We start from the raw sequence: 72,089 nt of genomic DNA, 5'->3' as shown, positions 1-72,089 counted from the left end.
AGTAAATTTTTCCACATTAAGTTATCACAAAATACCACAAAATAATTAAAAGAAATGAGAATATGTAATTAAAAAATAAATGAATAATTATAATGGAATAATTGGAAGACTAGAATATCCGATGACTACTTGTATTAGTAGTGACAATAGAGGTTACTTTGGTCAATTCGGCCTTAGATATCGGAAAGGAAAAGGTTCTTGTTTTACCAAGTCCTGTATTGATTTGGCAGCAAGTTTACTAATAAACCAATGATTAAACAAGTTTGCTAGTAATTGTTCCTATAATCCTATATCACATTTTGAAAGCGTTACTATTACTCAACGCATATTAATAAAGGCTGTCATATCAGGTCATGTATGTGGAAGTGTAGAACTATAAAATGCATGCAGCGAAATTAAGTGTTGTGGTTGTGGACAAAGAAGAATGGTCTTTTTAGTTTCTACTATTGTATTTTTGGCAGTGTACAAAGCACCGAAAAGAGGATTTCGGTCTGGTAACCAAAAATAGTCACAACTCGCGAGATATTTAACATTTATTAATGGTTGTAAATAATCAATAAGATAAATTCGGATTGTTTTTTAATTTTTATAGTATTACTGTTATGGCTGAAACTGCTGATGCCATTCTAACACACTCTTTGTTCCTTCCACAAGAAAATTAAACCATCTGGACAGCTGGTAGAATACCTCATCAATATTTAGACACATTAAAAAAAATAAGTTCTGTTATCTAATGTTGTAGTAGTTAAAAAAATTAAGAATTATATATGGTTAATTAAACTTTTAAAATTATAAAGTATTGAGCATTTTAAAAAATATTCTTCCAATAAAATTTATTAGTTTCAAAAAAATTAAGAAATGTTTTTTAAGACATTCCTCGATAAAACCTTCAAATAAATTAAAAAGATTTGACAGACTAGAAGCTAGAGACAAAACTCACTTTTACTGTGAGGCTATCTAAACAAAGATTATTAAAATTGAGGAGTGCTAGGTAAATAATAACTATCTTGAATAATATGAACAACTCTAATTTAATGTTACTAATTAAATTTAAAATTAATTTACTCTTTTATTCTTATTAATTCAAATTATTCATATTGTTCAAAAATATTATTAATTACCTATATTTTTCTATTAAAATTATATTCATGAAATAAGAATTTATCGCATATTTGTGCATGAAATGACTTTTTTTATAGATAGATATAATAATAAAAAAGAAAAGTTCTACCAATAAATTAAAGAAAAACAAAAGACTCAAAATGTGAAAATTAGTTTCTCTTTCTCTCTACACTAATTGCAGACTTAATTTTTTCTTAAGGCATGTGACTTTCCCGCATATTTTCTGGGCAACCAGACAGCAAAATCATGGGAAAACCAATCACCTCCATTAAAGCTGAAAAAGCCAAAACAATTAGCAAAAGAATAAAAAAATTAACAGGACTCACCGGCGGTAAGCAACCGGAACGATTCCGGCGCGGTATTGAGCGATCTTGAGGAACATTGGCATGGCAAGATCGAAGTGCGGCCTCGGCGGGTTACACCAACCGCCATTATCACTGGGAAGAGCAAAATTTGGTGGGCAGAAGTTTGTGGCGGTTATTAGTATGGAAGGGTTGCCGGGGTTGCACCAACGGGGATCTTGGTCGCACTTGATCTCGAAGCACGCGCCGCAGCTGAAGCCATCGTTGTATAGTGCTGTGCTCAGTGCTGCTGTGTTCACTCCGTACCCTTGGCTGTACAAGTTGCCGTAACCGCAAGAACCTCCTAAAATAAACAATAACCAAATCATTCAGTGTCATGTAGAAATTTATCTGAAAACTAAAAAACAAAGTTTAAGTTAATGCATTAAACAATTTTAAAGTTTAAATTATTTTTTCCCCTTTGGATGCACGCTCGTTGTCGATGTGAGTTATGGGTTTTAGATTTGAGAAGTGAATTGGATAAATGTGAAGGGAAGGATGAGACATTTATGGTGGACGGTTGGATAAATGACAGCAACTGTGTGAATTTCGGTAAAGGGAAAATATAACGACCAGAAAGGAAAAGAAAAGAAAAGTAAACTTGTCATAGAAACAGGACATGTTTTAACTATGGGCGAAAGAGTCCTAAGAAAACAAAGGCATGGGTTAGGATGCTGAAGAATTAAACCTACTGGGTGAGTGGTGACTAGTAATAAGATATGAAACATTATGAAAAGCATGCAAAATGTATATGAAAGTGCTAGTGAGTGATAGGCAGGAAGGTGAAGGTGATGGTGACTTAGCTTTTTAGTTAAGAAAACAGAGAAAAACAGAGGAAAGTGACGAAATGAAGAAGGAGAGGAATTTGAGAGAATGTAGGTGAGGAAGGAGGAAGGTGGTTACCCATAGTTCCAGAGGCATCACTGCCACCATAGAAAGTCGCATGAGCAGACTGCCAGGGGCCACCCGCGTAAACGCCGGGGATCCTGGCAGTGGTTCCAACAAAGAGAGACGCCAGTAATGATGCAATGCAAAGCAGAACAATTCCAGCCATTGCAAAAGGGAGGGAGAGAGAGAGAGAGTGAGGTCGGTTACTAGTTAGTTAGTTGTTTGTGGTTTCAGGGTGAATGGAAAGTGAGGAGGAAAGAGGGGTACTTATGGAGTAGGAGTGGGAGGGGAATCAGCTGAGGTGAGGGACCTCACTATTCTAACTATTTTACCATCTAATTAATGCAATCCCACTTGCTTCTATCTCTTTCCCTCTCTCAAACAATTTTCACTTCAAAATATACTAAAAGTTAACTACTAAATTATTTACATATATAAAATATATATTAAAATATAAAATATATATTAAAAATAATTTAAATAATATATATTCATGTGTAAATACATAAAAAATAAATTAATAATTAATTTTTTTTATATATATAATATTTTTGTGTTTAGACACCTACTCTCTTGTAGCGGATGTAATAAACCGCACACCGTTTTAATTGGCTTAATTTGTTTTTATTTTTATTTTGTTTTAATTTATTTATTTTTTTCCTTATTCTACAAGAAATATTTTGGAGTCGCTTACTATTCATATAGAGCATGAATTTGATGATATGCATGTGCATCGCAAGTGGTCCTTCGTCATGCTGGTTTTGTTTGGAGGTCAAAGTGAGGAATGCATGTTGATGTTCAATTCAGGGGAGAAGACATGGAAGGAAAAGATGGAAAAGAACTAAAGAAGAAACAAAAGCACATGAATGCGTGTGGGAAAACATAGCAAAAAATTGACATGGAATAGAGAAGGCCAAGCGTTTGAATTATCAATTCTTAATGCTAATTCCATTTACTCGTGTTATCTACGACGTAAGCAAGGTCTAGTCACATTTAGCATCAATCTGAACCATGACGAGCATCCTTAAAGCCTAATTTATAGCCTCTGAATTGAGAAATGAAAGCTTTATATAAATGCTTGCTTAATCAAAGTGAAGGAAATATAATAACGTTTTAATAATATTTAGAAGACAATAACAAAATCAATCTAAATAATCTAAAATTATTTTATTTAATATTTATTAATTATTGTTTAAATAATTATATAATTTTAAACATAATAAATATATAATTATAAATATTATATATATAAAATTATAAATATTATATTATATAAAATAACTTTAAATATTGTCTTTTAATAGTACCAATAATGTTAATAACATCATCATAAAGGGCATGCTCTTCATCAGTTAGAAATTTAACCAGAACAACCAAGTCATTAATGTGCCAACGTTTTTTAATAATTTGATTGCAATATTTTACAAAAATATTTGAAACACAATAAAAAAATATCAGTCGAAAGCATCTCAAAATTATTTTATTATTTATTTTTAATTATGGCTAGATTAATTATATATTAGATATAATAAGTATGTATTTAAATATTTCATGCATGAAATTATGGATTCTAAGTTAAACAAAGTTATTTTGAATTATTGTCTCTGTAGTATTATCGAAAAATATTTGAGAGAAATCAAAATAGAAATTTTAGACCGCCAAACTTTTTACATAATCAAGTTTAACTAAGTCATGCATAAATACATAATTTGAATTTATCTCCACGTCACAATATGTAAGACAGTTTGTTGTTTAAAATTTACAAGTATACAATTTAATTTTAAAATTAATTTATTTGGATACAATATTCTACTTTTTAAGAGAAATATAAAAGATAAAGTCACTACAAAAAAAAAAAAAAAACTAATTTAGCTACACTTGAAAAGTGTAGATGAAAATGAAAAAAAAAATATGCTTTTATCTAAGATTACGCTTTTTTTGCTTTTGAGACGTTTTAGTAGGGATGCTTATTCGGTCATTGCCTATCCTAAAAAGGCTACGCTTTTCTATATCAAAAATTACATTTTTGGTGTTCAAGTGCGATTTTCAAATGATGCTGTTCAGGACTAAATGCTACGCTTTTCAGCTTCCATGCTTACTGGAATAGGCTACACTTATCTTTCCTACTGCATCACCTTTAAAACGTAGTCACATTGTATACTATAGCTACTCTGTATAAATGTAGCCGTATGCCCTCAATTTTTTTATTATATATATATATATATATATATATATATATATATTTTATATTCCATGAACCGTTTTACTACTATCCCTGAAACTCCTACAAACTCTGGTGAATCTACTTCTCGTATTCAAACACGCTCATCTAAAGCCATTAATGCCCTCGGACTTGAATCCAATGAATCTTGCTCTGAGCAAAGTGATGATTCTGGTAAATCATCCCTCAAGATTAGTCCCATTTTGAGCAACTCCCTAACCAAGTGGAAGGGTTTAACTAAACCCTCTACCTATGGTTATAATCGTGTATCCGCTCCAGATCTAGCTCTCGAAGAAAGAGAACTAGGTTTTGTTAGCTTCAATGCCAATAATGTCTATGAATGGAATATAGATGGCAAAACGGAATATAATATCATGAGTATTGGTGGACGAAATTGTGATCTATTGTCTTTGTACTTGTATGAAATTTAATAATTGGCTCTATTTGAATTCACAACTCCGTTCAACTAACCAGCAAGTGTACTGGGTCGTCCAAGTAATAAACCTTACGTGAGTAAGGGTCGATCCCACATAGATTGTTGGTATGAAGCAAGCTATGGTCACCTTGTAAATCTCAGTTAGGCAGATTAAATTGGTTTATGGTTTCGAAAATTAATAATAAAAAAAAGAAAATAAAGAAGGGATAGAAATACTTATGTAAATCAATAGTGGGAATTTCAGATAGGTGTATGGAGATGCTGTGCTCCTCTTGAATCTCTACTTCACTACTCGCTCTTCCTTCAATCCTTCTTACTCCTTTCCATGGCAAGCTGTATGTAGGGCATCACTATCATCAATGGCTACTTTTAATCCTCTCGGGAAAATGGTCATATGCGCTGTCACTGCACGGCTAATCGTCTGGAGGCATCACCCTTGGTTGATAGCTACATCCCATCCTCTCAGTGAAAATGGTCCAAATGCTCTGTCACAGCACGGCTAATCATCTGTCGGTTCTCAATCAGGTTGGAATAGAATCCATTGATTCTTTTGCGTTTGTCATCACGCCCAGCCTTCAGAAGTTTGAAGCTCGTCACAGTCATTCAATACTGGAATCCTACTTGTAATACCACAGACAAGGTTAGACTTTCCGGATTCCCAGGATCCTACTCGGAATACCACAGACAAGGTTAGACTTTCTGGATCCTCATGAATGCCGCCATCTATCTAGCTTATACCACGAAGATTCTGTTGGGGAATCTAAGAGATATGCGCCCGGCCTAGAGTAGAACGGAAGTGGTTGTCAGTCACGCGCGTTCATATGTGAGAATGATGATGAGTGTCACGAATCATCACATTCATCAAGGTGTTGTGCAACGTATATCTTGGAATAAGAATAAGAGAGAATTGAATGAAAAGTAATAATAATTGTATTGAAACTTGAGGTACAGCAGAGCTCCACACGCTTAATCTATGGTGTGCAGAAACTCCACCGTTGAAAATACATAAGTGAAAGGTTCAGGCATGGCCGAATGGCCAGCCCCCTGAGTGATCAAGAGACCGAATAATCAAAGGCTAAACAGTCAAGAGATTAAACTGTCAAAAGATGTCCAATACAATAGTTAAATGTTCTATTTATAATAAACTAGCTCCTAGGGTTTACATGAGTAAGTAATTGATGCATAAATCCACTTCCGGGGCCCACTTGGTGTATGCTTGGGCTGAGCTTGATCAATCCACGAGCTGAGGCTTCTCTTGGAGTTGAACTCCGAGTTATGACGTGTTTTGGGCGTTCAACTCCGGATCATGACGTTTTTCTGGCGTTTAACTCCAGACAGCAGCATGTACTTGGCGTTCAACGCCAAGTTACGTCGTCAATTTCCGAATGAAGTATGGACTATTATATATTTCTGGAAAGCTCTAGATGTCTACTTTCCAACACTGTTGAGAGCGCGCCAATTGGAGTTCTGTAGCTCCAGAAAATCCATTTCGAGTGCAGGGATGTCAGATTCCAACAACATCAGCAGTCCTTTTGTCAGCCTTTTTCAGAGTTTTGCTCAAGTCCCTCAATTTCAGCCAGAAATTACCTGAAATCACAGAAAAACACACAAACTCATAGTAAAGTCCAGAAATGTGAATTTAACATAAAAACTAATGAAAACATCCCTAAAAGTAGCTTGAACTTACTAAAAACTACCTAAAAATAATGCCAAAAAGCGTATAAATTATCCGCTCATCACAACACCAAACTTAAATTGTTGCTTGTCCCCAAGCAACTGAAAATCAATTAGGATAAAAAGAAGAGAATATACTATAAATTTCAGAATATCAATGAATATTAATTCTAATTAGATGAGCGGGACTTGTAGCTTTTTGCTTCTGAACAGTTTTGGCATCTCACTTTTTTCTTTGTAGTTTAGAGTGATTGGCGTCTCTTAGGAACTTAGAATTTTGGATAGTGTTATTGACTTTCCTAGTTAAGCATGTTGATTCTTGAACACAGCTACTTATGAGTCCTGGCCGTGGCCCCAAGCACTTTGTTTTCCAGTATTACCACCGGATACATAAATGCCACAGACACATAACTGGATGAACCTTTTCAGATTGTGACTCAGCTTTGCTAGAGTCCCCAGTTAGAGGTGTCCAGAGCTCTTGAGCACACTCTTTTTGCTTTGGATCACGACTTTAACCATTCAGTCTCAAGCTTTTCATTTGGACCTTCATGACACAAGCACATGGTTAGGGACAGCTTGATTTAGCCGCTTAGGCCTGGATTTTATTTCCTTGGGCCCACATTTCCATTGATGCTCAAAGCCTTGGATCCTTTTTACCCTTGCCTTTTGGTTTTAAGGGCTATTGGCTTTTTCTGCTTGCTTTTTCTTTTTCTTTCTATTTTTTTTTTCGCAAGCTTTCTTTTTCACTGCTTTTTCTTGCTTCAAGAATCAATTTCATGATTTTTCAGATCATCAATAACATTTTTCCTTGTTCATCATTCTTTCAAGAGCCAACAATTTTAACATTCATAAACAACAAGATCAAAAGACATATGCACTGTTCAAGCATTCATTCAGAGAACAAAAATATTGTCACCACATCAATATAATGAAACTAAATTCAATGATAAATTCGAAATTCATGTACTTCTTGTTCTTTTGAATTAAAACATTTTTCATTTAAGAGAGGTGAAGGATTAATGGATTTTATTCATAGCTTTAAGGCATGGTTACATACTAATGATCATGAAATAAAGACACCAAACATAAATAAACACAACATTAAAAACCGAAAACAGAAAGAAATAAAGAACAAGGAATGAATCCACCTTTAGTGGCGTCTTCTTCTTGAAGGTCCAACAATGTCCTTAAGCTCTTCTATGTCCCTTCCTTGCCTTTGTTGCTCCTCCCTCATTGCTCTTTGATCTTCTCTTATTTCTTGGAGAATGATGGAGTGCTCATGATGTTCCACCCTTAATTGTTCGACATTGTGGCTCAAATCTTCTAAGGAAGTGTTGAGTTGTTCCCAATAGTTGTTTGGAGGAAAGTGCATCCCTTGAGGCATCTCAGGGATTTCTTGATGATGAGCTTCCTCATGCATCTCTTGAGAACCGTGAGGGGTCTCTCTTGCTTGCTCCATTCTCTTCTTGGTGATGGGCTTATCCTCTTCAATGAGGATGTCTCCTTCTATGATAACTCCAGCTGAGTAACATAGATGGCAAATAAGGTGAGGAAAAGCTAGCCTTGCCATGGGTGAGGGCTTGTCGGCTATTTTGTAGATTTCATTGGAGATGACCTCATGAACTTCTACTTCCTCTCCAATCATGATGCCATGAATCATGATGGCCCGATCCACAGTAACTTCAGATCGGTTGCTAGTAGGAATGATGGAGCGTTGAATGAACTCCAACCATCCTCTAGTTATAGGCTTGAGGTCCAGTCCTCTTAGTTGGACTGGCTTGCCTTTGGAGTCTCTCTTCCATTGAGCTCCTTCCACACAAATGTCCATAAGGACTTGGTCCAACCTTTGATCAAAGTTGACCCTTCTAGTGTAGGGGCGTTCATCTCCTTGCATCATGGGCAAGTGGAATGGCAATGGTGGATGAAATTGTGATCTATTGTCTTTGTACTTGTATGAATTTTCATAAGTGGCTCTATTTGAATTCACAACTCCGTTCAACTAACCAGCAAGTGTACTGGGTCGTCCAAGTAATAAACCTTACGTGAGTAAGGGTCGATCCCACAGAGATTGTTGGTATGAAGCAAGCTATGGTCACCTTGTAAATCTCAGTTAGGCAGATTAAATTTGCTTATGGTTTCGAAAATTAATAATAAAATAGAAATAATAAAAGGGATACTTATGTAGATTCATTGGTAGGAATTTCAGATAAGCGAATGGAGATACTGTATGGCTCGAGAACGCCTGCTTTCCTATTGCTTCAACTCAATCCTTCTTACTCCTTTCCATGGCAAGCTGTGTATAGGGGTTCACCATTCGACGATGGCTACTTTGTATCCTCTCTGGAAAATGGTCCTCTGCGCTGTCACTCGCATGGCTAATCGTCTGGAGGCATCACACTGGCCGAAGGCTATATCCCATCCTCGCAGTGAAAACTACGCTCACGCGCTCTGTCACAGCACGGCTAATCACTGGTTGGTTCCCGCTCCTACTGGAATAGAATCCCTTGATTCTTTTGCGTCTGTCACTAACGCCCAGCACTTGCGAGTCTGAAGCACGTCACAGTCATTCATTACCGGAATCCTACTCGGAATACCACAGACAAGGTTAGACTTTCCGGATTCACAGGATCCTACTCGGAATACGACAGACAAGGTTAGACTTTCCGGATCCTCATGAATGCTGCCATCTATCTAGCTTATACCACGAAGATTCTGTTGGGGAATCTAAGAGATACACATTCAAGCTCGGTTGCATGTAGAACGGAGGTGGTTGTCAATCACGCGCGTTCATAGGTGAGAATGATGATGAGCGTCACATAATCATCATATTCATCATGTTCTTGGGTACGAATGAATATCTTGGAATAAGAATAAGAGAGAATTGAATAAATGAAAATAGAATTGCATTAATACTTGAGGTACAGTAGAGCTCCACACCCTTAATCTATGGTGTGCAGAAACTCCACCGTTGAAAATACATAAGTAAAAGGTTCAGGCATGGCCGAATGGCCAGCCCCCTGAATGTGATCACCAGATTCAAAATACAATCCAGGATGATAATATGATAGTAAAAAGTTCTATTTATAATAAACTAGCTCCTAGGGTTTACATGAGTAAGTAATTGATGCATAAATCCACTTCCGGGGCCCACTTGGTGTATGCTTGGGCTGAGCTTGATCAATCCACGAGCTGAGGCTTCTCTTGGAGTTGACCTCTGAGTTATGACGTGTTTTGGGCGTTCAACTCCGGATCATGACGTTTTTCTGGCGTTTAACTCCAGACAGCAGCATGTACTTGGCGTTTAACGCCAAGTTACGTCATCAATTTCCGAATGAAGTATGGAGTATTATATATTGCTGGAAAGCTCTGGATGTCTACTTTCCAACGCCGTTGAGAGCGCGCCATTTGGAGTTCTGTAGCTCCAGAAAATCCATTTTAAGTGCAGGGAGGTCAGATTCCAACAGCATCAGCAGTCCTTTTGTCAGCCTTTTTCAGAGTTTTGCTCAAGTCCCTCAATTTCAGCCAGAATTTACCTGAAATCACAGAAAAACACACAAACTCATAGTAAAGTCCAGAAATGTGAATTTAACATAAAAACTAATGAAAACATCCCTAAAAGTGGCTTGAACTTACTAAAAACTACCTAAAAACAATGCCAAAAAGCGTATAAATTATCCGCTCATCACAACACCAAACTTAAATTATTGCTTGTCCCCAAGCAACTGAAAATCAAATAGGATAAAAAGAAGAGAATATACTATAAATTCCAGAATATCAATGAATATTAATTATAATTAGATGAGCGGGACTTGTAGCTTTTTGCTTCTGAACAGTTTTGGCATCTCACTTTTTCCTTTGAAGTTTAGAATGATTGGCTTCTCTAGGAACTTAGAATTTCGGATAGTGTTATTGACTTTTGATGAGCGGATAATTTGTATGCTTTTTGGCATTGTTTTTAGTATGTTTTTAGTATCTTTTAGTTAGTTTTTAGTATATTTTTATTAGTTTTTAATTAAAATTCACTTTTCTGGACTTTACTATGAGTTTGTGTGTTTTTCTGTGATTTCAGGTATTTTCTGACTGAAATTGAGGGTCCTGAGCAAAAATCTGATCCAGAGACTGAAAAGGACTGCAGATGCTGTTGGATTCTGACCTCCCTGCACTCAAAGTGGATTTTCTGGAGCTACAGAAGCCCAATTGGCGCGCTCTCAACGGCATTGGAAAGTAGACATCCTGGGCTTTCCAGCAATATATAATAGTCCATACTTTGCCCAAGATTTGATGGCCCAAACCGGCGCTCAAAGTCACCTACAGAAATTCCAGCGTTAAACGCCGGAACTGGCATAAAATTTGGAGTTAAACGCCCAAACTGGCATGAAAGCTAGCGTTTAACTCCAGAAAAGGTCTCTACACGAAATTCCTTCATTGCTCAGCCCAAGCACACACCAAGTGGGCCCGGAAGTGGATTTTTCTGTCATTTACTCATTCTTGTAAACCTTAGGATACTAGCTTTTACTACTTATAGGATCTTTTGACATTGTATCCGTACCTTATGACCTCATAACATTTCTTACACGTTTCTTTCCACAGTATGAGTCTCTAAACCCCATGGTTGGGGGTGAGGAGCTCTGCTGTGTCCTGATGGATTAATGCAATTACTACTGTTTCTTATTCAATCATGCTTGCTTCCATTCTAAGATAATACTTGTTCTTAATCCGGATGAATGTGATGATCCGTGACAATCATCATCATTCTCAACCATGAACATGTGCCTGACAACCACCTCTGTTCTATCTTAGATTGAGTAATTATCTCTTAGGTTCTTTAATCGGAATCTTCGTGGTATAAGCTAGAACTGATGGCGGCATTCAGGAGAATCCGGAAGGTCTAAACCTTGTCTGTGGTATTCTGAGTAGGATTCAATGACTGGATGACTGTGACGTGCTTCAAACTCCTGAGGGCGGGGCGTTAGTGACAGACGCAAAAGAATCACTGGATTCTATTCCGGCCTGATTGAGAACCGACAGATGAATTCCGCTATGCTGTGACAGAGCATATGCAATCGCTTTCACTGAGAGGATGGGAGGTAGCCACTGACAATGGTGAAACCCTACACACAGCTTGCCATGGAAGGAGACTTGCGTGTTTGAAGAAGAAGACAGTAGGAAAGCAGAGATTCGGAAGATGGAGCATCTCCAAAGCCTCAGCCTATTCTCTATTACTGTAGTACAAGTAACCATCTCATGTTCTTTTGCTTTTGACAATCAATCCTGATAATTTCTGATATCCTGACTAAGATTTACAAGATAACCATAGCTTGCTTCAAGCCGACAATCTCCGTGGGATCGACCCTTGCTCACGCAAGGTATTACTTGGACGACCCAGTGCACTTGCTGGTTAGTTGTGCGGGACTGCAAAAGTGTTATTGCAATTTCGTGCACCAAGTTTTTGGCGCCGTTGCCGGGGATTGTTCGAGTTTGGACAACTGACGGCTTATCTTGTTGCTTAGATTAGGACTGTTTTATTTTTGTTGGTTTAGAGTCTTTTAGTTGAGTCTAGTTTCATATTCTAAGTTTGGTGTCAATTGCATGTTTTTATTTTTCTTTTAAAATTTTCGTTTTTGCATAGTCTTAGTCCCTTTTTTATTCATAAAAATTCTAAGTTTGGTGTCCTCTTTGTGTTTTTCTCTTAAAATTTTCGAAAAAAATTAGTGTTTGATTTCTAAAAATTTTAAGTTTGGTGTCTTTTTGTGTTTTTCTCTTTCCTCTTTTTAAAAATAAAATCTTTTTCATAAAAACTTTTCAATCATATCTTTCTAATTGTTGTTTTCAAAATCTTTTTAATTAACTAATTGATTCAGTTCTCAATTTGCTTTGATTTTATTTTAATTTTTGATTTTCGAATTTGTCTTTTAATTTTCTTTTATTTTATTTTAATTTTTTCGTTTAATCCAAAAAAAAAAAACAAAATTTATCTCTTTGCAATCATTATCATTTCCCTTTTGTCCATTATGGACTTAAGTGGAATTAATCAGTCCAAGAGGACTCTGGGGTCTTATGCTAACCCCATTACAGCTGCATATGGGAGTAGCATCTGTATACCTCCCATCAAAGCAAGCAGCTTTGAGCTAAATCCTCAACTCATTATCATAGTGCAGCAAAATTGCCAGTATTCCGGTCTTCCACAGGAAGAACCTACTGAGTTTCTGGCACAGTTCTTACAAATTGCTGACACAGTACATGATAAAGAGGTAGATCAGGATGTCTACAGACTATTACTGTTTCCATTTGCTGTAAAAGATCAAGCTAAAAGGTGGTTAAATAACCAACCTACAGCAAGCATAAAGACATGGGAACAGTTATCAGACAAATTCCTGAATCATTTTTACCCTCCAAAGAGGATGACACAGCTAAGGCTGGACATCCAAGGCTTTAAACAAGAGGATCATGAATCCCTTTATAATGCCTGGGAGAGGTATAGAGGTATGCTAAGAAAATGTCCTCTGAAATGTTTTCAGAGTGGGTACAGTTAGACATTTTCTACTATGGGCTTACAGAAAAAGCTCAGATGTCTTTAGACCACTCAGCTGGTGGATCTATACACATGAGGAAGACAATTGAAGAAGCTCAAGAGCTTATAGACACTGTTGCTAGAAACCAATATCTGTACTCTAGCAATGAGTTCTCTCCAGAAGAGGAAGTCATGACAATAGTCACTGACTCTAATCCTCAAGAACAGATAATGGAGCTTAATCAACAATTACTCCTGATGACAGAACAGTTAGCAGAATTTAAAGAGATGCTCCATGAAACTAAAGTTGCTAATAAAAGCATAGAACTACAGTTGAATCAAGCAAAACAGCAAATCTAAACAGATAACAGAGGAGTGTCAAGCAGTTCAATTGAGGAGTGGGAAGACCTTGAATAACACTGCTCAAAAGAGCAAAAAGTCAAACAAGGAACAATTGACAGAGGATAACCAAACCACTGTTCAAAATCCCTCTGAGGACAGTGAGAGCCCAGAGAGGAATATTGGCGTTCAAACGCCAGAAAGGGAAGGAAAGCTGGCGTTAAACGCCCATTCCTTGCCCAGTTCTGGCGTTCAAACGCCAGAAAAGGGGGAAAAGTTGGCGTTAAACGCCCATTCTCCACCCAATTCTGGCGTCCAAACGCCAAGGGAGGATCAGACACCTGAGAGTGCTGACAGTAATCCCTCTAACAAGGCTTCTTCAACCACTTCTGTACGGAATAAACCTGCAACATCTAAGGTTGAAGAATATCAAGCCAAGATGCCTTATCCTCAGAAACTCCGCAAAGCGGAACAGGATAAGCAATTTGCTCGCTTTGCAGACTATTTAAGGACTCTTGAAATAAAGATTCGTTTTGCAGAGGCACTTGAGCAAATACCTTCTTATGCTAAGTTCATGAAAGAGATCTTAAGTCATAAGAAGGATTGGAGAGAAACTGAAAAAGTGTTTCTCACTGAAGAATGCAGTGCAGTCATTCTAAAAAGCTTACCAGAAAAGCTTCAAGATCCTGGAAGCTTTCTGATACCATGCACATTGGAAGGCACTTACACCAAGACAGCCTTATGTGATCTTGGAGCAAGTATCAATTTAATACCTGCATCCACTATCAGAAAGCTTGGGTTGATTGGAGAAGTCAAACCAACCAGGATATGCCTCCAACTTGCTGATGGCTCCATTAAACACCCATCAGGCATAATAGAGGACATGATTGTCAAGGTTGGGCCATTTGCCTTCCCAACTGACTTTGTGGTACTGGAAATGGAGGAGCACAAGAGTGCAACCCTCATTCTAGGAAGACCATTCCTAGCAACTGGACGAACTCTCATTGATGTACAAAAAGGGGAAGTAACCTTGAGAGTCAATGAGGATGAGTTCAAGTTGAATGCTGTAAAAGCAATGCAGCATCCAGACACACCAGAGGACTGCATGGGCGCTGACATTATTGACTCTCTGGTAGAAGAGATCAATATGGCTGAAAGCCTAGAATCAGAGCTTGAGGACATCTTCAAAGATGCTCAAACTGATCAGGAAGAGCCAGAGGAGGCAAAGGAATTTTCGAAAATTCCTCAGGAGGAGGATAAGCCTCCTAAGCCTGAACTCAAACCACTACCATCATCCCTGAAATACGCATTTCTGGGAGAGGGTGACACTTTTCCAGTGATTATAAGCTCTGCTTTAAATCCACAGGAAGAGGAAGCACTGATTAAAGTGCTAAGGACACACAAGACAGCTCTTGGGTGGTCCATAAGTGATCTCAAGGGCATTAGTCCAGCTAGATGCATGCACAAGATCCTGTTGGAGGATAATGCCAAACCAGTGGTTCAACCACAGAGGAGGCTAAATCCAGCCATGAAGGAGGTGATGCAGAAAGAGGTCACTAAATTACTAGAGGCTGGGATTATTTATCCTATTTCTGATAGCCCCAGGGTGAGCCCTGTCCAAGTTGTTCCCAAAAAGGGAGGCATGACAGTGGTTCATAATGAAAAAAATGAACTGGTTCCTACAAGGACAGTCACAGGGTGGCGCATGTGTATTGACTACAGAAGGCTCAATACAGCCACCAGAAAGGATCATTTTCCTTTACCATTCATAGACCAAATGCTAGAAAGATTAGCTGGTCATGATTACTACTGCTTTTTGGATGGCTATTCAGGCTATAACCAAATTGCAGTAGATCCCCATGACCAAGAGAAAACAGCATTCACCTGCCTTTCTGGCGTGTTTGCCTACAGGAGGATGCCTTTTGGTCTGTGCAATGCACCTGCAACCTTTCAGAGGTGCATGCTCTCTATCTTCTCAGATATGGTAGAGAAATTTCTGGAAGTCTTCATGGATGACTTCTCAGTGTATGGAGACTCATTCAGCTCCTGTCTTAACCACCTATCACTTGTCCTGAAAAGATGCCAAGAGACTAACCTAGTTTTAAACTAGGAGAAATGTCACTTTATGGTGACTGAAGGAATTGTCCTTGGGCACAAAATTTCAAGCAGGGGAATAGAGGTGGATAAGGCAAAGGTAGAGGTAATTGAAAAATTACCACCACCTGCCAATGTTAAGGCAATCAGAAGCTTTCTGGGGCATGCAGGATTCTATAGAAGGTTTATCAAGGATTTTTCGAAAATTGCAAAACCTTTAAGTAACCTGCTAGCTGCTGACACGCCATTTGTGTTTGACACACAGTGTCTGCAGGCATTTGAGACCCTGAAAGCTAAGTGGTCACAGCACCAGTCATCTCTGCACCAGATTGGGCATTACCATTTGAATTAATGTGTGATGCCAGTGATCATGCCATTGGTGCAGTGTTGGGACAGAGGCATAACAAACTTCTGCATGTCATTTATTATGCTAGCCGTGTTCTAAATGATGCACAGAAGAATTACACAACCACAGAAAAAGAGTTGCTTGCAGTGGTCTATGCCATTGACAAGTTTAGATCCTACTTAGTGGGATCAAAGGTGATTGTGTACACTGACCATGCTGCTCTTAAATACTTACTCACAAAGCAGGATTCAAAACCCAGGCTTATAAGATGGGTGTTGCTTCTGCAAGAGTTTGATATAGAAATAAGAGACAGAAAAGGGACAGAGAACCAAGTAGCTGATCATCTGTCCAGAATAGAACCAGTAGCTGGGGCGTCCCTCCCTTCTACTGAGATCTCTGAGACTTTCCCAGATGAGCAACTCTTTGCCATTCAGGAAGCTCCATGGTTTGCAGATATTGCAAACTATAAAGCTGTGAGGTTCATACCCAAAGAGTACAGTTATGTGCAGAGAAAGAAACTAATTTCAGATGCCAAGTACTACCTTTGGGATGAACCATATCTCTTTAAGAGATGTGCTGACGGAGTGATCCGCAGGTGTGTACCCAGAGAGGAAGCACGAAGGATCCTATGGCACTGCCATGGATCACAGTATGGAGGGCATTTTGGAAGTGAGCGAACAGCCACTAAAGTTCTCCAGTGCGGCTTCTACTGGCCTACTCTCTATAAAGATTCCCGAGAGTTTGTGCGTAACTGTGACAGTTGCCAAAGAGCTGGTAACCTGCCTCACGGATATGCCATGCCTCAACAAGGAATATTAGAGATAGAATTGTTTGATGTATGGGGAATTGATTTCATGGGACCATTCCCACCATCATACTCAAACACTTACATTCTGGTGGCAGTGGACTATGTATCTAAGTGGGTAGAAGCAATTGCTACACCCACTAATGATACCAAGACTGTACTGAAATTCCTCCAGAAGAACATTTTCAGCAGATTGGTGTTCCCAGAGTACTAATCAGTGATGGGGGCTCTCATTTCTGCAACAAACAGCTATACTCTGCTATGGTTAGATATGGAATTAGCCATAAAGTGGCAACTGCATATCATCCACAGACTAATGGGCAAGCTGAAGTCTCTAACAGAGAGCTAAAAAGAATCCTGGAACGGACTGTAATAGCCCGAAGAAAGGATTGGGCAAAGAGCTTGGATGATGCTCTGTGGGCATACAGAACAGCATTCAAGACTCCTATAGGAACCTCTCCATACCAATTGGTGTATGGGAAGGCCTGTCATTTGCCTGTGGAACTGGAACATAAAGCCTACTGGGCAACCAGATTCCTAAACATGGATGCACAGTTAGCTGGTGAGAAAAGACTGCTCCAGCTAAATGAGCTAGAGGAGTTCAGACTCAATGCCTTTGAAAATGCAAAAATTTATAAGGAAAAGGCAAAGAAGTGGCATGACAAGAGATTGTCAACCAGAGTCTTTGAGCCAGGACAAAAAGTTCTGCTCTTCAACTCCAGGCTCAAACTGTTTCCAGGAAAACTCAAATCCCGGTGGAGGGGTCCGTATGTGATTACAGGAGTATCACCATATGGATATGTTGAGCTTCAGGATATTGATTCTGACAAGAAGTTCATTGTTAATGGACAGAGAATCAAGCACTATCTTGAAGGAAATTTTGAGCAGGAATGCTCAAAACTGAGACTTGAGTGATTCTCAGTGAAAGTCCAGCTAAAGACAGTAAAGAAGCGCTTGTTGGGAGGCAACCCAGTCATTAGGAAAGTTGTATGAATTGTTCTTACAGAGGCAAGTATCAAAAATGAAGGAATTCACAGAGTTACAGAAGGATTCAGCTCAAAAAGCAGAGAAAATGAGCTTACTGGCGAAAAAAAAAAACGCCAGTAAGGGGCATTTTGGGCGTTAAACGCCAGAATGGGTACCATTCTGGGCGTTTAACGCCAGGTGTGCAGCATCCTGGGCGTTTTGGAAAAACGCCCAGTGATAAAGGATTTCTGGCGTTTAACGCCAGCCAGGGCACCTGGCTGGGCGTTAAACGCCCAAAAAGGGTAGCAAATGGGCGTTAAACGCCAGAATGGGTGCCATTCTGGGCGTTTAACGCCAGAAAGGTGGGGGGACCACATTTTTGTTTTCAACTCAATTTTTTTTCAAACTTTCCTCTTTTAACCATACTCCTCTACATAAATGCACTTCAACCCTTCATCATTCACTTTCAAATCTTCACAAATCAAAACCATTCTTCAAATCTATTTCAAATTAATCCCAAATCTTCTTCAAAACTCACCCTTTTCTCAATTTCCTTCCATATCTTTTCAAATCCCTCTCTCTTTTTTTTCAAAAACTCCCCTCCCCACCTTATAAATACACGTTTAGCTCCCTCATTCCACCACACCATTCGAATTTCCTCTTCCTCCCCCTCTCTTCTCTCTTTTATTTTGCTTGGGGACAAGCAAACCTCTAAGTTTGGTGTGCTTTTTCGTGATCACTAAGCCAAGATTCATCAATATCATGGCTCCTAAGGGAAAACAAACCAATTTAAGAGGCAAGAAAGAGAATAATCCAAAGAATCTTTGGAATGAAGAGAAGTTCTTAACCAAAGAACATGAAGACCATTATCATAAAATAATGGGTCTGAGGTCAGTGATCCCGGAAGTTAAATTTGATCTGAAAGAAGATGAATATCCGGGGATCCAAGAGCAAATTCGAAACAGAGGATGGGAAGTTCTAACCAACCCTGAAACAAAGGTTGGAAGGAACATGGTTCAGGAATTCTACTCAAATCTGTGGCTAACAGATAAGCAGAGAATGACTGGAACTGCTTACCATACCTACAGAACCATGGTCAGAGGGAAAGTTATATACTTCCATCTAGACAAAATAAGAGAAATCTTCAAGTTGCCTCAACTGCAAGATGATCCTGATTCCTTTAATAGGAGGATGGTGAGAGTAGATAAGGGGTTGGATCAAGTTCTAGAGGACATATGCCTCCCTGGAACTAAGTGGATAACCAATTCTAAGGGTGTCCCAAACCAACTCAAGAGGGGAGACCTCAAACCAATTGCAAGAGGTTGGCTAGACTTCATTGGGCGTTCCATATTGCCCACTAGCAACCGTTCTGAGGTCACCATCAAGAGAGCAGTGATGATTCATTGCATTATGCTTGGAAAAGAAGTGGAGGTGCATCATGTGATTGCTTGTGAGATCTACACAATTGCAAATAAGAATTCCACTGAAGCCAAATTGGCTTATCCAAGCTTGATTTCCTTGCTCTGTAAAGAGGCTGGGGTGAAGATGGGAGTAGATGAGTTCATACCCATTGAACACCCAATCACCAAGAAGTCAATGGAAGGACAAGTGCAAGACAACTCCATCAAGAGGAGGGCGCAGGAATTCCTCCTGAATTTCCAAGAATTGACTACTGGTCCAACCTAGAAGCATCTATTAACAAGTTGCAAGAGACTATGGAGCAACTGAAGGAAGAACAGCAGAATCAGAACTGCATGCTCTGCAAATTGTTGAAGGAACAAGAGAAGCAGGGGCGTGAAATTCAAGAGATGAAACGCCAAAAGTTCTCCTCTCAAGCTGAGGGAGCATCCACTTCTCAAAATCAAGGTTGTTGAGTCCTAACTCTGTGAAAACCTCTATCATTAGAAGCCTATGTTTGCGTTTTTTTGTTTTATTTTCTATTTATAATTTTTTTTAGTTAATTTCATCTTATATCTATATTTGAGTCTTGTTCTTAGTTCATAATTAATAAAATTTATGCCTTAAAGTTATGAATGTCCTATGAATCCATCACCTCTCTTAAAAGAAAAATGCTTTAATCACAAAAGAACAAGAAGTACAGGGTTTCGAAATTTATCTCTGAAACTAGCTGAATTAGTTTGATGTGGTGACAATACTTTTTGTTTTCTGAATGAATGCTTGAACAGTGCATATGTCTTTTGAATTTGTTGCTTTGAGAATGTTAAAATTGTTGGCTCTTGAAAGAATGAGGAGAAAGAGAACTGTTATTGAGGATCTGAAAAATCATCAAATTGATTCTTGAAGCAAGAAAAGCAGTGAAAAAAAAAATTTTCGAAAAAAAAGAAAAAAAAAGAGAAAAAGAAAGGAATAAAGTTGTGATCCAAGGCAAAAGAGTGTGCTTAAGAACCCTGGACACCTCTAATTGGGGACTTTAGCAAAGCTGAGTCACAATCTAAAGAGGTTCACCCAATTATGTGTCTGTGGCATGTATGTATCCGGTGGTAATACTGGAAGACAGAGTGCTTTGGGCCACAGCCAAGACTCATACACTGGCCATGTTCAAGAATCAATATACTTAACTAGGAGAATCAATAACACTATCTGAGTTCTGAGTTCTTATAGATGCTAATCATTCTGAACTTCAAAGGATAGAGTGAGATGCCAAAACTGTTCGGAGGCAAAAAGCTACTAGTCCCGCTCATCTAATTGGAGCTATGTTTCTTTGATATTTTGGAATCTATAGTATGTTCTCTTCTTTTTATCCTATTTTGATTTTCAGTTGCTTGGGGACAAGCAACAATTTAAGTTTGGTGTTGTGATGAGCGGATAATTTGTATGCTTTTGGCATTGTTTTAGTATGTTTTTAGTATCTTTAGTAGTTTTTAGTATATTTTAATTAGTTTTTAATTAAAATTCACTTTTTGGACTTTACTAGAGTTTGTGTGTTTTTCTGTGATTTCAGGTATTTTGACTGAAATTGAGGGTCCTGAGCAAAAATCTGATCCAGAGACTGAAAAGGACTGCAGATGCTGTTGGATTCTGACCTCCCTGCACTCAAAGTGGATTTTTTGGAGCTACAGAAGCCCAATTGGCGCGTTCTCAACGGCATTGGAAAGTAGACATCCTGGGCTTTCCAGCAATATATAATAGTCCATACTTTGCCCAAGATTTGATGGCCCAAACCGGCGCTCAAAGTCACCTACAGAAATTCCAGCGTTAAACGCCGGAACTGGCATAAAATTTGGAGTTAAACGCCCAAACTGGCATGAAAGCTGGCGTTTAACTCCAGAAAAGGTCTCTACACGAAATTCCTTCATTGCTCAGCCCAAGCACACACCAAGTGGGCCCGGAAGTGGATTTTTCTGTCATTTACTCATTCCTGTAAACCTTAGGATACTAGCTTTTACTACTTATAGGATCTTTTGACATTGTATCCGTACCTTATGACCTCATAACTTACACGTTTCTTTCCACAGTATGAGTCTCTAAACCCCATGGTTGGGGGTGAGGAGCTCTACTGTGTCCTGATGGATTAATGCAATTACTACTGTTTCTTATTCAATCATGCTTGCTTCCATTCTAAGATAATACTTGTTCTTAATCCGGATGAATGTGATGATCCGTGACAATCATCATCATTCTCAACCATGAACATGTGCCTGACAACCACCTCTGTTCTATCTTAGATTGAGTAATTATCTCTTAGGTTCTTTAATCGGAATCTTCGTGGTATAAGCTAGAACTGATGGCGGCATTCAGGAGAATCCGGAAGGTCTAAACCTTGTCTGTGGTATTCTGAGTAGGATTCAATGACTGGATGACTGTGACGTGCTTCAAACTCCTGAGGGCGGGGCGTTAGTGACAGACGCAAAAGAATCACTAGATTCTATTCCGGCCTGATTGAGAACCGACAGATGAATTCCGCTATGCTGTGACAGAGCATATGCAATCGCTTTCACTGAGAGGATGGGAGGTAGCCACTGACAATGGTGAAACCCTACACACAGCTTGCCATGGAAGGAGACTTGCGTGTTTGAAGAAGAAGACAGTAGGAAAGCAGAGATTCGGAAGATGGAGCATCTCCAAAGCCTCAGCCTATTCTCTATTACTGCAGTACAAGTAACCATCTCATGTTCTTTTGCTTTTGACAATCAATCCTGATAATTTCTGATATCCTGACTAAGATTTACAAGATAACCATAGCTTGCTTCAAGCCGACAATCTCCGTGGGATCGACCCTTGCTCACGCAAGGTATTACTTGGACGACCCAGTGCACTTGCTGGTTAGTTGTGCGGGACTGCAAAAGTGTTATTGCAATTTCGTGCACCAACTTTCCTAGTTAAGCATGTTGATTCTTGAACACAGCTACTTATGAGTCTTGGCCGTGGCCCTAAGCACTTTGTTTTCCAGTATTACCACCAGATACATAAATGCCACAGACACATGACTGGGTGAACCTTTTCAGATTGTGACTCAGCTTTGCTAGAGTCCCCAGTTAGTGGTGTCCAGAGCTCTTAAGCACACTCTTTTTGCTTTGGATCACAACTTTAACCACTTAGTCTCAAGCTTTTTACTTGGACCTTCATGACACAAGCACATGGTTAGGGACAGCTTGATTTAGCCGCTTAGGCCTGGATTTAATTTCCTTGGGCCCTCCTATCCATTGATGCTCAAAGCCTTGGATCCTTTTTACCCTTGCCTTTTGGTTTTAAGGGCTATTGGCTTTTTCTACTGCTCCTTCTTTTTTTTTTCGCAAGCTTTCTTTTTCACTGCTTTTTCTTGCTTCAAGAATCAATTTCATGATTTTTCAGATCATCAATAACATTTCTCTTTGTTCATCATTCATTCAAGAGTCAACAATTTTAACATTCATAAACAACAAGATCAAAAGACATATGCACTGTTCAATCATTCATTCAGAAAACAAAAGTATTGTCACCACATCAATATAATTAAATTAAATTCAAGGATAATTTTAAAATTCATGTACTTCTTGTTCTTTTGAATTAAAACATTTTTCATTTAAGAGAGGTGAAGGATTAATGGATTTTATTCATAGCTTTAAGGCATGGTTACATACTAATGATCATGAAATAAAGACACAAAACATAGATAAACACAATATTAAAAACCAAAAACAGAAAGAAATAAAGAACAAGGAATGAATCCACCTTTAGTGGCGTCTTCTTCTTGAAGGTCCAACAATGTCCTTAAGCTCTTCTATGTCCCTTCCTTGCCTTTGTTGCTCCTCCCTCATTGCTCTTTGGTCTTCTCTTATTTCTTGGAGAATGATGGAGTGCTCATGATGTTCCACCCTTAATTGTTCAACATTGTGGCTCAAATCTTCTAAGGAAGTGTTGAGCTGTTCCCAATAGTTGTTTGGAGGAAAGTGCATCCCTTGAGGCATCTCAGGGATTTCTTGATGATGAGCTTCCTCATGCATCTCTTGAGAACCGTGAGGGGTCTCTCTTGCTTGCTCCATCCTCTTCTTGGTGATGGGCTTATCCTCTTCAATGAGGATGTCTCCTTCTATGATAACTCCGGCTGAGTAACATAGATGGCAAATAAGGTGAGGAAAAGCTAGCCGTGCCATGGGTGAAGGCTTGTCGGCTATTTTGTAGATTTCATTGGAGATGACCTTATGAACTTCTACTTCCTCTCCAATCATGATGCCATGAATCATGATGGCCCGATCCACAGTAACTTCAGATCGGTTGCTAGTAGGAATGATGGAGCGTTGAATGAACTCCAACCATCCTCTAGCTATAGGCTTGAGGTCCAGTCTTCTTAGTTGGACTGGCTTGCCTTTGGAGTCTCTCTTCCATTGAGCTCCTTCCACACAAATGTCCATAAGGACTTGGTCCAACCTTTGATCAAAGTTGACCCTTCTAGTGTAGGGGCGTTCATCTCCTTGCATCATAGGCAAGTGAAACGCCAACCTCACATTTTCCGGACTAAAATCCAAGTATTTCCCCCGAACCATTGTGAGATAATTCTTTGGACTCGGGTTCATACCTTGATCATGGTTCCTAGTGATCCATGCATTGGCATAGAACTCTTGAACCATTAAGATTCCGACTTGTTGCATGGGGTTGGTCAAGACTTCCCAACCTCTTCTTCGGACTTCATGTCGGATCTCCGGATACTCATTTTTCTTGAGCTTGAAAGGGACCTCAGGGATCACCTTCTTCTTTGCCACAACATCATAGAAGTGGTCTTGATGGCTCTTGGAGATGAATCTTTCCATCTCCCATGACTTGGAGGTGGAAGCTTTTGTCTTCCCTTTTCCTTTTCTAGAGGATACTCCGGCCTTAGGTGCCATTGGTGGTAATGGAAAAACAAAAAGCTTATGCTTTTACCACACCAAACTTAAAATATTGCTCGCCCTCGAGCAAGAGAAGAAAGAAGAGAAGAAGAAGAAGAAGAAGAAAATATGGTAGAGAAGGGGAAGTGATGGTTCGGCCAAGGGTGAGAAGAGGGGGTTGTGTTGTGTGAAAATGAAGTAGAATGGAAGGGTATTTATAGGGAGAGGGGGGAGGTTGTGTTCGACTATTTAGGGTGGGAAAGGGAGGGAAATTGGTTTTGAATTTTTGAAGGTAGGTGGGGTTTATGGGGAAGAGTGGATGGATGTGAGTGGTGAATGGGGTAATTGGGAAGAGGAATTGAGGTGATTGGTGAAAGTTGTTGGGAAGTGTGACATGGGGAAGAGTGAAATAGGATTAGGACAGTGTAATTAGGATTAGGAGGTAAGGTGGGAATATGGTAGGTGGGGATCCTGTGGGGTCCACAGATCCTGAAGTGATCCTGTGGGGTCCACAGATCCTGAGGTGTCAAGGAATTCCATCCCTGCACCAAATAGGCATGTAAAATGCCTTCGTGCATCATTCTGGCATTTAAACGCCCATTGGTGCACATTCTGGGCGTTCAACGCCCATGTAAAGCATGTTTCTGGCGTTGAACGCCAGTTTCATGCTTGTTACTGGCGTTCAGCGCCAGTTTTTCCTCTCTGGGCACATTCCTGGTGTTCAGCGCCAAAATGTTGCTTGTTTCTGGCGTTCAGCGCCAGAATGATGCTTTGTTCTGGCGTTGAACGCCAGCCTGTGCGTCCTCCAGGGTGTGAATTTTTTCCTTCTGTTTTTGACTCTGTTTTTAATTTTTTTGATTTTTTTTTCGTGACTCCTCATGATCATGTACCTAATAAAACATAAAATAACAATAAAATAGAATAAAATAAAATTAGATAAATAAAATTGGGTTGCCTCCCAACAAGCGCTTCTTTAATGTCAATAGCTTGACAGTGGCTCTCATGGAGCCACAAGGTGATCAGGTCAATGTTGTATAGTTGCCAACACCAAACTTAGAGTTTGGATATGGGGTCTTAACACCAAACTTAGAGTTTGGTTGTGGCCTCACAACACCAAACTTAGAGTTTGATTGTGTGGGCTCTTCTTGACTCTGAACTGAGAGAAGCTCTTCATGCTTACTCTCTTTTGTCACAGAGGGATGGCCATGTGCCTTAAACACAAGGTAGTCCCCATTCAATTAAAGGACTAATTCACCTCTGTTGACATCTATCACAGCTCCTGCTGTGGCTAGGAAAGGTCTTCCAAGGATGATGCATTCATCCTCTTCCTTCCTAGTGTCTAAGATTATGAAATCAGCAGGGATGTAAAGGCCTTCAACCTTTACTAACACGTCCTCTACTATTCCATAAGCTTGTCTCAATGACTTGTCTGCCAGTTGTAATGAGAACAAGGCAGGTTGTACCTCAATGATCCCCAGCTTCTCCATTACAGAGAGTGGCATAAGATTTATCCCTGACCCCAGATCACACAGAGCTTTTTCAAAGATCATGGGGCCTATGGTACAAGGTATTAAGAACTTGCCAGGATCTTGTTTCTTTTGAGGTAGAATTTTCTGAATCCAAGTATCCAGTTCATTAATGAGCAAGGGAGGTTCACTTTCCCAAGTCTCATTACCAAACAACTTGGCATTCAGCTTCATGATAGCTCCTAAATATTGAGCAACTTGCTCTCCAGTTACATTTTCATCCTCTTCAGAGGATGAATAGTCTTCAAAGCTCATGAATGGCAGAAAGAGATTCAATGGAATCTCTATGGTCTCTGTATGAGCCTCAGATTCCTTTGGATCCTTAATAGGAAACTCCTTCTTGCTTGAGGGACGTCCCAGGAGGTCTTCCTCACTAGGATTTTCGTCCTCCTCCTCCCTTGTGCATTCGGCCATATTGACTATGTCAATGGCTTTGCACTCTCCTTTTGGATTCTCTTTTGTATTACTTGGGAGAATACTGGGAGGAGTTTCAATGACTTTCTTACTCAGCTGGCCCACTTGTGCCTCCAGATTTCTAATGGAGGATCTTGTTTCACTCATGAAACTGAAAGTGGCCTTTGACAGATCAGAGACTACATTGGCTAAATTAGAAGTGTTTTGTTCAGGATTCTCTGTCTGTTGCTGAGAAGATGATGGATATGGCTTGCTATTGTTCAGCCTGTTGCGTCCACCATTGTTAAAGCCTTGTTGAGGCTTTTGTTGATCCTTCCATGAGAAATTTGGATGATTTCTCCATGATGGGTTATAAGTGTTTCCATAAGGTTCACCCATGTAATTAACCTCTGCCATGGCAGGGTTCTCAGGATCATAAGCTTCTTCAGAAGCTGCCTCTCTAGTACTGTTGGATGCATGTTGCCATCCATTCAGATTTTGAGAGATCATGTTGACCTGTTGAGTCAACACTTTGTTCTGAGCCAATATGGCATTCAGAGCATCAATTTCAAGAACTCCTTTCTTCTGAGGTATCCCATTGTTCACGGAATTCCTCTCAGAAGTGTACATGAACTGGTTATTTGCAACCATGTCAATGAGTTCTTGAGCCTCTTCAGGCGTTTTCTTCAGGTGAATAGATCCACCTGCAGAATGGTCCAATGACATTTTCAAAAATTCAGAGAGACCATAATAGAATATATCTAATATGGTCCATTCTGAAAACATGTCAGATGGACATCTTTTGGTCAGCTGCTTGTATCTTTCCCAAGCTTCATAGAGGGATTCACATCTTTTGTTTGAAGGTTTGAACATCCACTCTCAGCTTGCTCAGCTTTTGAGGAGGAAAGAATTTATCCAAGAAGGCAGTGACCAGCTTATCCCATGAGTCCAGGCTATCCTTGGGTTGTGAATCCAACCATATTTTCGCTCTGTCTCTTACAGTAAAAGGGAAAAGCATGAGACTGTAGACTTCAGGATCAACTCCATTCGTCTTTACAGTTTCACAGATCTGCAAGAACTCAGTTAAAAACTGGTAAGGATCTTCAGATGGAAGTCCATAAAACTTGCAGTTTTGTTGCATTAAAGCAACTAGCTGAGGTTTCAGCTCAAAGTTGTTGGCTCCAATGGCAGGAATGGAGATGCTTCTACCATCAAACTTGGACGTTGGCTTTGTGAAGTCACCAAGCATTCTCCTTGCATTATTATTATTTTCGGCTGCCATCTCCTTCTCTTGTTCGAAAATTTCTGAAAGGTTGTTTCTAGATTGTTGTAATTTAGCTTCTCTTAATTTTCTCTTCAAAGTCCTTTCAGGTTCCGGATCAATTTCAACAAGAGTGCCTTTATCCCTGTTCCTGCTCATATGAAAGAGAAGAAAACAAGAAAAAGAAAGAGGAATCCTCTATGTCACAGTATAGAGATTCCTTTATGTTAGTAGAAAAAAAAGGGGGTAGAAGAATGAAGAAGGATGGATTCGGATTTGTGGATGAAGAGAGGTGAAGAGAAGTGTTAGTAAACAAATAATTAAATAGAAGAAGAAGAGAGAAGGGAGATTTCGAAATTAATTTTTAAAAAGGGGTTAGTAATTTTCGAAAATTAAAGATAAAATGTAATTGAAATTAAAATTTGAAACAATTAATTAATTAAAAAGAATTTTTGAAAAGAGAGAGATATTTTTCGAAAATAGAAGAGGGAGAAGTAGTTAGGTGGTTTTGAAAAAGATAAGAAACAAACAAAAAAGTTAGTTAGTTGATTGAAAAAGATATTGAAATTAAATTTTAAGAAGATAAGAAGAAAAGGAGTTAGATAAGATATTTTGAAATCAAATTTTGAAAAAAATAAAATTTTTTTAAAAGAATAAGACAAAAAGATAAGATAAAAGTTTTAAGAAAAAGATATTTTGAACAAGATTTAATTTTTAAAATAACTTAACTAACAAGAAACTACAAGATAAGACTCTAGAATTTAAAGATTGAACCTTTCTTAACAAGAAAGTAACAAACTTCAAATTTTTGAACCAATCACATTAATTGTTAGCTAATTTTCGAAAATTAGATATAAAAGCTAAGAAAAAGATTTTTGAAAAATAATTTTTAAAATTTTCAAAAATAATAAAAAAAATGAAAAAGATATGATTTTTGAAAAAGATTTTGAAAAAATAAGATTTTTTTAAAATTGAAATTTTGACTTGACTTGTAAGAAACAACTAATTTTAAAAAATTTTGACCAAGTCAACCCAAAATTTCAAAAATTTGGAGGGAAATAAGGAAAAGATATTTTTTTGATTTTTGAATTTTTAATATTGAGAGAGAAAAACAACAAAAATACTCAATGCATGAAATTTTTAGATCAAAACAATGAATGCATGCAAGAATGCTATGAATGTCAAGATGAACACCAAGAACACTTTGAAGATCGTGATGAACATCAAGAACATAATTTTAAAAAAATTTTTTGATGCAAAGAAAACATGCAAGACACCAAACTTAGAAATTTTTAATGCTTGGACTCTAACAAACAAAAAATGCATATGAAAAACAACAAACAACACAAAATAAGAAATCATCAAGATCAAACAAGAGGACTTATCAAGAACAACTTGAAGATCATGAAGAACACTATGAATGCATGGGATTTTCGAAAAAAATGCAAGAAAAAAAATTTTTTTTTTTTAAAAAAAACATGCAATTGACACCAAACTTAAAGATTGACTCAAGACTCAAACAAGAACACAAAATATTTTTGATTTTTTTTATTTTATTATTTTTTTGGATTTTTAAAAATTTTTTCGAAAATATATTTTAGAAAAACGAAAAAGAAAAGAAAAATTTTGAAAAAGATTTTTGAAAAATAAAATTACCTAATCTGAGCAACAAGATGAACCGTCAGTTGTCCATACTCGAACAATCCCCGGCAACGGCGCCAAAAACTTGGTGGACGAAATTGTGATCTATTGTCTTTGTACTTGTATGAATTTTAATAAGTGGCTCTATTTGAATTCACAACTCCGTTCAACTAACCAGCAAGTGTACTGGGTCGTCCAAGTAATAAACCTTACGTGAGTAAGGGTCGATCCCACAGAGATTGTTGGTATGAAGCAAGCTATAGTCACCTTGTAAATCTCAGTTAGGCAGATTAAATTTGCTTATGGTTTCGAAAATTAATAATAAAATAGAAATAATAAAAGGGATACTTATGTAGATTCATTGGTAGGAATTTCAGATAAGCGAATGGAGATACTGTATGGCTCGAGAACGCCTGCTTTCCTATTGCTTCAACTCAATCCTTCTTACTCCTTTCCATGGCAACCTGTGTATAGGGGTTCACCGTTCGACGATGGCTACTTTGTATCCTCTCTGGAAAATGGTCCTCTGCGCTGTCACTCGCATGGCTAATCGTCTGGAGGCATCACACTGGCCGAAGGCTACATCCCATCCTCGCAGTGAAATCTACGCTCACGCGCTCTGTCACAGCACGGCTAATCACTGGTTGGTTCCCGCTCCTACTGGAATAGAATCCCTTGATTCTTTTGCGTCTGTCACTAACGCCCAGCACTTGCGAGTCTGAAGCACGTCACAGTCATTCATTACCGGAATCCTACTCGGAATACCACAGACAAGGTTAGACTTTCCGGATTCCCAGGATCCTACTCGGAATACCACAGACAAGGTTAGACTTTCCGGATCCTCATGAATGCCGCCATCTATCTAGCTTATACTACGAAGATTCTGTTGGGGAATCTAAGAGATACACATTCAAACTCGGTTGCATGTAGAACGGAGGTGGTTGTCAATCACGCGCGTTCATTTGTGAGAATGATGATGAGCGTCACATAATCATCATATTCATCATGTTCTTGGGTACAAATGAATATCTTGGAATAAGAATAAGAGAGAATTGAATAAAAGAAAATAGAATTGCATTAATACTTGAGGTACAGTAGAGCTCCACACCCTTAATCTATGGTGTGCAGAAACTCCACCGTTGAAAATACATAAGTAAAAGGTTCAGGCATGGCCGAATGGCCAGCCCCCTGAATGTGATCACCAGATTCAAAATACAATCCAGGATGATAATATGATAGTAAAAAGTTCTATTTATAATAAACTAGCTCCTAGGGTTTACATGAGTAAGTAATTGATGCATAAATCCACTTCCGGGGCCCACTTGGTGTATGCTTGGGCTTAGCTTGATCAATCCACGAGCTGAGGCTTCTCTTGGAGTTGAACTCCGAGTTATGACGTGTTTTGGGCGTTCAACTCCGGATCATGACGTTTTTCTGGCGTTTAACTCCAGACAGCAGCATGTACTTGGCGTTTAACGCCAAGTTACGTCGTCGTCAATTTCCAAATGAAGTATGGACTATTATATATTGCTGGAAAGCTCTGGATGTCTACTTTCCAACGCCGTTGAGAGCGCGCCATTTGGAGTTCTGTATGTCCAGAAAATCCATTTTGAGTGCAGGGAGGTCAGATTCCAATAACATCAGCAGTCCTTTTGTCAGCCTTTTTCAGAGTTTTGCTCAAGTCCCTCAATTTCAGCCAGAATTTACCTGAAATCACAGAAAAACACACAAACTCATAGTAAAGTCCAGAAATGTGAATTTAACATAAAAACTAATGAAAATATCCCTAAAAGTAGCTTGAACTTACTAAAAACTACCTAAAAACAATGCCAAAAAGCGTATAAATTATCCGCTCATCAGCCAACCTCACATTTTCCGGACTAATATCCAAGTATTTCCCCCGAACCATTGTGAGATAATTCTTTGGACTCGGGTTCATACCTTGATCATGGTTCCTAGTGATCCATGCATTGGCATAGAATTCTTGAACCATTAAGATTCTGACTTGTTGCATGGGGTTGGTTAGGACTTCCCAACCTCTTCTTCGGACTTCATGTCGGATCTCCGGATACTCATTTTTCTTGAGCTTGAAAGGGACCTCAGGGATCACCTTCTTCTTTGCCACAACATCATAGAAGTGGTCTTGATGGCTCTTGGAGATGAATCTTTCCATCTCCCATGACTCGGAGGTGGAAGCTTTTGTCTTCCCTTTTCCTTTTCTAGAGGATACCCCAGCCTTAGGTGCCATTGAAGGTAATGGAAAAACAAAAAGCTTATGCTTTTACCACACCAAACTTAAAATATTGCTCGCCCTCGAGCAAGAGAAGGAAGAAGAGAAGAAGAAGAAGACAAAAATATGGTAGAGAGGGAGAGAGGTGGGTTCGGCTAAGTGGGAGAAGAGGGGTTTGTATTGTGTGAAAATGAAGTAGAATGGAAGGGTATTTATAGGGAGAGGGGGGAGGGTATGTTCGGCTATTTAGGGTGGGAATGGGTGGGAAATTGGTTTTGAATTTTTGAAGGTATGTGGGGTTTATGGGGAAGAGTGGATGGATGTGAGTGGTGAATGGGGTAATTGGGAAGAGGAATTGAGGTGATTGGTGAAAGTTGTTGGGAAGTGTGACATGGGGAAGAGTAATCACAAAAACTAGGATTAGGAGGTAAGGTAGGAATATGTTAGGTGGGGATCCTGTGGGGTCCACAGGTCCTGAGGTGTCAAGGAATTCCATCCCTGCACCAAATAGGCATGTAAAATGCCTTTGCACACCATTCTGGCGTTTAAACGCCTATTGGTGCACATTCTGGGCGTTCAACGCCCATGTAAAGCATGTTTCTGGCGTTGAACGCCAGTTTCATGCTTGTTACTAGCGTTCAACGCCAGCTTTTCTTCTCTGGGCACATTCCTGGCGTTCAGCGCCAGAATGTTGCTTGTTTCTGGCGTTCAGCGCCAGAATGATGCTCTGTTCTGGCGTTGAACGCCAGCCAGATGCATCTTACTGGCGTTGAACGCCAGCCTGTGCGTCCTCCAGGGTGCAAATTTTTTTCTTTTGCTGTTTTTTATTCTGTTTTTAATTTTTATGATTTTTTCGTGCCTCCTCATGATCATGTACCTAATAAAACACAAAATAACAATAAAATAGAATAAAATAAAATTAGATAAATAAAATTGGGTTGCCTCCCAACAAGCGCTTCTTTAATGTCAATAGCTTGACAGTGGCTCTCATGGAGCCACAAGGTGATCAGGTCAATGTTGTATAGTTGCCAACACCAAACTTAGAGTTTGGATATGGGGTCTTAACACCAAACTTAGAGTTTGGTTGTGGCCTCACAACACCAAACTTAGAGTTTGACTGTGTGGGCTCTTCTTGACTCTGAACTGAGAGAAGCTCTTCATGCTTACTCTCTTTTGTCACAGAGGGATGACCATGTGCCTTGAACACAAGGTAGTCCCCATTCAATTGAAGGACTAATTCACCTCTGTTGACATCTATCACAGCTCCTGCTGTGGCTAGGAAAGGTCTTCCAAGGATGATGCACTCATCCTCTTCCTTCCTAGTGTCTAAGATTATGAAATCAGCAGGGATGTAAAGGCCTTCAACCTTTACTAGTACGTCCTCTACCAATCCATAAGCTTGTCTCAATGACTTGTCTGCCAATTATAATGAGAACAAGGCAGGTTGTACCTCAATGATCCCCAGCTTCTCCATTACAGAGAGTGGCATAAGATTTATCCCTGACCCCAGATCACACAGAGCTTTTACAAAGGTCATGGTGCCTATGGTACAAGGTATTAAGAACTTGCCAGGATCTTGTTTCTTTTGAGGTAGAATTTTCTGAATCCAAGTATCCAGTTCATTAATAAGCAAGGGAGATTCACTTTCCCAAGTCTCATTACCAAATAACTTGGCATTCAGCTTCATGATAGCTCCTAAATATTGAGCAACTTGCTCTCCAGTCACATCTTCATCCTCTTCAGAGGAAGAATAGTCTTCAGAGCTCATGAATGGCAGAAGGAGATTTAATGGAATCTCTATGGTCTCTATATGAGCCTCAGATTCCTTTGGATCCTTAATGGGAAACTCCTTCTTGCTTGAGGGACGTCCCAGGAGGTCTTTCTCACTAGGATTTTCGTCCTCCTCCTCCCTTGTGCATTCGGCCACATTGATCATATCAATGGCCTTGCACTCTCCTTTTGGATTCTCTTCTGTATTGGTTGGGAGAATACTGGGAGGAGTTTCAATGACTTTCTTACTCTGCTGGCCCACTTGTGCCTCCAGATTTCTAATGGAGGATCTTGTTTCACTCATGAAACTGAAAGTGGCCTTTGACAGATCAGAGACTATATTGGCTAAATTAGAAGTGTTTTGTTCAGAATTCTCTGTCTGTTGCTGAGAAGATGATGGATATGGCTTGCTATTGTTCAGCCTGTTGCGTCCACCATTGTTAAAGCCTTGTTGAGGCTTTTGTTGATCCTTCCATGAGAAATTTGGATGATTTCTCCATGATGAGTTATAGGTGTTTCCATAAGGTTCACCCATGTAATTAACCTCTGCCATGGCAGGGTTCTCAGGATCATAAGCTTCTTCAGAAGCTGCCTCTCTAGTACTGTTGGATGCATGTTGCCATCCATTTAGATTTTGAGAGATCATGTTGACCTGTTGAGTCAACACTTTGTTCTGAGCCAATATGGCATTCAGAGTATCAATTTCAAGAACTCCTTTCTTTTGAGGTATCCCATTATTCACAGAATTCCTCTCAGAAGTGTACATGAATTGGCTGTTTGCAACCATATCAATGAGTTCTTGAGCCTCTTCAGGCGTTTTCTTTAGGTGAATAGATCCACCTGCAGAATGGTCCAATGACATTTTCGAAAATTCAGAGAGACCATAATAGAATATATCTAATATGGTCCATTCTGAAAACATGTCAGATGGACATCTTTTGGTCAGCTACTTGTATCTTTCCCAAGCTTCATAGAGGGATTCACCATCTTTTTGTTTGAAGGTTTGAACATCCACTCTCAGCTTGCTCAGCTTTTGAGGAGGAAATAATTTATCCAAGAAGGCAGTAACCAGCTTATCCCATGAGTCCAGGCTATCCTTGGGTTGTGAATCCAACCATATTCTAGCTCTGTCTCTTACAGCAAAAGGGAAAAGCATGAGTCTGTAGACTTCAGGATCAACTCCATTCATCTTTACAGTCTCACAGATCTGCAAGAACTCAGTTAAAAACTGATAAGGATCTTCAGATGGAAGTCCATAAAACTTGCAGTTTTGTTGCATTAAGGCAACTAGTTGAGGCTTAAGCTCAAAATTATTGGCTCCAATGGCAGGAATGGAGATGCTTCTTCCATCAAATTTGGACGTTGGCTTTGTGAAGTCACCAAGCATTCTCCTTGCATTATTATTATTTTCGGCTGCCATCTCCTTCTCTTGTTCTAATGTTTCTGAAAGGTTACCTTTAGAATAATTTAATTTAGCTTCTCTTAATTTTCTCTTTAGAGTCCTTTTAGGTTCTGGATCAATTTCAACAAGAGTGCCTTTATCCCTGTTCCTGCTCATATGAAAGAGAAGAAAACAAGAAAAGAAAGAGGAATCCTCTATGTCACAGTATAGAGATTCCTTTATGTTAGTAGAAAAAGAAAGGGGAGAAGAGTGAAGAAGGATAGGTTCGGATTTTTAGATGAAGAGAGGTGAAGAGAAGTGTTAGTAATTAAATAATTAAATAGAAGAAGAAAAGAGAAGGGATATTTCGAAAATAATTTTCAAAAAGGGGTTAGTAATTTTCGAAAATTAAAGATGAAATATAATTGAAATTAAAATTTAAACAATTAATTAATTAAAAATAATTTTTGAAAAAGAGAGAGGTATTTTCAAAAATTGAAGAGGGAAAAGTAGTTAGGTGGTTTTGAAAAAGATAAGAAACAAACAAAAAGTTAGTTAGTTGATTGAAAAAGATTTGAAATCAAAATTGAAAAGATAAGAAGATAAGAAGTTTAGATAAGATATTTTGAAATCAAATTTTGAAAAAGATAAAATTTTGAGAAGGATAAGATAAAAAGATAAGATAAAAATTTTAAGAAAAAGATATTTTGAAAAAGATTTAATTTTTAAAATGACTTAACTAACAAGAAACTACAAGATAAGATTCTAGAATTTAAAGATTGAACCTTTCTTAACAAGAAAGTAACAAACTTCAAATTTTTGAATCAATCACATTAATTGTTAGCTAATTTTCGAAAATATGATATAAAGATAAGAAAAAGATTTTGAAAATATTTTGAAAAAAGTTTTTGAAATTTTCGAAAAAAGAGGAAAAATTGAAAAAGATATGATTTTTGAAAAAGATTTTGAAAAGAAAAGATTTTTAAAATTGATAATTTGACTTGACTTGTAAGAAACAACTAAATTTTAAAAGTTTTTGATCAAGTCAACCCAAAATTTCGAAAATTTGGAGGGAAATAAGGAAAAGATATTTTTTTATTTTTGAATTTTTAATGATGAGAGAGAAAAAACACAATTATGACCCAAAACTTAAAAATTTTGGATCAAAACACATGATGCATGCAAGAACACTATGAATGTCAAGATGAACACCAAGAACACTTTGAAGATCATGATGAACATCAAGAACATAATTTTGAAAAATTTTTGATGCAAAGAGAACATGCAAGACACCAAACTTAGAAATCTTTAATGCATGGACTCTAACAAACGAAAAATGCACATGAAAAACAACAAACAACACACAACAAGAAAACATCAAGATCAAACAAGAAGACTTGTCAATAACAACTTGAAGATCATGAAGAACACTATGAATGCATGGAATTTTCGAAAATAATGCAAGAAAAAATTTTTAATGCATGCAATTGACACCAAACTTAAAAATTGACTCAAGACTCAAACAAGAAACACAAAATATTTTTGGTTTTTATGATTTTATGATTTTTTTGTATTTTTATTATTATTTTTTTTTTCGAAAATAATGTTAGGAAAAACGAAAAAGAAAAGAAAATTTTGAAAAAGATTTTTGAAAAGAAAATTACCTAATCTGAGCTACAAGATGAACCGTCAGTTGTCCATACTCGAACAATCCCCGGCAACGGCGCCAAAAACTTGGTGGACGAAATTGTGATCTATTGTCTTTGTACTTGTATGAAATTTAATAATTGGCTCTATTTGAATTCACAACTCCGTTCAACTAACCAGCAAGTGTACTGGGTCGTCCAAGTAATAAACCTTACGTGAGTAAGGGTCGATCCCACAGAGATTGTTGGTATGAAGCAAGCTATGGTCACCTTGTAAATCTCAGTTAGGCAGATTAAATTGGTTTATGGTTTCAAAAATTAATAATAAAAAAAAGAAAATAAAGAAGGGATAGAAATACTTATGTAAATCAATAGTGGGAATTTCAGATAGGTGTATGGAGATGCTGTGCTCCTCTTGAATCTCTACTTCACTACTCGCTCTTCCTTCAATCCTTCTTACTCCTTTCCATGGCAAGCTGTATGTAGGGCATCACTATCATCAATGGCTACTTTTAATCCTCTCGGGAAAATGGTCCTATGCGCTGTCACTGCACGGCTAATCGTCTGGAGGCATCACCCTTGGTTGATAGCTACATCCCATCCTCTCAGTGAAAATGGTCCAAATGCTCTGTCACAGCACGGCTAATCATCTGTCGGTTCTCAATCAGGTTGGAATAGAATCCATTGATTCTTTTGCGTTTGTCATCACGCCCAGCCTTCAGGAGTTTGAAGCTCGTCACAGTCATTCAATACCGGAATCCTACTCGGAATACCACAGACAAGGTTAGACTTTCCGGATTCCCAGGATTCTACTCGGAATACCACAGACAAGGTTAGACTTTCCGGATCCTCATGAATGCCGCCATCTATCTAGCTTATGCCACGAAGATTCTGTTGGGGAATCTAAGAGATATGCGCCCGGCCTAGAGTAGAACGGAAGTGGTTGTCAGTCACGCGCGTTCATATGTGAGAATGATGATGAGTGTCACGGATCATCACATTCATCAAGGTGTTGTGCAACGTATATCTTGGAATAAGAATAAGAGAGAATTGAATGAAAAGTAATAATAATTGTATTGAAACTTGAGGTGCAGCAGAGCTCCACACGCTTAATCTATGGTGTGCAGAAACTCCATCGTTGAAAATACATAAGTGAAAGGTTCAGGCATGGCCGAATGGCCAGCCCCCTGAGTGATCAAGAGACCGAATAATCAAAGGCTAAACAGTCAAGAGATTAAACTGTCAAAAGATGTCCAATACAATAGTTAAATGTTCTATTTATAATAAACTAGCTCCTAGGGTTTACATGAGTAAGTAATTGATGCATAAATCCACTTCCGGGGCCCACTTGGTGTATGCTTGGGCTGAGCTTGATCAATCCACGAGCTGAGGCTTCTCTTGGAGTTGAACTCCAAGTTATGACGTGTTTTGGGCGTTCAACTCCGGATCATGACATTTTTCTGGCATTTAACTCCAGACAGCAGCATGTACTTGGCGTTCAACGCCAAGTTACGTCGTCAATTTCCGAATGAAGTATGGACTATTATATATTGCTGGAAAGCTCTGGATGTCTACTTTCCAACGCCGTTGAGAGCTCGCCAATTAGAGTTCTGTAGCTCCAGAAAATCCATTTCGAGTGCAGGGAGGTCAGATTCCAACAACATCAGCAGTCCTTTTGTCAGCCTTTTTCAGAGTTTTGCTCAAGTCCCTCAATTTCAGCCAGAAATTACCTGAAATCATAGAAAAACACACAAACTCATAGTAAAATCCAGAAATATGAATTTAACATAAAAACTAATGAAAACATCCCTAAAAGTAGCTTGAACTTACTAAAAACTACCTAAAAACAATGCCAAAAAGCGTATAAATTATCCGCTCATCAAGTATGCTCCAGCATATGACAATGGTAGGAACAGCCTATCAAGCAGCCCATGATACCTCTGAAGAAGCTATAGCCAATGTTATTATTTCCGGGTTTAGTGGTCAACTGAAGGGATGGTGGGATAATTACCTTTCCGATAACCAAAAACACTCAATCTTTTCTGCCATAAAAGTCAACGACCAGAACGAACCCATCATTAGTGACGACGGAGAACCTATCCCCGATGCTGTCAACACATTAATTTTTACCATAGCAAGCCACTTCATTGGTGATCCATCTCTTTGGAAAGACCGTTCTGCTGAGCTGCTTTCCAATCGCAGATGCAAAACTTTGTCTGACTTTCGATGGTATAAAGACACCTTTCTTACTAGGGTTTATACCAGAGAAGACAATCAACAACCTTTCTGGAAAGAAAAATTCCTTGCTGGACTCCCCAAATCCCTTGGAGATAAAGTAAGGGACAAAATTCGTAGCTTAACTCCAGACGGGATAATACCCTATGATGAGTTAAGTTATGGCCAACTCATTTCTTTTATCCAAAAGGTTGCCCTAAAGATTTGTCAAGATGATAAAATCCAAAGGCAACTTGCTCGTAAGAAAACTCAAAATCGTATTGATTTGGGAACTTTCTGTGAACAATTTGGTCTTCCTGCTTGTCATCCAAGGAAATCTAAAAGACCTTCCAACCGAAAAGTTTTTAAACCTAACCCTGAAAAGAATTTTAGAAGATTCAAAAAGGGTTTTCAAAAACCTAAAAATGAAACAGGTTTCCAAAAGGATTTCCAAAAGTATCCCCAAAAAAACCCCATTATTTGTTATACATGCAAAAAACCAGGACATGTTAGCAAATATTGTCGGTTAAAAGGAAAGATTAATAATCTGAACCTTGATCCTCAGATTGAGGAACAGATTAATAATCTTATGATTGAGAGTTCAGATGATAACTCTGGACCAGAATCTTCTGATAATAATATCAACAATATCCAAGTTGATGATGTTGAGTCATCCTCAGATTCAGATATCAAGCAAATTAATGTTTTATCCAAAGATCAAGATCTCTTATTTGATGCTATCGAGGCTATTGATAATCCAGAACAAAAGAAAGACTTTCTTTTGAAACTAAAAAGATCTTTACAAAAGGAGAAAAAACCCAAAAGTTTGGTCCTTAACAACAAATATGACGTCAAACCTATTTTCAAAAAATTAGAAAAACAAGTCATTCGTCCCGTAACCATTCAGGACCTCCAAAATGAGGTTAACAACCATAAGAGAGAAATCCAAGAAATCAAAAGAAACCAAAATGATCATCATCTCATTCTCCCTCAATTAGTACAAGAAGAAGAATCTGGTGATGAGGATCTTGGTTCTCTTTTAAACCAAACTGAGTGCTCTAAGGAACAAGAAAATAAAATTTCTAACGACAATGAGGTAAAAGAAATTTTGAGAATAATAAATGTATTCTCTTTCATGAAACATCGTGTTACTGTCCGAATTGTCGTTAAAAATTTTATTTTTGACACCATTGCACTCTTTGATTCAGGTGCAGATTCAAACTGTATTAAGGAAGGTCTGGTCCCCACAAAATATTTCGAAAAAACTACTGAACGCCTTAGCTCAATAACGGGTGAAAGGCTAAGTATCAATTTTAAAATAACCAATGTTTTTATTGAAAAGGGAAATATCAGTATTCCCACAGACTTCATCATAGCAAAAGATATAAAAAATGATGTAGTTTTGGGGACGCCTTTCATAAATCTTTTGTTCCCATATCTGGCAGATTGGCCTGGACTTACCTCTTTTGTAGGAGGACAAGTAACTTTCTTTGAGTTCTTAGACTCACCAAAGCAAAGATCTCTAAACCTAATTGAATCCAAAACCAAACAGATTTGTTTTCTAAAAGAAGAAATTTCTTTCAAAACCCTTGAATCACAGCTTTCTCAACCAAAAAGATTCAAGAAAAAATAAAAAATCTTTTAAATCAAATTGAAAAATCTATTTGTTCTGATTTGCCTCATGCCTTTTGGGATAGGAAAGAACACATTGTTGATCTTCGATATGAAAAGGATTTCAAAGAATCAAAAATCCCTACAAAAGCCCATCCCATTCAAATGAATGAGCAGCTTTTGCAGCATTGTCAGCAAGAAATTAAAGATCTTTTGGATAAAAAACTAATTCGTCCTAGCAAAAGTCCTTGGTCTTGCTCTGCTTTTTATGTTAATAAACAAGCTGAGATAGAAAGAGGAACTCCCAGGCTTGTTATCAATTACAAACCTTTGAATCAAGCTTTACAGTGGATTCGTTACCCCATCCCAAACAAAAAAGATTTGCTTAATAGGTTAAACTCAGCAAATATTTTTTCAAAATTTGATATGAAGTCGGGTTTTTGGCAAATCCAAATCACTGAATCAGACCGATATAAAACAGCTTTTACAGTTCCATTCAGGCAATATGAATGGAATGTAATGCCTTTTGGTCTGAAAAATGCCCCTTCCGAATTTCAGAAAATCATGAATGATATTTTCAATCCATACTCAAACTTTCCAATCGTTTATATTGATGATGTCTTAATTTTTTCCCAGACTCTGGATGAACATTTCAAACATGTTAAAACTTTTATGTACATCATCCAAAAAAATGGACTTGCTGTTTCTAAACCAAAAATTGTTCTTTTTCAAACAAAAATCCGATTTCTTGGTCACATAATTTTCCAAGGAACAATAACTCTTATTGAAAGATCAATTTTGTTTGCAGAAAAGTTTCCAGATTATATCCTCGATAAACCTCAGCTCCAGAGGTTCCTAGGATGTCTCAATTATGTTTCAGATTTCATCCCGAATCTGAACAAACTCCTTAAGCCCCTTCATGATAGGCTTAAGAAAAATCCCCCACCTTGGACAGACAAACATTCGGATATTGTCAAATTTCTTAAAACCAAAGTCCGCAATCTTCCATGTCGTTACCTGCCCATTCCTCATGCATTCAAAATAGTAGAAACTGATGCATCAGATTTAGGATATGGTGGTATTTTAAAACAAAAATTGCATGATAAAGAATGTATCATTGCATTTACATCCAAACATTGGAATTCTACTCAACAAAAATATTCCACAATCAAAAAAGAAATTTTAGCCATTGTTTTATGCATCACAAAATTTCAATCCGACTTACTCAATCAAAAATTTTTAGTCCGAGTTGATTGCAAATCAGCCAAAGATGTTTTACAAAATGATGTAAAAAATCTTGCATCAAAACAAATTTTTGCCAGATGGCAAGCAATTTTAAGTGTCTTTGATTTTAACATTGAGCATATCAAGGGTAACTCAAACTCTCTCCCTGACTTTCTCACACGTGAATATTTGCAGGGAGATAATCAAGGAAAAGATGCCTAAAAAGGCAACATTAGCCTCGGTAAGAGGCAGAGGTATTCGCCTAGCCCTTCCTGGGCCGACTAAGAGATCTGGGTCAAGTACCCCAAATGGGTCATCTACCCAACAACCTTCCCCTATAACCCAAGAGCCGACTGGGTCATCTACTCAGATCACAAAAAATGTAGTTGAGTCATCTACTCAACCCCCAAGTAGTCAAACAGCCAAACAAACAAAGGCAGATTATGCCTTCCCAATCCAAACCTTGTTGGCCTTACAAGATGCAGGCCTTACAAAACTTCATAAAAAATCCTGGGCTGACATATGTGACAGCTCAGATGAAGATGAAATATACCTTACCAAACTTATCTCACAAATGGCAACTCAAAAAACCATTTGCAATGATCCAAAAGGAAAAACAATTGCCCAAACCATGCCACCTCAATCAAACCAAACCCAGCCTGTCAAGACTCAATTAAAACAACCAACCACATACATTTCAAAAAACAAGTTCTCATCTGTCCTTCTAATGGAATCTGAGTTTTGGGAAAAATCACCTTTTAAAGTTATTCCTAAAGTCTTTCCACCAGGATTCCATTTTAGACCAACAGCCTTGAACAAAACCAAACAGTTTTATGAATTCATACTAGTGGATTCAGATTCAGTCTCAATAAAGCATTACAAAGATCCTAAAGATGCCACCAACATAACTCATTCAACCATTCAAATTCTAAAAGTACTCACCCCTAATCAATTTGGTAAAAACCCAAACAATACAAAAAAATTCTCTAATCCTTATGACCCGATAGGATATTCTTATTGGGATTATGTGGATGCCTGGACAAGAGTATTTTGGTTACAAAATAATCAGAACAGACACTCTTGGCTCATTTATTTCAAGAAAAATATCAATTATCAATTCCCGAATTGGTTCTCCCAATGGTGGGATTACTTTGGTCCTCTACCAGAAATCTTGCCCCCACCTGCCGATGAGGGGTTCAAAATTTTCACCAATAAATTTGACCAACAGGAAACAAGCATTCCTGCAGATCTTCAATTTTTCTCTGTTTTCTCCCTGGCCTGGGTATTCTCATGGCAGTACAGGTACGGCAAACAAGAACATCCAAAAGCACCACCTATGCTTCAAAGGAATGCCTTTGTAAAATGGTGGTCTCAGTTTGATGCCGCCATGGCTCATCCAGAAAAAGTTCGAAATTGGTTCAAAGAGCACCCCAAGTTCACCAAACCATTCGACCATGAAGAATCAGTATTCCTCAACCAGAAAGCCCAAATTGCAGCAGCCCTTGCAGGGGCCCAATCAAAAGAAACCTTAGCAAGACACCTTCAACAAATCATGCAGATGATCGATGAAGACAAAAAACACAAAGATGATCCTACTCCCTCAGAAGAGTCATCAAGTGATTACAATCAAAATGAAGACAATTGCTTTGGAATCAATCTATGAGAAGATTAGATCTTAAGCCAAATTTGCAAAAAACAAAAATGTATCAACTTGTACTGTACCAATAGTACCGGTTAACATAACTGGCACTGTAGAAACAGTAATTTTCTCAACTATAAAAGGAGGCCTCGCTTTCATTGTAAGGCATCCTTTTCATTTTACAAAAACATAGAGAGAAGTTAGTGAGAGACGCTCTGAGAGTTCCCCTTGTAAGCTCTCCAGCTCTTCTTCCCTCTTCTCCCTTTTCAATACATTCAATAAAATCTTTTATTCAGTTCTTCATTTTAGTGTTTCCATATTTACATTTCTGCAACTGCATATGCGTGCGGACTACCGCCACATCTAACTACATAACTAACCTGCATATGCGTGCGGACTACCGCCGTATCTAACTTCATATTTATTTCCCTGTTCTTACATATATCATACTGCATTCATACTGACACTTACTTTTCTGCCTTCTTCCCCTTTCCCTCCTCGATCCGCTTTCGGGCCATCTGGTAGTAGAGCCTGATGGGGAAGTAGGAATATACATATTATCATTAAACTTTCTCTGAAATTCATGGATCTGGGATTTTACTGTTCATGTTCTTATTTACTGTTGTTAATGTTCTTACTCGCTGTTCATTTTGTACATAAGAAACAATACTTTAAATCTGGAAGTACAGGCCGTTTAACCTTATTACTCAAAGGGACTGTAGCAGTTAGACCCTGGAATTCGGGCAGTAAGGCTAACTTGATGATGTCCCCAAAAGTGATAATGGTCCAAACGTAAGAACTCCTGGTGGCTATAGATTTAAAGGTTTATATATAAAAAAAAGAGTTAAAAACCCAGATTAAAAAATTTGAGTGATAGTTTAGTGATAATATATAGATTCTCTCTGAACCAAAGGAGGGCCATGATATCAGATTTTATGTAATCATGTCTAAACTCTTTCGCTCTCTCTCTAGACGCCTTTCCTTTTCTTCACCGTCCTCTTCTTCCTCCTCTCCGATCCATTCCTCTTCCAATCCCCTCACTGAGAATGTTACTCGTCCTGAGGAACTTTTCCCCAAACACAATATCTTTGAAGAAGAAGTTTGCTTCGAAGATATCAATCAAGCCATTGACAATTGGGAAATACCCAAAATCCCACAAGATGAGTTATATGTTCCTGATGATAACAAGAGAAAATCTGATTATATCATCAAAACCGCTGAAAACAATATTCCTCTAGGACCCGATTCCGGTGAGGAATTCCATCTCCTGACTAAACAATCTGTTAGAGAACATGCCCGTCACTACAGATATCTTCACATAGGGTGTGTCCAAGTTGTAGTCAAACCACTCATCCGAGAAGGTTTGAATGCCTCTATCCTCATGTGTCTTAGAGACATCAGACACAATGACTTCCAAGACTCCTTAATTGGAACAGTTGAAACAAGTCTAGGACATGGTCCAGTTTACTTCAACTGTTTCCCAAACAAGACGGTCAGCCTGTTAGACCTTAACATTCTTGACTCTCTTTTCCTAAACATTCGAATTCATGGTCTTAACATGAAAGAAGGTTCCATTCCAGCCGCTTTAATCTATAGGATTCAATACAAGGTCATGAACACTTGTAACTCTAGAGTCCTTCTTAAGTCCCAAGATCGTGAAACCACTTTATTTGTCACAGACATGACAAAGGCCAACGTTATGATCCCAAGGCTCATAAGATGGGATGAAATTGACCTCCCACAATCATGGTCAATTGACCGAGCCATTCCAACGCAACCTAGACAAGCACCTCTTTTACGAGAAATAAAACAAGATGAATCAGGGAAAGTAGAGATTTTCTTTGATAGACGAAACTCTTTTTCTTCTAGATCTGAAGCAGGAACATCTAATGATTTTACTTCAGCAAGAAGATCTTTTTCAGTAACTTCCCAATCTCAGTTTTCAAAAATGTTGAGACCAGCCAATTCTGAAATACATATTTCCGGAGTACAAAATAATTCAAGCATTTCTCAAGGAGTTTACCAAGAAGATGATGGTGATGTAGAATTTGAACTTGAATCTTCTATTCCATCCCATCAATCTCCAACATATTCTTCTTTGAATGGTAAATGAATAACACAGAATTTATTATAAACAGAGAAGCCTTACGTAAAAACCTTAACTCTAAAGAGTATGACCTCCAAAGAGAATGGTATTTACGTACTTATACAGCTTCTCAAATCTCATCATTCAAAGAAAAATATTACAAATTTTTAAATGATGTTAGATTACATATTCCTTTTTTTGAATGGTTTCATGCTTATTCCATAAAAAACAACATTGAGTATCCTTTTAAAAATAAACAAACTTCATTTTCAGCAAATGTTATTTCAACTTGGAAAGTCAAAGATGGGAACTTAGTTAGATCTGAGTTTCCTCCAAAAGGAGCTTTTATTATCTCAAATACGGAAGGACATAATCCTGTTATGGCCTCTCCCTTTAAAACAAAGAATGTGGATGAAGCTGTCGCCCCTAAAGATATTAAAAATCTCATTGAACAATCAAATTATACCAACAAATTTTTACAATGCTTGGGTGACAACCTTTCATCTTCAGGATCTACTTTCTCCTTGAAAAATGTTTCTGAAGCATCTACCTCTAAAAGTATTGAGAAACCTCTTTTTAAACCTTTCAAAATAAGTAGCAAGGCTAAGCAAAGTCTTAAAACCTCCATTTTAAAACAAAAATCTAGTGATTCGGAAGTTACTCAAAAGATTGACCAACTTTTGAACCGTTTTACTACTATCCCTGAAACTCCTACAAACTCTGGTGAATCTACTTCTCGTATTCAAACACGCTCATCTAAAGCCATTAATGCCCTCGGACTTGAATCCAATGAATCTTGCTCTGAGCAAAGTGATGATTCTGGTAAATTATCCCTCAAGATTAGTCCCATTTTGAGCAACTCCCTAACCAAGTGGAAGGGTTTAACTAAACCCTCTACCTATGGTTATAATCGTGTATCCGCTCCAGATCTAGCTCTCGAAGAAAGAGAACTAGGTTTTGTTAGCTTCAATGCCAATAATGTCTATGAATGGAATATAGATGGCAAAACGGAATATAATATCATGAGTATGCTCCAGCATATGACAATGGTAGGAACAGCCTATCAAGCAGCCCATGATACCTCTGAAGAAGCTATAGCCAATGTTATTGTTTCCGGGTTTAGTGGTCAACTGAAGGGATGGTGGGATAACTACCTTTCCGATAACCAAAAACACTCAATCTTTTCTGCCATAAAAGTCAACGACCAGAACGAACCCATCATTAGTGACGACGAAGAACCTATCCCCGATACTGTCAACACCTTAATTTTTACCATAGCAAGCCATTTCATTGGTGATCCATCTCTTTGAAAAGACCGTTCTGCTGAGCTGCTTTCCAATCTCAGATGCAAAACTTTGTCTGACTTTTGATGGTATAAAGACACCTTTCTTACTAGGGTTTATACCAGAGAAGACAGTTAACAACCTTTTTGGAAAGAAAAATTCCTTGCTGGACTCCCCAAATCCCTTGGAGATAAAGTAAGGGACAAAATTCGTAGCTTAACTCCAGACGGGATAATACCCTATGATGAGTTAAGTTATGGCCAACTCATTTCTTTTATCCAAAAGATTGCCCTAAAGGTTTGTCAAGATGATAAAATCCAAAGGCAACTTGCTCGTAAGAAAACTCAAAATCGTATTGATTTGGGAACTTTCTGTGAACAATTTGGTCTTCCTGCTTGTCATCCAAGGAAATCTAAAAGACCTTCCAACCGAAAAGTTTTTAAACCTAACCCTGAAAAGAATTTTAGAAGATTCAAAAAGGGTTTTCAAAAACCTAAAAATGAAACAGGTTTCCAAAAGGATTTCCAAAAGTATCCCCAAAAAAACCCCATTATTTGTTATACATGCAAAAAACCAGGACATGTTAGCAAATATTGTCGGTTAAAAGGAAAGATTAATAATCTGAACCTTGATCCTCAGATTGAGGAACAGATTAATAATCTTATGATTGAGAGTTCAGATGATAACTTTGGACCAGAATCTTCTGATAATAATATCAACAATATCCAAGTTGATGATGTTGAGTCATCCTCAGATTCAGATATCAAGCAAATTAATGTTTTATCCAAAGATCAAGATCTCTTATTTGATGCTATCGAGGCTATTGATAATCCAGAACAAAAGAAAGACTTTCTTTTGAAACTAAAAAGATCTTTACAAAAGGAGAAAAAATCCAAAAGTTTGGTCCTTAACAACAAATATGACGTCAAACCTATTTTCAAAAAATTAGAAAAACAAGTCATTCGTCCCGTAACCATTCAGGACCTCCAAAATGAGGTTACCAACCTTAAGAGAGAAATCCAAGAAATCAAAAGAAACCAAAATGATCATCATCTCATTCTCTCTCAATTAGTACAAGAAGAAGAATCTGGTGATGAGGATCTTGGTTTTCTTTTAAACCAAACTGAGTGCTCTAAGGAACAAGAAAATAAAATTTCTAACGACAATGAGGTAAAAGAAATTTTGAGAATAATAAATGTATTTTCTTTCATGAAACATCGTGTTACTGTCCGAGTTGTCGTTAAAAATTTTATTTTTGACACCATTGCACTCTTTGATTCAGGTGCAGATTCAAACTGTATTAAGGAAGGTCTGGTCCCCACAAAATATTTCGAAAAAACTACTGAACGCCTTAGCTCAATAATGGGTAAAAGGCTAAGTATCAATTTTAAAATAACCAATGTTTTTATTGAAAAGGGAAATATCAGTATTCCCACAGACTTCATCATAGCAAAAGATATAAAAAATGATGTAGTTTTGGGGACGCCTTTCATAAATCTTTTGTTCCCATATCTGGCAGATTGGCCTGGACTTACCTCTTTTGTAGGAGGACAAGTAACTTTCTTTGAGTTCTTAGACTCACCAAAGCAAAGATCTCTAAACCTAATTGAATCCAAAACCAAACAGGTTTGTTTTCTAAAAGAAGAAATTTCTTTCAAAACCCTTGAATCACAGCTTTCTCAACTAAAGATTCAAGAAAAAATAAAAAATCTTTTAAATCAAATTGAAAAATCTATTTGTTCTGATTTGCCTCATGCCTTCTGGGATAGGAAAGAACACATTGTTGATCTTCCATATGAAAAGGATTTCAAAGAATCAAAAATCCATACAAAAGCCCGTCCCATTCAAATGAATGAGCAGCTTTTGCAGCATTGTCAGCAAGAAATTAAAGATCTTTTGGATAAAAAACTAATCCTTCCTAGCAAAAGTCCTTGGTCTTGCTCTGCTTTTTATATTAATAAACAAGCTGAGATAGAAAGAGGAACTCCCAGGCTTGTTATCAATTACAAACCTTTGAATCAAGCTTTACAATGGATTCGTTACCCCATCCCAAACAAAAAAGATTTGCTTAATAGGTTAAACTCAGCAAATATTTTTTCAAAATTTGATATGAAGTCGGGTTTTTGGCAAATCCAAATCACTGAATCAGACCGATATAAAACAGCTTTTACAGTTCCATTCGGGCAATATGAATGGAATGTAATGCCTTTTGGTCTGAAAAATGCCCCTTCCGAATTTCAGAAAATCATGAATGATATTTTCAATCCATACTCAAACTTTGCAATCGTTTATATTGATGATGTCTTAATTTTTTCCCAGACTCTGGATGAACATTTCAAACATGTTAAAACTTTTATGTACATCATCCAAAAAAATGGACTTGCTGTTTCTAAACCAAAAATTGTTCTTTTTCAAACAAAAATCTGATTTCTTGGTCACATAATTTTCCAAGGAACAATAACTCCTATTGAAAGATCAATTTTGTTTGCAGAAAAGTTTCCAGATTATATCCTCGATAAACCTCAGCTCCAGAGGTTCCTAGGATGTCTCAATTATGTTTCAGATTTCATCCCGAATCTGAACAAACTCCTTAAGCCCCTTCATGATAGGCTTAAGAAAAATCCCCCACCTTGGACAGACAAACATTCGGATATTGTCAGATTTCTTAAAACCAAAGTCCGCAATCTTCCATGTCTTTACCTGCCCATTCCTCATGCATTCAAAATAGTAGAAACTGATGCATCAGATTTAGGATATGGTGGTATTTTAAAACAAAATTTGCATGATAAAGAATGTATCATTGCATTTACATCCAAACACTGGAATTCTACTCAACAAAAATATTCCACAATCAAAAAAGAAATTTTAGCCATTGTTTTATGCATCACAAAATTTCAATCCGACTTACTCAATCAAAAATTTTTAGTCCGAGTTGATTGCAAATCAGCCAAAGATGTTTTACAAAATGATGTAAAAAATCTTGCATCAAAACAAATTTTTGCCAGATGGCAAGCAATTTTAAGTGTCTTTGATTTCAACATTGAGCATATCAAGGGTAACTCAAACTCTCTCCCTGACTTTCTCACACGTGAATATTTACAGGGAGATAATCAAGGAAAAGATGCCTAAAAAGGCAACATTAGCCTCGGTAAGAGGCAGAGGTATTCGCCTAGCCCTTCCTGGGCCGACTAAGAGATCTGGGTCAAGTACCCCAACTGGGTCATCTACCCAACAACCTTCCCCTATAACCCAAGAGCCGACTGGGTCATCTACTCAGATCACAAAAAATGTAGTTGAGTCATCTACTCAACCCCCAAGTAGTCAAACAGCCAAACAAACAAAGGCAGATTATGCTTTCCCAATCCAAACCTTGTTGGCCTTACAAGATGCAGGCCTTACAAAACTTCATAAAAAATCCTGGGCTGACATATGTGATAGCTCAAATGAAGATGAAATATACCATACCAAACTTATCTCACAGATGGCAACTCAAAAAACCATTTGCAATGATCCAAAAGGAAAAACAATTGCCCAAACCATGCCACCTCAATCAAACCAAACCCAGCCTGTCAAGACTCAATTAAAACAACCAACCACATACATTTCAAAAAACAAGTTCTCATCTGTCCTTCTAATGGAACCTGAATTTTGGGAAAAATCACCTTTTAAAGTTATTCCTAAAGTCTTTCCACCAGGATTCCATTTTAGACCAACAGTCTTGAACAAAACCAGACAGTTTTATGAATTCATACTAGTGGATTCAGATTCAGTCTCAATAAAGCATTACAAAGATCCTAAAGATGCCACCAACATAACTCATTCAACCATTCAAATTCTAAAAGTACTCACCCCTAATCAATTTGGTAAAAACCCAAACAATACAAAAAAATTCTCTAATCCTTATGACCCGATAGGATATTCTTATTGGGATTATGTGGATGCCTGGACAAGAGTATTTTGGTTACAAAATAATCAGAACAGACATTCTTGGCTCATCTATTTCAAGAAAAACACCAATTATCAATTCCCAAATTGGTTCTCCCAATGGTGGGATTACTTTGGTCCTCTACCAGAAATCTTGCCCCCACCTGCCGATGAGGGGTTCAAAATTTTCACGAAAAAATTTGACCAACAGGAAACAAGCATTCCTGCAGATCTTCAATTTTTCTCTGTTTTCTCCCTGGCCTGGGTATTCTCATGGTAGTACAGGTACGGCAAACAAGAACATCCAAAAGCACTACCTATGCTTCAAAGGAATGCCTTTGTAAAATGGTGGTCTCAGTTTGATGCCGCCATGGCTCATCCAGAAAAAGTTCGAAATTGGTTCAAAGAGCACCCCAAGTTCACCAAACCATTCGACCATGAAGAATCAGTATTCCTCAACCAGAAAGCCCAAATTGCAGCAGCCCTTGCAGGGCCCCAATCAAAAGAAACCTTAGCAAGACACCTTCAACAAATCATGCAGATGATCGATGAAGATAAAAAACACAAAGATGATCCTACTCCCTCAGAAGAGTCATCAAGTGATTACAATCAAAATGAAGACGATTGCTTTGGAATCAATTTAGGAGAAGATTAGATCTTAAGCCAAATTTGCAGAAAACAAAATTGTATCAACTTGTACTGTACCAATAGTACCGGTTAACATAACCGGCACTGTAGAAACAGTAATTTTCTCAACTATAAAAGGAGGCCACGCTTTCATTGTAAGGCACCCTTTTCATTTTACAAAAACATAGAGAGAAGTTAGTGAGAGACGCTCTGAGAGTTCCCCTTGTAAGCTCTCCAGCTCTTCTTCCCTCTTCTCCCTTTTCAATACATTCAATAAAATCTTTTATTCAGTTCTTCATTTTAGTGTTTCCATATTTACATTTCTGCAACTGCATATGCGTGCGGACTACCGCCACATCTAACTACATAACTAACCTGCATATATATATATATATATATATTCTAATAGTTTTTTTTGTACAACTTAATATTTAGTAATATGATTACATATATAATTTTTTATTTTTAATTAAATTAGTTATATATTATAAAATAAAAAAAATACATAATAATACTAAATAATTTCTTTAAATAATAAAAATGATTTTTGAACAAAATATAATTATAATGAACTAAAAGTATTAGAATGAACATAATTTTGAATATTCATACATCTCACGCTAAATTAAGCATACTCATATCAAAATATGCATGAGACCACTAATAGTTTACTATTAATAAACTACGAAAAACTAAGATATTATATCCTACATAAGTATTTTCTAATAAAAGATTAATCAATCATACATCTATCAGTTCTCTACATTATTTCATATTTGCCAATAAACCATCATGATAAACAAGTTAATTTTTATCAATATCTTCAAAATTATCCTGCTTAATTATATAGAAAAATAATTTAAAAAATATTTATAATGATATAATGTCAAAATTAAACAAGAGATGTGAAATAACTAAACTGATTCACAATTGTAAAAATAAATAAATGAATAAACAATGGTTTTATCAAATAGATTCATTTAGATTATCTTCAGAAGGGAACTCATCCCAATCTCTATTTATGACCCACCTGTCATAAAAAGTAACTCCACATTAGCTCTTGCATCATAAACAGTAAATAGGAACTCAAAGCATCTCTCTTCTCCATTAAGAGGAACTAACTTTAGTCCCTGTTGTAGTCTCATTTAATTAATTAATTTAAATTAATGTAGTTACTTTTTTAATAATATTATTTAAATTTATAAATTCAAAAATAATTCACTATTAAAATATATTAATATTAAAAAAATTCATATATAATAATAATATACAATATATAATTCGGGATTACACTAATTTGTAAAATTACTTAATACAAAGAAAAACATAGTTAACCTCTATAGTTGACGACAAGCATTGTGAAATTGCCATATGTGTTCAATCAAGTCCATTTTCAACTGTCTATGCTGCTGCCTATTGTAAAACCCAGTTAATTAACCCATAAATGAGAATTTATTCTAGAAAGCCTAAAATGTGATTTTTATGGCTAAATGTGATAGAGGAGACTGAGACGAGAATTTCGGTACCAATTTTATAGAATTTGGACCAAGATTGGACCGAACGGGCCAAACCGGGCCAACCGGACCCAAAGTGGGCCCTTGGCCCAACATAACTTAACCAAAACCCTAGTTTTCAGCACTCTCTCTCCTCACAACACTCAAACTCACGCTGAAATTGAAGAGAGGGGAGGAAGAGCACTCTCTCAAGTTCTTTCTCTCACTTGATCTTCAAACCACCATAACTTCTGATCTAGAGCTCCGATTGCCGCTCCGTTTACGGCCACGCGTTCACCGCGGAGAGCTCTACAAAACCCATACAATCAATCTTGAGGTAAGCCACGAGTTGCTGTTTGAAATTCCAGCCCTTAATTTCGAGTTTTATGGGTAAAATGTTGAGATTTTGGGTTCTTTGATGTTATAGGACCCAACTCTCTTGAAGGAGAAGGTTAATCTTGTCTCCTTGGACCTTGGGTGTGGTAAGACTCTCAACCCTAGTGTGATTTTGTTGTTCTATGATGTTTGGGTTTTGAGATGTTGTGTATGGGTATGATGGTTGTGGCTTAGGTTGTGTATATGTGTATATTGGAGCTTGATTGGTGACTTTGAAAAGCTTGGAAAGGGTTTGGTGGTGAAAAATCTGTTCTTGGAGGTGTTGAGGCCTTGAGAGCTTGTGGATAAGTGGTTTGGAAGTGCTCCGGTGGAGCTTGGGAAAATCGGCTAAGGTATGGTTTCGGTTTCCCGTATCTAATATGTAATGTGGTAGGAAATACTTAGGCTAGAGGCCCTAAGATAGGCATTGAATTGTGGATGTTGTTGAATGATTGAGATATATGATGTGGTCATATATGTGATGATGATTATTGATGCCTTGGTGGTATGATGTATGAGAAATATGCATGTTGTGATATATGCTTGATGATTGGTTATGGTTGAATTGTGGGTTGAACCATGTTGATGGTGAGCATGATATTGATTATGTACAATGATGGTTTATTAGAAGTGATGTTGTTGAGAATTGGCATGAGGAATAGTATATGATATGTCAATATGTTTGAGTTTGAGCCACTTGGGTGAAGTGGGCTAAAATGATGAGATAGTGATTTTGTATATTGTGGTAATGTGTCAATGTGTGAGTTGAGGAGGCTTGATGTTGAATTTGATATATTTTGATTGATTTCAAAGAAAAGGGATGAAATTGGCATGTTTTGATTGATTTTGAAAAGAATTGGAAATGGCTTGTTTTGAAAATGGCACTTTGTGGTTTTTATGAAAAACATGGTTTCTGGGCATACTTTGGTGGGATATAACTTGGACTACGGATCTCTGTTTTGTGCCAAATCTGTTTAGAAATGAAATTGGATCCGGGATGTCCATGCCGTTCGAAGAACGGGTGAAAAACGATTTAAAATGAGGAAGTTATGTCCGTTGGAAGATTGGGGTTAAATTTGTGAATTCTGCAGCTTTTAACTTAGAAAATTTTTAGCAGAATGATCCCTTGCGTGTGGGCGCACCTGGCGCGTACGCGCCGATCTTCCAGAAAGCGCCATCCACGCGTGCGCGTGATGTGCGCGGGAGCGCCGATTGTGCTGCACCCAATGCCCAGCCATTTTCCAGAGAGTTATGCCAAAACTGTGCCAGTGTTGTGCCTGGGGCACGAGAACACCCGCGCGTACGCGTGGTTGACGCGTGCGCGTCGATTGGCAAATTTGTAATCCACGCGTTAGCGTGCATGACGCTTGCGCGTCGATGAGTTTTTGAGGCCACCCACGCGTGCGCGTGGAGTGCGCGTAGGCGTGGCCCTGTTTTCATCCCAAAGTTGATTTTTGAGTTTTAAAAACCAAATCTCATACTTCTAAGCCTCCGATCTCACCATTTATGTCTTAAATCATTATGACATGCCTAGCTATTAAAAAGGGGCTAGTGAATGAGGTAACTTGTGAGTGAAGCAAGGGAAAAATGGATGATCAATGAGGATCAAGATGATTATGTGAGACGCGGAGGATGGTGGTGGAAGTGCTTGTTATGCCATGGGCCGAAAGGCTGTAATTGTTAATGAAATGGCTGGTTATGGATTTAACCGTGAGCCGGAATAGCTGTGTATGCTATGAATATTGGCTGGTTCTGGACTGAACCGTGAGCCGGATGGCTGATATGGATGTTGATCCATGGATGAGGATTCATGCATGTTTATGCTGAATTATTGATAATTGTGATTTGCACTTCCACTATCTGAGATACGAGTTTCCCTGGGTAGTAGCAGTGGCTAGCCACCACGTGCTCCAGGTTGTGACTTGATACTCTGGTGACCCTATGTCGTAAGTGTGGCCGGGCACTGTGAAAGACCCGGATGAGCTCGCCCCCGAAATATTCACCAGTGAGGGTGATGGATATGGATCATGTTTATGATCAAGTTTATAACGAGTATAACTCGAGTTGGGGATGCGCGACAGAGGGACAGTCCAATGGTTAGCGACCAGGACTTGTCGGGTTGGCTCTATAACCGACAAGATGATATCATCGGCCACTAGGGACAGGCATTCATCATATGCATACTATGTGAATTGTTTGAGATTGCCTATTTGACTGCATATTACTTGCTAACTGTCTAAATGCCTTAACTACTCCTATTTGTATATTCTTTGTCTGATATAATTGTGTTTGCTATAATATACTCCTGCTGGTGGTTGGGAGGTTTGAAGAAATTGGAAAGGGAAGTATTAGTTAGATTGAAGAATCTTTAGTCAGATGCCCTTATATGGTTTAGCTTGTTTATAAGCTTTGATATTATCTGGAGGAAGTACTAGGATTGCCTTTGGCTTTCCTCTATTATTATGTATTATATATGTGGAAGCTGTTACCATGCTGGGGACCTCTGGTTCTCACCCATGCGGATTTTGTGATTTTCAGATGCAGGACGTGAGGTTTCCCGCTGAAGCATGCTGGAGACTTCTAGATTCGCGAAGATTCCTTGTTCTTGGGGGCTCTGTTTAGTTTATATGTTTTGCTTAGATACTTTTATCTCCATTAAATAATACATACTGTGATGACTCCTCTTATGGGAGATTTTTGGAGAATAGGTTTTATGTATTTGTGTCCCTTTGGGTTTCCTTTGGGGTTTTCCTTATTTTATCATATGTATATATTGCTATGCTCGGACCGGTTATCTTCGCAGCCGGATTTTGAGTCTTGATATTCCTGTTTTTGACACTCCTTTGTGCATATATAATCTCGCGTTAGTTATCCTTGTTCGTTACGTTACCGATCGGAGTGTTGCGCTTTTGAGTTGCGATTTTTGTTTACCCCTTTTTCTACAAAGGCTCCTAATTATAACCAATCATTCATACTACTATACGTACTAAATTTTTATTTTAGAGGTCGTAATACCTTGCCATCTCTGAATTATGACTTAAGCATAAGTCTCTGTATGGTAGGGTGTTACACCTATTCCGAAGTTGGGCATTTCTTTGGAGAAATTGATGGTATGGTGCAAAATCTTTCTCCCCCAGCTGAGGTTGTGATAAGCCTTTTTCGACATTGTCATACTCTAAGTCTTGAGCAAAATTTTCTACACAAGTGTCTCTTTCATCCTCAACAATCATATTATGCAATATAATACAAACTCTTATTATGTTTGCAATCTTCTTCTTTTCCCAAAAGCGATCTGGATCACGTATAATTGCAAAGCGTGCTTGCAACACTCCTAATGTTCGCTCCACATCTTTTCTTTGCCCTTGGTATTGTGCAAATAACTTGCGTTTCTCTCCTTGTGGCTTTGAGATTGATTTGATAAATTTGGCCCATTCAGAATAAATATCATCTGCTAAATAGTATCCCATAGTATAATTATTACCATTAATCGTATAATTTATCTCTGGAGCACGGTCATTTAGAATATTATCGAACACTGGAGATTGGTCTAACACATTGATATCGTTATTTGAACCAGAAACTCCAAAGAACGCATGCCATATCCAAAGGTCTGAAGATAGTACAACCTCAAGTACTATGGTTGCAACCCCTCAATCACCACTCACGTACATACCTTTCCATGCTTTCAAACAATTTTTCCATTGCCAATGCATGCAGTCAATGCTACCTAACATGCTAGGAAAGCCATGACCTTCTGCCATTTGTAGCATGCATCATCCATAATTTGGATTTGGATTTCGTAAGTATTCATCCTCGAACACCGAAATGACACCTTCAACAAATTTTTCCAAGCATTCAATTGTAGTGCTCTCGCCTATGCGCACATAATCGTCAACAACATCAGCTGCTACGCCATATGGTAACATTCATATCGCAGCAGTGCATTTTTGGAGTGATGACAAGCCTCTTTTTCCAATTGCATCGACCCTCTGTTGGAAATACGAATAGATATTTGAGAGAGCGTCTACTATCCGAAGGAACACATGTCTTCTCATTCGAAATCTCCATCGAAAAATGTCAGCATTATACACCAGCTCATCTGTAAAGTAATCTTGGAAAAGGCGATCATGTCATGCTTTTCAATCTCTGTTGATCCATCTACGAGGAGTTGGAATAGAGCTTCTATCGATATCTTCTTGTTTTGAATCATCGAATAAACACTCATCGATCCAATTATCTATAAGAGTGTTATTTGCTGTCTTCTTTTATCAATCAAAGCCTCATTAAATATATCATCAAAATTTCTAGCCATATATATCTTGAGATGTATTTTTTAATATTCTTTTGAAGAGAGAAACAAGAGTTGAAATAGAGTTGCTGAATCATTATAGTTGATATTTATAAGTGTGTCCGCAGCAAGTAGCTACCTCTCAACGGTTAGTCTTGCAACGGCTACTTAACGGCTAGTTTTTTCTTGTCTAAGTTTAAAACGACTAGTTTTGCAACGGCTACTTGGTGCACGAAATTGTGATCATCAACAATGGCGCCAATAGACTTGGAGCTCTCAAACGTGAATCACACGTTGTCACAATTTCGCACAACTAACCAGCAAGTGCACTGGGTCATCCAAGTAATACCTTACGTGAGTAAGGGTCGATCCTACGCAGATTGTTGGTATGAAGCAAGCTATGGTCATCTTGTAAATCTCAGTTAGGCGGATTCAAATGGTTATAATAGTTTTCGAAAATAAAGATAAATAAAGCATAAAATAAAGATAGAGATACTTATGTAATTCATTGGTGGGAATTTCAGATAAGTGTGTGGAGATGCTGTATACCTTCTGAATCTTTGCTTTCCTACTGCTTTCATCCAATCATTCTTACTTCTTTCTATGGCAAGTTGTATGTTGGGTTTCACCGTTGTCAATGGCTACCTCCCGTCCTCTCAGTGAAAATGGTCCAAATGCTCTGTCACAGCACGGCTAATCATCTGTCGGTTCTCGATCATGTCGGAATAGGATCCATTGATCCTTTTGCATCTGTCACTACGCCCAACACTCGTGAGTTTGAAGCTCGTCACAGTCATTCAATCCTTGAATCCTACTCGGAATACCACAGACAAGGTTTAGACTTTCCGGATTCTCAAGAATGCTGCCAATGGATTCTAGCTTATACCACAAAGATTTTGATTAAAGAATCCAAGAGATACACGTTCGATCTAAGGTAGAACGAAAGTGGTTGTCAGTCACCCGTTCATAGGTGAGAATGATGATGAGTGTCACGGATCATCACATTCATCATGTTGAAGTGCAGCGAATATCTTAGAATAAGAATAAGCATGAATTGAATAGAAGAATAATAGTAATTGCATTAACACTCGAGGTACAGCAGAGCTCCACACCTTAATCTATGGTGTGTAGAAACTCCACCGTTGAAAATACATAAGTGATGGCCCAGGCATGGCCAAATGGCCAGCCCCTAAACGTGATCAAGAGATTAATCAAAAGATAATCCAAAAATGAAAATACAATAGTAAAAAGTCCTATTTATACTAGACTAGCTACTAAGGTTTACAGAAATAAGTCTAACTGCAGAAATCCACTTCCAGGGCCCACTTTGGTGTGTGCTTGGGCTGAACTTGAGCTTTACACGTGCAGAGGCTTCTCTTGGGTTTAAACGCCAAATTGTAACGTGTTTTTGGCGTTTAACTCTGGTTTGTGACGTGTTTCTGGCGTTTTACTCCAAAATGCAACATGAAACTGGCGTTGAACGCCAGTTTGCGTCATTTATACTCGAACAAAGTATGGATCATTATATATTTCTGGAAAGCCCTGGATGTCTACTTTCCAACGCAGTTGAGAGCGCGCCATTTGGAGTTCTGTAGCTCCAGAAAATCCATTTCGAGTGCAGGACGGTCAGAATCCAACAGCATCAGCGGTCCTTTTTCAGCCTGAATAAGATTTTTGCTCAGGTCCCTTAATTTCAGCCAGAAAATACCTGAAATCATAGAAAAACACACAAACTCATAGTAAAGTCCAGAAATGTGAATTTTGCATAAAAACTAATGAAAACATCCCTAAAAGTAGCTAGATCATACTAAAAACTACCTAAAAATAATGCCAAAAAGCGTATAAATTATCCGCTCATCGCAACACCAAACTTAAATTGTTGCTTGTCTCCAAGCAACTGAAAATCAAATAGGATAAAAAGAAGAGAATATACTATAAATCCCAAAATATCAATGAATATTAGTACTAATCAGATGAGCGGGACTTGTAGCTTTTTGCTTCTGAACAGTTTTGGTATCTCACTTTATCCTTTGAAGTTTAGAATGATTGGCATCTATAGGAACTCAGAGTTCAGATAGTGTTATTAATTCTCCTAGTTAAGTGTGTTGATTCTTGAACACAACTACTTTTATAAGTCTTGGCCTTGGCCCTAAGCACTTTGTTTTCCAGTATTACTACCGGATACATAAATGCCACAGACACATGACTGGGTAAACCTTTTCAAATTGTGACTCAGCTTTGCTAAAGTCCCCAGTTAAAGGTGTCCAGAGCTCTTAAGCACACTTTTTTTGCTTTGGATCACGACTTTAACCACTCAGTCTCAAGCTTTTTACTTGGACATGCATGCCACAAGCACATGGTTAGGGATAGCTTGATTTAGCCGTTTAGGCCTGGATTTTATTTCCTTGGACCCTCCTATCCATTGATGCTCAAAGCCTTGGATCCTTTTTACCCTTTCCTTTTGGTTTTAAGGGCTATTGGCTTTTTCTGCTTGCTTTTTCTTTTTCTTTGCTTTTTTTTCGCAAGCTTTTTCTTTTTCACTGCTTTTTCTTGCTTCAAGAATCAATTTCATGATTTTTCAGATTATCAATAACATTTCTCTTTTTCATCATTCTTTCAAGAGCCAACAATTTTAACATTCATAAACAACAAGATAAAAAATATGCACTGTTCAAGTATTCATTCAGAAAATAAAAAGTATTGTCACCACATCAATATAATTAAACTAATTTCAAGGATTAATTCGAAACTCATGTACTTCTTGTTCTTTTGTATTAAAAACATTTTTCATTTAAGAAAGGTGAAGGATTCATGGAATTATTCATAGCCTTAAGACATAGTTACTAAACACTAATGATCATGTAATAAAGACACAAACATAGACAAACATGAAGCATAAAATCGAAAAATAGAGAGATAAGAACAAGGAAGTTAAGGAATGAGTCCACCTTAGTGATGGTGGCGCCTTCTCTTTGAAGGACCAATGGTGTTTTTCAACTCCTCTATGTTTCTTCCTTGCCTCTGTTGCTTGATCCCTAGTGATTTTAGTGCTCCTATCCTTAGTTGCTCCCAATAATTGTGTGGAGGAAAATGTATCCCCTGAGGTATCTCAGGGATTTCTTGATGAGGGAATTCCTCATGCTCTTGTTGAGGTCCATGAGTGGGCTCTCTTGATGTGCAGTCAAATGCTCTACTACTGAGCTATGGACCCTTGAGATGAATCTCTCCATCTCCCATGACTCAGAAGTGGAAGCTTTTGTCTTCCCTTTCCTTTTTATAGAGGTTTCTCCGGCCTTAGGTGCCATAAATGATTATGGAAAAACAAAAAGTTATGCTTTTACCACACCAAACTTAGAATGTTGCTCGCCCTCGAGCAAAAGAAGAAAAGAATAGAAGAAGAAGAAGATGTGGAGGAGAAGGAGAGATGTTTGGTTTCGGCCAAGGGGGAGAAGAGAGGGTGGTGTTGTGTGAAAATGAAGAAGGATGGAGGGGTTTATATAGTGGAGGGAGAGGGGTTTATGGTTCGGTCATGTAGGGTGGGTTTGGGTGGGAAATAGATTTTGAATTTGAAGGTAGGTGGGGTTTATGGGGAAGAGAAGATGTATGTGAGTGGTGAAGAGGTGATGGGGAAGAGTGATTGAGGTGATTGGTGAATGATGTTTGGGGAAGAGTGTTATGAAAAGGTGTGAGAGAGAGGGAGAAGGTAGGTGGGGATCATGTGGGGTCCACAGATCCTGAGGTGATCCTGTGGGATCCACAGATCCTGAGGTGTCAAGGACTAATCATCCCTGCACCATTTAGGCGTGTAAAATGCCCTCTATATGCAATCCTGGCATTTAACGCCAGATTGTTGCTTGTTTCTGGCGTTAAACGCCATCTCTATGCTTGTTTCTGACGTTAAACGCCAGTTTGGTGCTTGTTTCTGGCGTTTAACGCCAGCTTTCCTCAGGGTGCAATCCTGGCGTTTAAACACCAGACTGTTACTTGTTTCTGGCATTCAACACTAGCTTCATGCTCTGTTCTGGCGTTAAATGCCAGCCAGATGCTCCTTACTGGCGTTTAAACGCCAGAAAGCTCTTCCTCCAGGGTGTGCTTTTTCTTCTGCTATTTTTGATTCTGTTTTTAATTTTTGCAATTGTTTTGTGACTCCACATGATCATAAACCTAATAAAACATAAAAGAACGATAGAAATATAGATAAATAAAAATTGAGTTGCCTCCTAATAAGCGCTTCTTTAATGTCACTAGCTTGATAGTAAGCTCCTATGGAGCTTCACAGATGTTCAGAGCATTGTTGGGACCTTCCAACACCAAACTTAGAGTTTGAATATGGGGGTTCAACACCAAACTTAGAGTTTGGTTGTGGCCTCCCAACACCAAACTTAGAGTTTGACTGTGGGGGCTTTATTTGACTCTGTATTGAGAGAAGCTTTTCATGCTTCCTCTCCATAGTTGCAGAGGAAGATCCTTGAGCTTTAAACACAAGGTAGTCCCCATTCAATTGCAGGACTAACTCTCCTCTGTCAACATCAATCACAGCTCCTGCTGTGGTTAGGAAGTGTCTTCCAAGGATGATGCATTCATCCTCATCCTTTCCAGTGTCTAAGATTATGAAATCAGCAGGGATGTAAAGGCCTTTAACCTTTACCAACACGTCCTCTACCAATCCATAAGCTTGTTTTATTGACTTGTCTGCCATCTCTAATGAGATTTTTGCAGCTTGTACTTCAAAGATCCCTAGCTTCTCCATTACAGATAGTGGCATAAGATTTATACCTAACCCCAGGTCACATAGAGCCTTTTCAAAGGTCATTGTGCCTATGGTACAGGATATTAAGAATTTACCAGGATCTTGTTTCTTTTGAGGTAGAGTTTGCTGAACCCATGTATCTAGTTCACTAATGAGCAAGGGAGGTTCACCTTTCCAAGTCTCATTACCAAACAACTTGGCATTCAGCTTCATGATGGCTCCTAGATATTGAGCAACTTGCTCTTCAGTTACATCCTCATCCTCTTCAGAGGAAGAATAGTTCTCAGAGCTCATGAATGGTAGAAGGAAGTTTAATGGAATCTCTATGGTCTCTATATGAGCCTCAGATTCCTTTAGGTTCTTAATAGGGAACTCCCTTCTGTTTGGAGGACGTCCCATGAGGTCTTCCTCATTGGAATTCACGTCCTTCTCTTCCTCTTTGGATTTGGCCATATTGATAATATCAATGGCCTTGCACTCACTTTTTGGATTCTCTTCTGTATTGCTTGGGAGAGTACTAGGAGGAGTTTCAGTGATTTTCTTACTCAGCTGACCCACTTGTGCCTCCAAATTTCTAATGGAGGATCTTGTTTCACTCATGAAACCTAAAGTGGCCTTAGATAGATCAGAGACTATGTTTGCTAAGCTAGAGGAGCTCTGCTTAGAATTCTCTGTCTGTTGCTGAGAAGATGATGGAAAAGGCTTGCTATTGCTAAGCCTGTTTCTTCCACCATTATTAAAGCCTTGTTGAGTCTTTTGTTGATCCTTCCATGAGAAATTTGGATAATTTCTCCATGAGGAATTATAGGTATTCCCATAGGGTTCACCCATGTAATTCACCTCTGCCATTGCAAGGTTCTCAGGATCATAAGCTTCTTCTTCAAAAGATGCCTCTTTAATACTGTTGGATGCATTTTGCAATCCATTCAGACTCTGAGAAATTATGTTGACTTACTGAGTCAACATTTTGTTCTGAGCCAATATGACATTCAGAGTATCAATTTCAAGAACTTCCCTCTTCTGAGGCGTCCCATTACTCACATGATTCCTCTCAGAGGTGTACATGAATTGGTTATTTGCAACCATGTCAATGAGTTTTTGAGCTTCTGTAGGCATTTTCTTTAGGTGAATGGATCCACCTGCAGAATGGTCCAGTGACATCTTAGAGAATTCAGATAGACCATCATAGAATATATCCAAAATGGTCCACTCTGAAAGTATGTCAGAAGGACACTTTTTGGTCAACTGCTTGTATCTTTTTCAAGCTTCATAGAGGGATTCACCATCTTTTTGTTTGAAGGTCTAAATATCCACTCTAAGCTTGCTCAGCTTTTGAGGAGGAAAGAACTTGGCCAAGAAGGCCGTGACCAGCTTATCCCAAGAGTCCAGGCTATCTTTAGGTTGTGAGTCCAACCATGTTCTAGCATTGTCTCTTACAGCAAAAGGGAAAAGCATGAGCCTGTAGACTTCAGGATCTACTCCATTAGTCTTAATAGTATCACAGATCTACAAGAATTCAGTTAAAAACTGATAGGGATCTTCTGATGGAAATCCATGAAACTTGCAGTTCTGTTGCATTAGAGCAACTAGTTGAGGCTTCAACTTAAAATTGTTTGCTCCAATGGCCAGGATTGAGATGCTTCTTCCATAAAAGTTAGAAGTAGATGTAGTATAATTACCAAGCATCCTCCTTGCGCCTCCACCATTGTTATTGGGTTCGGCCATATCTCTCTCTTTTTCGAGATTCTCTGTAAGGTTTTCTCTGGATTGTTGTGCTTTAGCTTCTCTTAGCTTTTTCTTCAGAGTCCTTTCAAGTTCAGGATCTGCTTCAACAAGAATGTCCTTGTCCTTGCTCCTGCTCATATGAAAAAGAAAAGAACAAAAAAGAAGAAAAATCCGCTATGTCACAGTATAGAGATTCCTTTATGTGAGTAGAAGAAAAGAAGAATAAGAATGAGAAGAGAAAAATTCAAACACAGAGGAGAAGAGAGGGTTTGAATTTTGAGATGAGGAGAAGTGTTAGTAAATGAATAAATAAATAGAAAGAGATGAGAGAGAAGAGTGTTCGAAAATTATTTTTGAAAAAAGTTAGTGATTTTCAAAAATTAAGAAAAGAAATAAAATTAAAATTAAAATTTGAAACAATTAGTTAATTAAAAGAATTTTGAAAAAGAGGTAGATAATTTTTGAAAATTAGAGAGAGGGAAGTAGTTAGGTGGTTTTGAAAAAGATAAGAAACAAACAAAAAGTCAATTAGTTAGTTGAAAAAGATTTGAAAATTGATTTTGAAAAAGATATGATTTGAGAAAGATATTTTGGAAAAAATTTGATTTTTAAAATTAAAATTGATTACTTGACTAACAAGAAACTAAAAGATATGAATCTAGAATTTAAAGATTGAACCTTTTTTAACAAGAAAGTAACAAAATTCAAATTTTTGAATCAATCATATTAATTGTTAGTAAAGTTTTCGAAAATCATGAAATAAAGATAAGAAAAAGATTTTGAAAATAAATTTTAAAAATTTTCGAAAATTATAAAAAAGAAAAAGATTTGATTTTTGAAAAAGTTTTGAAAAGATAAGATTTTTTTTTTAAATTGAAATCTTGACTTGACTAACAAGAAACAACTTATTTTAAAATTTTTTGACTAAGTCAACCCAAAGATTTCGAATTTTATGAGTAAAACAAGGAAAATATATTTTTTTGATTTTTTTGAATTTTTAATGATGAGAGAGAAAAACACAAATATGACCCAAAACATGAAAATTTTGGATCAAAACCAATGATGCATGCAAGAACACTATGAATGTCAAGATGAACACCAAGAACACTTTGAAGATCAAGATGAACATCAAGACTTATTTTTGAAAAATTTTTAAGAAAAAAAACATGCAAGACACCAAACTTCGAAATTTTTAACATTTAGACACTAAGAATTCAAAAATGCATATGAAAAACAACAAAAAACACAAAACAAGAAAATTTTAAGATCAAACAAGATGACTTATCAGGAACAACTTGAAGATCATGAAGAACAACATGCATGAATTTTTCGAAAAAAAAATGCATAAATTTTAAAAACATGCAATTGACACCAAATTTAAAAATTGACTCAAGACTCAAACAAGAAACATAAAATATATTTTTTGATTTTTATGATTTTATTATTTTTTGTATTTATTTTTTTTCAAAAATTATTTTTAGAAAAACGAAAACATATAAAAAATTTTTGAAAGATTTTTGAAAACTTTTTGAAAAGAAAATTATCTAATCTGAGCAATAAGATGAACCGTCAGTTGTCCAAACTCAAACAATCCCCGGCAACGGCGCCAAAAACTTGGTGCACGAAATTGTGATCATCAACAATGGCGCCAATAGACTTGGAGCTCTCAAACGTGAATCACACTTTGTCACAACTTCGCACATCTAACCAACAAGTGCACTGGGTCGTCCAAGTAATACCTTACGTGAGTAAGGGTCGATCCCACGCAGATTATTGGTATGAAGCAAGCTATGGTCATCTTGTAAATCTCAGTTAGACGGATTCAAATGGTTATAATGGTTTTTGAAAATAAAGATAAATAAAGCATAATATAAAGATAGAGATACTTATGTAATTCATTGGTGGGAATTTCAGATAAGTGTGTGGAGATGCTATGTTTCTTCTGAATCTCTGCTTTCCTACTGCTTTCATCCAATCATTCTTACTTCTTTTTATGGCAAGCTGTATGTTGGGTTTTACCGCTGTCAATGGCTACCTCCCGTCCTCTCAGTGAAAATGGTCCAAATGTAAAACCCGGTTAATTAACGGCTAATTAACCCATAAATGAGAATTTATTCTAGAAAGCCTAAAATGTGATTTTTATGGCTAAATGTGATAGAGGAGATTGAGACGAGAATTTCGGTATCAATTTTATGGAATTCAGACCAAGATTGGACCGAACGGGCCAAACCGGGCCAACCGAACCCAAAGTGGGCCCTTGGCCCAACATAACTAAACCAAAACCCTAGTTTTCAGCACTCTCTCTCCTCACAACACTCATTTCACGCTGAAAATTGAAGAGAGGGGAGGAAGAACACTCTCTCAAGTTCTTTCTCTTACTTGATCTTCAAACCACCATAACTTTTGATCTAGAGCTCCGATTGCCGCACCGTTTGCGGCCACGCGTTCACCGCGGAGAGCTCTATAAAACCCATACAATTAATCTTGAGGTAAGCCACGTTTTGCTCTTCGAAATTCCAGCCTTGTTTTCGAGTTTTATGAGAAAAAATGTTGAGATTTTGGGCTCTCTGATGTTATAGGACCCAACTCTCTTGAAGGAGAAGGTTAATCTTGTCTCCTTGGACCTTGGGTGTGGTAAGATTCTCAACCCTAGTGTAATTTGTTGTTTTATGAAGTTTGGGTTTTGAGATGTTGTGTATGGGTATGATGGTTGTGGCTTAGGTTGTGTATGTGTGGATATTGGAGCTTGATTGGTGATTTTGAAAAGCTTGAAAAGGGTTTGGTGGTAAAAAATCTATTCTTGGAGGTGTTGAGACCTTGAGAGCTTGTGAATAAGTGATTTGGAAGTGCTCCGGTTGAGCTTGGGAAATCGGCTAAGGAATGGTTTCGGTTTCTCGTATCTAATATGTAATGTGGTAGGAGATACTTAGGCTAGAGGCCCTAAGATAGGCATTGAATTGTTGATGTTGTTGAATGATTGAGATATATGATGTGGTCATATATGTGATGATGATACTTGATGCCTTGGTGGTATGATGTATGAGAAATATGCATGTTGTGATATATGCTTGATGATTGGTTATGGTTGAATTGTGGGTTGAACCATGTTGATGGTGAATATGATGTTGGTTGTGTACAATAATGATTTATTGGAATCGGTGTTGTTGAGAATTGGCATGAGGAATAGTATATGATATGTCAATACGTTTGAGTTTGAGCCACTTGGGTGAAGTGGGTTAAAATGATGAGATAGTGATTTTGTAAATCGTGGTAATATGTCAATGTGTGAGTTGAGGAGGCTTGATGTTGAATTTGATATATTTTGATTGATTTCAAAGAAAAGGGATGAAATTGGCATGTTTTGATTGATTTTGAAAAGAGTTGGAAATGGCTTGTTTTGAAAATGGCACTTGGTGGTTTTATATGAAAATATGGTTTTTGGGCATACTTTGGTGGAACATAACTTGAACTACGAATCTCTGTTTTGTACCAAATCTGTTTAGAAATGAAATTGGATTCGGGATGTCCATGCCGTTCGAAGAACGGGTGAAAAACGATTTAAAATGAGAAAGTTATGTCCGTTGGAAGATTGGGGTTTAAATCTGTGAATTATGCAGCTTTTAACTTAGAAAATTTTTAGCAGAATGACCCCTTGCGCGTGGGCGCACCTGGCGCGTACGCGCCGATCTTCCAGAAAGCGCCATCTACGCGTGCGCGTGATGTGCGCGGGCGCGCTGATTGTGCTGCACCCAATGCCAGCCATTTTCCAGAGAGTTATGCCAGAACTGTGCCAGTGTTGTGCCTGGGGCACGAGAACACCCGCGCGTACGCGTGGTTGACGCGTGCGCGTCGATTGGCAAATTTTTAATCCACGCGTTAGCGTGCGTGACGCTTGCGCGTCGATGAGTTTTCGAGGCCATCCACGCATGCGCGTGGAGTGTGCGTACGCGTGGCCCTCTTTTCATCCCAAAGTTGATTTTTGAGTTTTAAAAGCCAAATCTCATACTTCTAAGCCTCCGATCTCACCATTTATGTCTTAAATCATTATGACATGCCTAGCTATTAAAAAGGGGCTAGTGAATGAGGTAACTTACGAGTGAAGCAAGGGAAAAATGAATGATCAATGAGGATCAAGATGATTATGTGAGATGCAGAGGATGGTGGTGGAAGTGCTTGTTATACCATGGGCCGAAAGGCTGTAATTGTTAATGAAACGGCTGGTTATGGATTTAACCGTGAGCCGGATGGCTGGTTATGAATTTAACCGTGAGCCGGAAAGGCTGTTTATGATATGAATATTGGCTGGTTCTGGACTGAACCGTGAGCCGGATGGCTGATATGGATGTTGATCCATGGATGAGAATTCATGCATGTGTATGCTGAATTATTGATAATTGAGATTTGCACTTCCACTATCAGAGACACGAGATCCCTGGGAGGAAGCAGTGGCTAGCCACCACGTGCTCCAAGTGGAGGCTCGAGACTCTGTTGACCCTATGTCGTAAGTGTGGCCGGGCACTGTGAAAGACCCGGATGAGCTCGCCCCCGAAATATTCACCAGTGAGGGTGATGGATATGGATCATGTTTATGATCAAGTTTACAACGAGTATAACTCGAGTTGGGGATGCGCAACAGAGGGACAGTCCAATGGTTAGCGACCAGGACTTGTCGGGTTGGCTCTATAACCGACAAGATGATATCATCAGCCACTAGAGACAGGCATTCATCATATGCATACTATGTGAATTGTTTGAGATTGCCTATTTGACTGTATATTACTTGCTAATTGTCTAAATGTCTTAACTGCTCCTGTTTGTATATTCTTTGTCTGATATAACTGTGTTTGCTACATTATACTCCTGCTGGTGGTTGGAGGTGAGAAGGAATTGGAAAGGGAAGTATTAGTTAGACTGAATCATCTTTAGTCAGATGCCCTTATATAGTTTAGCTTGTTTATAAGATTTGAATTATCTGGAGAAAGTTCTCGGATTGCCTTTGGCTTTCCTCTATTATTATGTATTATATATGCGGAAGCTGTTACCATGCTGGGGACCTCTAGTTCTCACCCATGCGGATTTTGTGGTTTTCAGATACAGGACGTGAGGTTTCTCGCTGAGGCCTGCTGGAGACTTCTAGATTTGCGAAGATTCCTTGTTCTTGGGGATTCTGTTTAGTTTATATGTTTTGCTTAGATACTTTTATCTCCATTAAATAATACAAACTGTGATGACTCCTCTTATGGGAGATTTTGGAGAATAGGTTTTATGTATTTGTGTCCCTTTGGGTTTCCTTTGGGGTTTTCCTTATTTTATCATATGTATATATTGCTATGCTCGGACCGGTTATCTTCGCAGCCGGATTTTGAGTCTTGATATTCCTGTTTTTGACCCTCCTTTGTATATATATAATCTCGCGTTGGTTTATCCTTGTTTGTTACGTTAACGATCGGAGTGTTGCGCTTTTGAGTTGCGGTTTTTGTTTATCCCCTTTTTCTACAAAGGCTCCTAGTTATAATCAATCATTCATACTACTATACGTACTAAATTTTTATTTTAGAGGTCGTAATACCTTGCCATCTCTGAATTATGACTTAAACATAAGTCTCTGTATGGTAGGGTGTTACATTATGGTATCAGAGCAGTTCGTTCCTATAGAGCCTGAGGGATGGACTGACTATGCTTCTATGCATTTTCTGTATGTGTGTTATGTGCTATTAGTATATCTGCTTGATATAATTGGCATAAACGTTCATGAGCATGCATTTGGGACTTTGAAGCACTAGACTTCCGATATTGAGACTAATCAACTTAATATCGATTGTTTGGTGTGTATAGGAACTAGATGGCGCCTCGTGGACGCGGTAGAAGTAGTGCGAGAGGTCGTACGAATGCTCGTGCACCGGAGAATTACCCTAATGACCCGGTGAACTTTATGGCTGCGTTGGAGAACATGGCTGCTGCTTTGCAAGCCACAGCTGAGGCTCTTGGTCAACAGATGAACAACCATGGTAATGATGGAGGTGGAGTTCAGGGCCCGATGACACTGGCAAACTTTTTGAAGGTTAATCCGCCTAAGTTCAAGGGAACTACTAGCCCGACTGAGGCTGATACATGGATTCAGGCTATAGAGTGAGCACTGCAAGCACAAGTGGTACCTGAAGGACAGCGTGTCGAGTTTGCTACCTATATGCTCACAGGTGAAGCGTCGCATTGGTGGCAAGGCATCTGACGTCTTCTGCAGTAGGGTGATGACTATATCACCTGGAATGTCATTCAAGAAGAGTTCTATAAGAAGTACTTTCTGACTTCTGCTAGGACGGTTAAGGAACTTGAATTGTTACAGCTGAAGCAGGGTACTATGTCCATATCAGAGTATACTGACAAGTTTGAGGAGCTGTTCAGGTTCTCTCGTATGTGCCAAAGGACTCCGGTGGAATATGAGGAATGGAAGTGTGTTAAGTATGAAGGAGGACTCCGGAGTGATATCTTTAGTTCAGTGGGACCAATGGAGATCAAGACTTTCTCCGAATTAGTGAACAAGTGTAGGGTTGCTGAAGAGTGTGTGAAAAGGGCAACCGCTGAGAAAGGGAGTCACAAAGGATCATTCCCACAGAATCGAGGGAAGAGCTTTGCACCTAGAGGTCCGTCTTTCAAGAGGGGAAGCTCTTTCAGGAGGCCCAACAACAACAACTCCCAAGGAAAGAAGTTTGGGAAGCAGCCTCAGAATGATCAAGCTTGTGCTAGGTGTGGAAGTCACCATCCGGGAGCACCATGCAAGGCCGGATGGGGTTTGTGCTACAATTGTGGAAAAGCGGGGCATAAAGCCGCAAGTTGTCCGGAGAGGCAGAAACAAGGTGCTGGGAAGGCACAACAGACTGGTCGGTGTTCACCACTTCAACTGTAGGAGCTGAGGGATCTGAGACACTCATTCGAGGTAATTGTGAAATGGCTGGTCAAACTTTAAATGCTTTATTTGATTCGGGAGCATCGCATTCATTCATTGCATTTGAGAAAGCCCATGAGTTAGGGTTGAAGATTGTAACCTTAGATTATGATCTAAAAGTGTATAATGCTACCCATGAGGCTATGGTAACTAGGCTAGGATGCCCGAAAGTTTCCTTTAGGTTCAAGCAGCGTGATTTTATTCATAATTTAATCTGCTTGCCGATGATCGGTCTTGATCTTATCTTGGGATTGGACTGGTTATCTAAGAACCATGTTCTGCTAGATTGTTCTACAAAGTCGGTGTACTTTATGCCGGAAGATACAGAAGGGCCGGTCGTGGTGAATAATTATTATTTTAATTCGATGATGGTGAACTGTTCCGGAACTGAATGTCAGGGTATCATATTGTTAACCGCGGGTGTTTCGGGTGATGATCAAAGGTTGGAACAGATTCCTGTTGTGTGTGAGTTTCTGGAAGTGTTTCCCGATGATATTGATGAGTTTCCACCTAACCGAGAGGTTGAGTTGCTATTGAATTGGTGCCCGGGGCAGGACCAATCTCAAGTGCTCCTTATAGGATGTCACCGTTAGAGATGAACGAGCTAAAGTCTCAGTTAGAGGATTTGTTGGGGAAGAATTTTATACGACCAAGTGTCTCTCTGTGGGGTGCTCCAGTGCTACTAGTAAAGAAGAAAGATAGGAGTATGCGGCTCTGTGTGGATTACAGGCAGTTGAACAAGGTTACAATCAAGAACAAGTACCCATTGCCGAGAATTGATGATCTCATGGATCAGTTACAAGGAGCTGGAGTTTTCTCCAAGATTGATTTGCGATCCGGTTATCACCAGATAAGGGTGAGGGGTGAGGATATCCCTAAGACCACTTTCAGGACTCATTATGGTCATTACGAGTACACTGTAATGTCCTTTGGATTGACGAACGCTCCTGCAGTGTTTATGGATTACATGAATAGAGTTTTCCGTCCGTTTCTGGATAAATTTGTTGTTGTCTTCATTGATGACATACTAATTTATTCCAAGACTGAAGAAGAGCATGCGGAACACTTTAGGACCGTGTTGCAGATTCTAAAGGAGAAGAAACTCTATGCAAAACTGTCTAAGTGTGAGTTTTGGAAGAGTGAGGTGAAGTTTTTGGGTCACGTGGTGAGTAAGAAGGGAATAGCCGTAGATCCAACTAAGGTGGACGCTGTGATGGATTGGAAGCAACCAACCACCGTAACAGAGATAAGGAGTTTTCTGGGTTTAGCTGGCTATTACCGAAGGTTTATCAAGGGCCTTTCACAGATAGCCTTGCCAATGACAAAGTTAACCCGCAAAGACACTCCGTTTGTTTGGACTCCTGAGTGCGAGGAGAGCTTTCAGACATTGAAGAAAAAGTTGACCACTGCACCTGTGTTAGTGTTACCCGAGCTGAACGAGCCATTTGAGGTGTATTGTGATGCCTCATTGAAGGGTTTAGGGTGCGTGCTGATGCAGCATCGTAATGTGGTGGCGTATGCCTCACGACAGTTGAGACCGCATGAAGTTAGTTACCCTACGCACGATTTGGAACTCGCTGCGGTTGTGTTTGCCTTGAAGGTGTGGAGGCATTACCTCTATGGGGTTGGCGGACGAAATTGTGATCACTACAACTTCGCACAACTAACCAGCAAGTGCACTGGGTCGTCCAAGTAATAAACCTTACGCGAGTAAGGGTCGATCCCACGGAGATTGTTGGTATGAAGCAAGCTATGGTCACCTTGTAAATCTTAGGCAGGCAGACTCAAATGGGTATAGATGATGAATAAAACATAAAGATAAAGATAGAGATACTTATGTAATTCAGTGGTGGGAATTTCAGATAAGCGTATGAAGATGCTTGGTCCCTTCCGTCTCTCTGCTTTCCTACTGTCTTCATCCAATCCTTCTTACTCCTTTCCATGGCAAGCTTATGCAAGGGTTTCACCGTTGTCAGTGGCTACCTCCCATCCTCTCAGTGGAAATGTTCAA

General features: G+C 38.3%; 2 protein-coding genes and 2 non-coding genes across 4 annotated transcripts in view; 2 read left to right on the top strand and 2 right to left on the bottom strand.

Moving 5' to 3' along the window:
* The window catches only part of LOC130976089 (expansin-A6-like), a 3,489-nt gene extending 894 nt beyond the window's left edge, over positions 1–2,595 (bottom strand). Inside the window, exons 1-2 of the mRNA XM_057900850.1 lie at positions 2,367–2,595; positions 1,449–1,767 (exon numbers count right to left, since the gene is read on the bottom strand). Coding sequence (XP_057756833.1) covers positions 1,449–1,767; positions 2,367–2,517 — 470 coding nt within the window. The 5' untranslated portion in view covers positions 2,518–2,595. The remainder of the gene's footprint in view (positions 1–1,448; positions 1,768–2,366) is intronic.
* Positions 2,596–33,789: 31,194 nt separating this feature from the next.
* On the top strand, positions 33,790–33,893 carry LOC130978396 (small nucleolar RNA R71). Its single transcript, XR_009086042.1, has one exon. It is a non-coding gene; the product is annotated as a small nucleolar RNA R71 (small nucleolar RNA).
* A 17,577-nt stretch (positions 33,894–51,470) lies between these two features.
* LOC130975201 (uncharacterized) lies at positions 51,471–56,133 on the bottom strand. Its single transcript, XM_057900023.1, has 3 exons — positions 56,046–56,133; positions 55,445–55,919; positions 51,471–51,534 (listed from the first exon to the last, which is right to left on the bottom strand). Exons 1-3 carry the CDS (start codon positions 56,131–56,133, stop codon positions 51,471–51,473), a joined length of 627 nt encoding a protein of 208 aa, XP_057756006.1.
* Positions 56,134–62,629: 6,496 nt separating this feature from the next.
* Positions 62,630–62,733, top strand: LOC130978459 (small nucleolar RNA R71). The gene has a single exon (XR_009086101.1). It is a non-coding gene; the product is annotated as a small nucleolar RNA R71 (small nucleolar RNA).
* The last annotated feature ends 9,356 nt before the right edge of the window (positions 62,734–72,089 follow it).

Source organism: Arachis stenosperma, chromosome 4 (genome assembly GCF_014773155.1).
Source record: "Arachis stenosperma cultivar V10309 chromosome 4, arast.V10309.gnm1.PFL2, whole genome shotgun sequence".
NCBI classification, from domain to species: domain Eukaryota; kingdom Viridiplantae; phylum Streptophyta; class Magnoliopsida; order Fabales; family Fabaceae; genus Arachis; species Arachis stenosperma.
The sequence above is the reverse complement of the archived record's forward strand: the minus strand, read 5'-3'. Positions and strand labels throughout refer to the sequence as shown.

Excerpts from the sequence above, each read along its gene's own strand:
- LOC130975201 (XM_057900023.1), bottom strand. The coding sequence starts at position 56,133 with ATGGCAGAAGGTCATGGCTTTCCTAGCATGTTAGGTAGCATTGACTGC. Across the intron at positions 55,920-56,045 it reads TTGTTTGAAAGCATGGAAAG|ACCAATCTCCAGTGTTCGAT; the intron begins GTATGTACGTGA and ends TCAATGTGTTAG. Across the intron at positions 51,535-55,444 it reads AATGCCCAACTTCGGAATAG|GTGGGTCATAAATAGAGATT; the intron begins GTGTAACACCCT and ends TTTTTATGACAG.